The sequence below is a fragment of the Coffea arabica genome, chromosome 1c (genome assembly GCF_036785885.1).
Source record: "Coffea arabica cultivar ET-39 chromosome 1c, Coffea Arabica ET-39 HiFi, whole genome shotgun sequence".
NCBI classification, from domain to species: domain Eukaryota; kingdom Viridiplantae; phylum Streptophyta; class Magnoliopsida; order Gentianales; family Rubiaceae; genus Coffea; species Coffea arabica.
This window is the reverse complement of record NC_092310.1, coordinates 14,078,341-14,150,429: the sequence shown is the minus strand read 5'-3', so window position 1 is coordinate 14,150,429 and position 72,089 is coordinate 14,078,341. Positions and strand designations below refer to the sequence as shown.

General features: G+C 35.3%; 1 protein-coding gene and 1 long non-coding RNA gene across 4 annotated transcripts; both read right to left on the bottom strand.

Moving 5' to 3' along the window:
• Nucleotides 1-36,691: 36,691 nt before the first annotated feature.
• On the bottom strand, nucleotides 36,692-47,129 carry LOC113717268 (uncharacterized). Of its 3 annotated transcripts, none has more exons than XR_011818551.1 (4): nucleotides 46,894-47,129; nucleotides 40,078-42,324; nucleotides 39,880-39,979; nucleotides 36,692-37,422 (listed from the first exon to the last, which is right to left on the bottom strand). It is a non-coding gene; the product is annotated as an uncharacterized lncRNA (long non-coding RNA). The 3 variants fall into 3 exon arrangements; XR_011818550.1 differs by having other exon boundaries at nucleotides 40,078-42,232; XR_011818552.1 differs by having other exon boundaries at nucleotides 39,880-39,948; nucleotides 40,078-42,232.
• Nucleotides 47,130-53,031: 5,902 nt separating this feature from the next.
• LOC113717197 (uncharacterized) lies at nucleotides 53,032-57,064 on the bottom strand. Its single transcript, XM_027241939.2, has 3 exons — nucleotides 53,802-57,064; nucleotides 53,387-53,704; nucleotides 53,032-53,263 (listed from the first exon to the last, which is right to left on the bottom strand). The coding sequence occupies exons 1-3, from the start codon at nucleotides 56,605-56,607 to the stop codon at nucleotides 53,169-53,171; spliced, it is 3,219 nt and encodes a 1,072-aa protein (XP_027097740.2). The 5' UTR covers nucleotides 56,608-57,064; the 3' UTR covers nucleotides 53,032-53,168.
• Between the last annotated feature and the right edge of the window lie 15,025 nt (nucleotides 57,065-72,089).

The window sequence follows — 72,089 nt, the reverse complement described above, 5'->3', positions numbered from 1 at the left end:
GCTCCGCCGGGTAATACCTTTTGGACGATGAACGGCCCTTGCCAATTTGGAGCAAATTTGCCTTTAACTTCATCTTGCATTGGCAAAATCCGTTTTAGTACTTTATCACCTTCTTCGAATGTACGCCGATGGACTTTTTTGTTGTAAGCCTGGGCCACACGTTTCTGATAACACTGACCATGACAAATAGCATTGAGCCGCTTTTCATCGATCAAAGTCAATTGCTCATGGTGCTACTTCATCCAATCAGCCTCCTCCAACTTTGCTTCCATGAGGATTCGTAGCGAAGGAATTTCAACTTCAGCTGGTAATACAGCTTCCATTCCATACATGAGTGAATATGGCGTTGCCCCAGTCGATGTCCGGATAGAAGTCCGGTATGCCATTAATGCATAAGGTAACTTTTCATGCCAATCGCGATGCCTTTCAGTCATTTTGCGGATAATCTTCTTCAAATTCTTATTTGCGGCTTCTATAACTCCATTCATCTGAGGCCTATAAATGGCAGAGTTGCGGTGTTTGATCTTGAACTGCTCGCATAGTCCATCTACCATGTCATTGTTCAGATTCTTGGCATTGTCTGTAATAAGCGTTTCGGGTACTCCAAAGCGACAGATGATGTGATCTCTCAAGAAATTGGCAACTACCTTCTTCGTTACATGTTTGAATGACTCCGCTTCAACCCATTTAGTAAAGTACTCAATTGCCACCAATATAAATCGATGTCCATTTGAAGCGGGAGGATCAATTGTACCAATCACGTCCATACCCCACATTGAACAAGGCCATGAGGCGATCATACTATGCAATTCAGTGGGTGGAGCGCGTATAACATCACCGTGCATTTGACATTTTATACATCTCTGGACAAAATCTATGCAATCACGCTCCATAGTAAGCCAAAAGTATCCGGTTCTCATGATTTTCTTTGCTAGCAAATGGCCATTCATGTGAGGTCCACAAATGCCACTATGCACTTCTTTCATCATATACTGAGCTTCATCTTCATCGACGCACCTTAAAAGGTTCAAATCTGAGGTTCTTTTGTACAAAACTTCTCCATTCAAGAAAAATTTAGAAGCCATTCTACGCAGAAAACTCTTGTCCTTTGTACTAGCATGCAGAGGGTAAGACCCAGTTTTGAGAAACTCCTTAATATCATTATACCAAGGAATATTGTCAGAGGACTTGTCTACAACCCAACAATGTGCAGGCTTGTCTTGGAGTTGAATCTGGATTGGTTCGATACTCAATTCATCTGGATACTGGATCATAGAAGCTAAGGTGGCCAAAGCATCAGCAAATGCGTTTCGGGCTCGCGGGAGATGTCTGAACTCCAAATTTCAAAATTGCTTGGCCAGATTGAGCAGATTACAATGGTAGGGCAAAATTTTTGAATCCTTGGTTATCCACTGCTTCAAGGTTTGGTGCACGAGCAAATCTGAATCACTGAAAGCTATCAACTCTTTGATTTCCATTTCTAAAGCCATTTTGAGACCAAAAATGCAAGCTTCATATTCAGCCATGTTGTTTGTGCAAGCAAATTGCAATTTGGCAGCGGCAGGGTAGTGCTTTCTTTCGGGTGAAACCAAAACAGCTCCAATTCCAGCTCCGAGAGAATTCGAAGCTCCATCGAAGAAAAGCCTCCATTCAGGGTTTTGCTCACTTATATCGTCTGTGGCGCCTACAAAAAAGACTCTCTCATCAGGGAAATAAGTATGAAGTGGTTGATAATCATCATCCTTTGGGTTCTCTGCCAAATGATCAGCTATAGCTTGCCCCTTAACAGCCTTTTGTGAAGTGAAAACAATATCGAACTCTGAGAGAATTATCTGCCATTTAGCCAGACGTCCAGTTAGCATCGACTTCTCCAAAAGATACTTCAAAAGATCAGATCGGGAAATAAGATAAGTGGTATGGCTCAACAGGTAGTGTCTCAACTTTTGAGCCGCCCAGGCCAATGCACAACAGCTTTTCTCAATGAATGAATAATTAGCTTCATACTGCGTGAACTTTTTGCTTAGATAGTAGATGGCTTGCTCCTTCCTTCCAGAGTCATCGTGCTGCCCGAGGACACAACCAACTGCTCCTTCAAGCACAGATAAGTACATGATTAATGGTCGACCCGGCTTTGGTGGCACTAAGACTGGTGGATGCAACAAATAATCTTTAATCTTGTCGAAAGCCTGTTGGCACTCTTCATTCCAATATAACGGCACATTCTTTTTTAATAATTTGAACAACGGCTCGCATGTGGCAGTTAGCTGGGCAATGAACCTCCCAATAAAATTGATCTTCCCTAAGAAACTTTTCACGTCCTTCTGAGTTTTCGGCACTGGCATATCTCGAATTGCTTTGATTTTTGCTGGATCTATCTCTATGCCCTTCTTGCTGACAATGAATCCCAACAGCTTACCCGCGGGTGCTCCAAAGGCGCATTTCGCAGGATTTAGCTTCAAATTGTACTTCCGCAACCTTTCAAACAACTTCTTCAAATCAACCAAATGGTCCTCTGCCCTCTTAGACTTGATTATGATGTCATCCACATAGACCTCCATCTCCCGGTGGATCATATCATGAAACAGGGTGGTCATGGTCCTCTGATAGGTAGCCCCGGCATTCTTTAAACCAAAAGGCATCACTCGGTAGCAAAAAGTGCCCTAAGGAGTGATAAAAGCAGTCTTCTCCCTATCTTCTTCTACCATCAAAATCTGGTGGTATCCAGCAAAGCAATCACAAAAAGATTCAATCTCATACCCGACGGTATTGTCCAGGAGAATGTGAATATTTGGCAGAGGGAAATCATCTTTAGGACTGGCCTTATTGAGGTCTCTATAATCAACGCAAAATCGCACCTCTCCATTCTTTTTTGGAACAGGGACTGGATTCGAAAGCCAAATTGGGTAATGGGAAACAATGATAATGTTGGTTTTGAGTTGTTTTTCAATTTGCTCTTTTATTTTAAGGCTCGTAACTGGTTTGAATTTTCGGAGTTTTTGCTTTACGGGGGGAAAAGAAGGGTCTGTGGGCAATTTGTGCACTACCACATCAGTTAAAATACCAGTCATATCATCATAGGACCATGCAAATACATCTTGGAACATAGTCAAGAATTCAAGCATCTCCTTTTTCTGCCTCTCATTCAAATGAATACTAATTTGCACCTCCTTAACTTCATTCTTAGTGTCAATATTAACCTTTTCTGTTTCTTCCAGGTTCGGTTTTGGTTTCTCCTCATATTGTTCAAGGTCCTTTGCAAAAGAATCGAATACCTCATCATTATCACTCTCGCTTTGGAGCTCAGATTCACAGACCTCCAAGTCGTGAGTGATATAGAGATTGCCATTATCAAATTCTAGAACAGTGATATCCAAAGGGTCAAACAATTTTATTTTTGGCCATCTGAAAGAATTAACGAATGTGGGATAATAAGCAAACAAACATACAACAAACAAATGAATAAGCAATATGACAAACGAATAAACAAAACATCATGACAAGAACCACTTGTGCATTTTCATAAAACTTTTGATTGAAAGCGAAAACAAAAGGAAAGCAAGCGGAAATAATATTTACATGTGCAAATTTTAGTCAAAGATAAAGATGCTTTCATTAGCTATTTACAGATTCAGAAGTATTTTCATGAATTCGCATGAATGACAAACCCCTCTAGTTTTACCGAAACTCCTTCTGAATGGGCAAAAACTCGACTGTCCAATTGGAAATTGATCCTTCAGGGATGTCGGGAAACTCGGCCTCATCTGAGGAACTGTCTTCAAATGTTGCCCCAACGAACAATTGGGCCAAACTAGTTTCGATTTCGTCGACCGGGTTAAGCTCTGACATGATTACCTCGGTTGGTCGTGGAAAAGTATAATGCAGGGGTGGAATGTCAAGGGTCCTTTGCCTTCCTTCTTTCTCCGCTCTCTTTCGTTCCTTCATTTCTCTAATGTCTTTAGCAGTCGGTTGGAAACCCAAACCAAATGAATCTCTTTTCTCCACAATCTCCACTGGTTTCAGAATTCCTTGCAGGTCTCGTCCCAGCCCTTTGTCAAATTCATATCCTCCACGGATCATTTCTTTGGCCATCATGACACTAGCCTTTGACAGAGCTTGCTCCTCTTTTGTTATCCAACTTACGGAGACAATATCAGCCGTGCTATGAGGGGTCACGGTGGCATTTCGGCTACCCTCTTCTTTGGACTCAGAATTGGTGATTACAAGGCAATCTTCCTCGGCAAAGATAGTTATCAACTTGTCATTTACTATGAATTTCAGTAACTGATACAATGAAGACGGCACAGCCCCGGACTTATGAATCCACGGCCTTCCAAGCAAAATGTTGTAAACACTAGGAAAGTGCATGACTTGGCAGGTTATTTGAAACTGTGCGGGTCCCATCTCGACTACTAAGTCCACTTCTCCTATTGGCTCTCTTTATGCTCCATCAAAACCTCGAACTATGGTCCCTGACGGCCTCAGCTTGATATCTTGCAACCCTAACTTTTCCAAGATACTCCAAGGACAGATATTAAGCGCAGATCCATTGTCAATTAACACCTTCGACAGCATTTTTTCATTGCACCTCACAACTATGTACAGAGCCTTGTTATGACCAATGCCTTCCGCCGGCAATTCATCGTCAGAGAAAGTAATTTGTTTGGTAAATAGCACACTCCCAACCACGTGCGAGAAATTATCAACCGAAATGTCTCTAGGAATTTGAGTTTTAGTCAATACTTCGATCAACGCATCCCTATGCATATCTGAAGAAAAAAGTAGATCCAACATGGATATCTGGGCAGGCGACTTGCTTAGTTTCTCGACCACATTGTATTCACTTCTCTGGAGCCTTTTAAGAAAATCCAAGGCTTCTTTCTCGGTGGCAGGCGGCTCGGAGTTATTTGCTTGAATCGGAATGGTAGTTTCAAACGGACTTGCAATCTTCCCCGATCTGGTGACCACTGACACTTCTTTCTTCGCAATTGACTTTTCCCCAATCTGTATGACAGGTTCATCGTAGTTCCATGGCACTTGTTGCAGACTTAAAACAGGCTCTTGCTTCGGGAATTCGATGACTACTGGCTCCAAAGCCTCACTCTCAGCTGGCATGAGATCCAAAATAAAAGGCCTTTCATCCTCTTCAAATGGCAACTCTATGACAAATGGCTGGTCTATGATCCCAAACACCTCAGCTTCCCTAGCCATCTCTTTGACTTGTTCCACGTACTCCGTGTCATCTAGAATGACCCCAATGGTATTAACGTGTTCCGGCAAGGGGTTCCTATTTACATTCGGCCCTTGTGCCTCCCTCTTTCTGATTACAATTTCTCCAGATTCAATCATATCTTAAATTTTATGCTTAAGCGTCCAGCAATTGGCCGTCGGATGTCCAGGTGCCCCTGAATGATAAGTACAGACGGCTTGTGGGTTATACCCAGCAGGCATGCCATAAGGGTAGGTCGGAGAGAGAATCGTACCAATTTTTCCGACAGCCTTCAACTGGTCATACAATTGGTCTAGAGGCCTGCCTAGGTTGGTAAATGTACGGCTACGGGCTTGGTTGTAAGGTTCAGGAGGTTGAGAATGGTTATAAACAGGTCTATTTGGAGGAGGAAATCTTGGGTTATATGGAGGGCGAGGTCGATTTTGGGGTGGATTTGGTTGAGAAATTTGAAAAGGAGCTACAGGTGGGTTAGGATAGCTTGGGCGAGGTCGAGGGTGGTGGATATTGGTAGTATATACATGGTGCGGGTCTGAGTAGTAAGGGTAATGTGGTTGGTAGGTTGGATTGTATTGGTATCGGGGTCGGGGTGAAGGGTTTTGGTTCCAAATAAATGTTGCATCCCCCTCTTTCTTTTTGAACAGCGGCTTCTTTCCACTACTACCTTGCCCTTGCAAAGCTTCCACTTGCGATTTCAGGGCAGAGACGTTGACAATTTTCCCGGCTCTCATGAAGTCATCAAACTCTTCCAGTTTATTCACGATTGCAGCAAATGAACAACCAGTCATACGGAAAATCTCTTCGAAGTATGGAGGATCATGCGCCTTTATGAATGTGCGAATAATTTCATCCTCAATCATCGGTGGCTCCACTTTCGCAGCTATCTTTCTCCATCTTTTGGCATATGTCTTATGATCTTCAAATGGTCGCCTCTTCGTTCCTTCCAAAGTAGTCCGGGTTGGTGCTAGCTCGCAATTATACTCGTATTGTCTAATGAAAGCGTTGGATAGATCGAGCCAAGTTTTCACCTCTTCTGGTTTTAGGTTTGAGTACCAATCGAGAGCATCCCCTTCTAGACTCTCTGGAAATAACCTCAATGGCAAGTTCTCATCATCCACCGGTTTGCCCAACTTGTTGGCAAACAAACGCAAATGTGTCTTAGGGTTGCCTGTTCCATCATATTTGTTGAACTTAGGGGTCTTGAACCCTACCGGCAGTTGTACGTTTGGAAACAGGCACAGATCATCGTAATCTAACACCCCTTGTTTGCTCAAACCTTGGCTTTTCCGGATGAATTCATCGAAACGATCCAAGCGCTTAAGTAACTTCATATCAACTGGGGCAGAGGACTCTCCCATTTCTGGCTTGTTTTGAAAAGTGTGCTCCGGTACCACAGGCTCTGCGGTAGTCTGATAAAAAGCTGGTGGATTTAGATGCATGTTTGGATCGCCTTGAGGCTGAAATCCTTGCCCATAAGGGGGATAGAACGGAGGATTTTGAGTATAAGCATATTGCGGGTTGACAATTCCCTCAAATGTGGTTTGAATTGGAGGAATAACAAATGGTAACGTGGTTTGAATTGGCGGAATAACAAATGGTTCGGATTGTGGTTGTGTGGCGGGCACAGTCTCAGGTTGCACTCCGCTACTAATGAGCTCGTCGATCAACTTCTTTTGAGCGGCCATTTCAGATGCTATTTCCCCAAATTTGGTGAGCAATTCAGTCAACTGAACCCCAGGACTTGCGACTTCTGGCTGGGTAGTGGCAACAGCCTTATCGGACGATTCTGGTTGAGTACTCATGTCTACACGATTCCTTTGGGCTTTACTTCGGGATCGCGTAATAATGGGGCTTTTCCGAAAAGCTATTTTGAAAATTTTTTACCTGAGAATGTAAAAAACTTCTTTAGATAAACCAACCCTTACTAGATTTCTGTAATTTATTCAAAAGAGAAAAAGAAAAAGACATGAGTTAGTAATTATTCGAACAATTCGAATGCATGTCCTATGGGGGGACCCTTTTTGTGCCAAGGGTAGGTCTAGCATGATGCAAACCTTCGGGGTAAAATCCCATTTCCAAACCTGTAAGTGAATTTAGAACTTTGAAATGGAAAGTTTCTCATAAATGTGGAAAAGTTCAATCTTTCTTTACAACCTCGTCAATGGTCTTAGTAACCATTTTTACAAAATCCTTATGTCTCAAGAGACTTGTACTTTGTGACTCTCTAGAGCTCCCTAAACTGAGCTTACGAGCTCTTTCCCTAATTCTATCAAGGGCGTCTACGGTTTCCTCTAGTTTCTCATTCTTCTTCTTCTGCCTCTTTAGCTGTACTTGGGCATCTTCTAAAACTTTGTTGGTCATTATAAGCTGGGCTTGAGATTCCTCTAATTCTTTCCTTAGCTTTTCCATTTGTTCTTCGGGACTGGCTGATGATGATTGTCGTCTTGCCCTATCATGCTCCGCCCTTTGTTTGATCCATTCATTGTACCCAGGCATAACTGCAGGTGCCATCTTATTTACCAATTCCAACTGCAAAATTTCAAGACCTTGCAAATTTCTCCAAGCCTCTAATACCATGCTTCGACTCTCGGTCACCGTACCCAATCTGAGATCTTCAATCCCTTGTACCATAGGAATGCTTTGCGGGTATCCAAACTGTCTCATAACCCTTTGCGGAATATAGGCGACTAGACCATTAATTCCAGCTAGAGGGATGAAGTCATGTTGAGTGGTCCTAAAAGCTGGGTCCCTAACCTTGGTCTAATCTAGAACCCACTGCACTTTTTTTGGTGTCAAATTGTTGAACTCTTCGATAAACTGGCTTGACGACATCACGCGGTAGCAACGGCTGACTCTCTCTCGATGTGAATCAATCCAATTCTCAACTGAAAGGCAAGAACCCAAAGGGTTCAGTGACCTCTTCGCCAAATGTTCCATGATCCACATTTGAAGTAGCAAATTTGAAGCGTAGAAGAAACCCCCTTTCCTTTGGCAATTGGTAAGGGCTGAGAAGATGTCCGCTATGACAACGGGTATCAAAGTTGGTGTTGTTCCACGAATTCCTAGAAAAAGACCTTGAATCATGTTGATTGTTGCAAATGTCACTTTTCCATGCCTTTGAGGGAATAGCAATAAGTTGATCAAAATCAAACCAAAAGCTTGCACACGCTTCTCCTCCCATTGCCCCCTTGTTATAAAGAAATCGATCTGATGGCGCTCAAAGGACTCCTTTTCCCCAAACCGGTCATATAAAAACTTCAGTGGACAAGATCCAGCGTCGGGGTGTTGGTCTAAGCTATTGTTCCGCAATCCCAGAAATCTGCAAAACTGCTCTTTCGTTCCTCTGCTCGGGTATATCATAGGAGTGCCTTTTCCCGGTACTTGCAACAATCCCTCTAACTCTTCTAGTGTCGGAGTGAGTTCGCACATTCCAAATCGAAAAACTGAGGCGTTCGGATTCCAATAATTGATCAATGCTTGGATAGCAGACACGTTGGGTATTTTGTCGACAAGGCTGGGTAAATGCCCCACATATTGGAACAGCCCTCCAATCTCGTAAGACAGGTTATTCTTCCACTGATTCAGCTCTCGGGGGACTTGGTTGAGCATTCGACACTGCGTCATCTGGATGGGGAATTCACTTAAATACCGTTACCTTGGGATTTTACCCCTTAGGTTAATTTGCAAAAAGTAAACGTGCAGATCCCAAAAATAGGGTTAAGTACCCATGGGATTAGGGTTGGCTTCCCTAACATGGAAATTGCCTAATTGACGTTCCTTCTAAGGTTTAATGCATGATGCCATTTATTAAAGCGATATAAATACATGACAAATATGGCCTAAAGGACATAAATAATGCACCGGGGGAAAAAGGTCTAAAATGGAATGTATTTATTGAAAATTAAGTATAATGATTGAAATTTAAACATGTGAGTTATCTAGTGGGTAAGTCGCTAAAAGAGTGCCAAAGAGGCCTCTTATTGCTAAGGCACATGAATGCAAGCCAAGAAAACAAAAAAATGGTTAGTGCAATTGATAGTACACATAACATATTGGGAGCAATTAAGAAAAGAAATACAATAAAAGCAAATAAAAGGGGTGGAACCTCTTCCCTCGTGCCTAATGTGCCTAAAAAAGGGTGAGACTGACTCTAACCTAGAAAAATTCTAACATGGATGCATGAGACTGGGGTTTACTAATGCAACTAGACTCGATAAGGTTTAAAAGGTCCCCAAACCTTCAGACCTTAGGGAATGGGTCATCAATCCCAAGACCCTCAGTCGGTGGCTCGAGCGGTTCCCTAGGTATTGCTATGGGCGCAGTGCACACCATCCACATACCTAGAGAAACCCTTCCTAGTCATACAAGGCGGTGTGGGAAAGAGCCCACGAAAATAAAATAAAATGGGATAACAGTAAATAAACGTGCACGTATGAAGTGTTCCCTATTTTGAGGGAAATGGTTGAGACCCAACGCGAGGCTCTAAAGGTGACACACACCCCCCCAAATGCAATGCAAAGCGCGAGATAAAACAAGTAAAACATACATCCAAGCAATCAATCATACATACGTGAGTGAGGGAGTAGTTTGATTACGCGCGCGAGGCAAAAGGTCCTAAAATGTAAAATGCAACCCTAATATCCAAATGCTACGCATAACAAGGGTAGAAAACGGAAAAGAATGGCTAAATCAAATGCTTGGACCCACTTAGGAAGGTCCCCAGTGGAGTCGCCAATCTGTCGCGCCCCACTTTTTGATGTTGTGTGAATGTAGAAGTAGTGTGTGAAATATGTATGTGAACGTGTGCGAAAGTGAAAATAAAGGCCGTGGGATTGTGAAATGCGACGGTTTGGCCAAATAAAGTTCAAAAAGGGTTTTTGGATAAAAAATGGAGTCGCCAGTTGGTACGGAGTTAGGGTGTACCAAGTCACCCAAAAAATAATTTTTATTTTTGTTTTTTGAAAGAAAAAGTAAGCAAACCCTTTTTAAGAACTTTTAGATCTACGCAACCAAAGAGAGGGATCGGGGGTCACATTTGATAAGGGAGAAGGCAAAGGCAAAGTCTAAGGCACTCCCTTATCCTAGCCAAAGCTAGTTGCGCGATTTAGCCCCACGTTTCCTAATTCTTCTACCCAAAATATGCGTTGCATGTTGGATATGACTAATGGATATGAAAAAGAAATGCAATTCTAAATCTAAAATGTCTCTTACGAGGCTTTTTGGTCCCAACCACATGAGTTGTAGTGGCCAATAAGGAAAGTTCTCATAGAGGTCGCGAATGATGCAAATGAAAACTCAAATATGAGTGCAAGTGTGAAAATGTAAGAAAACGTGCATGTGTGCGAATGTAAGACAAGTGCATGTGTGCAAATTGGGAAAATAAAGGTGCTTGTGTGCAAATGGATGAAAATATGATAGTAGATACATATAAGTGCAATTGGGTGCAATTTGTGAGGTAGAAAAACAAGTGATAAGAAGAAAAATATGTGAACATGGCATGTGGATTGAGAAAAATATAAGTAGTGAAAGAATGTGGATAAAGAAAGTGATAAAAGTGATATGATAAAAATGAGAACGTATGAACCTAGAGGAATGCATCAAGTCGAGTACGGGAATGACTCCTAATTTCATGACTTTGATTTTTCCTTTGATTAGAAGGGAGAACTAGCGTGCTAAGGCTATTTTGTTGCCACACTCGCTCGTTTCCCTTATCGAAAGGGGACTCTCAAGCAAATGTACCCTATAACTAGCATGAGGATGCGAAACCTAAAATGAAGGGGAAAGGGTTGGAGGAGCATGCCAAATGCTAGAAAACTAAGGAAAATGCATGGAATGTAGTGAGACACACAAAAAATGCACTAGCGAGAGGGACGGGCCTAATGGGTCTAGCATTGGACTAGCCCTTTCTATGAATTCCTACTAGCGTTGGACTAGTGAAAAACAGGATAATGAGCCACAACTAGTGTTGGACTAGTGTGGTGACGTACATTCATCTATCACATTCATTCATGACTATAAAAAGCGAGTAGACATGTCAATCACCTATAAACACATAGCACATAACACTTAGCATGCTCGACTAGATGCAAGAACCTAATAAAGCAAATTAACACATAGCAACAAAAGCGAATAACCAAGCTAATGAACCTATTACATTTGCTAACTAAAACAAAAGGGGAAAGGGAAAAATGGACAAGAATGCTCGCCAAGCCCTATCTATTACAAGCCAAGAGGTGTACACATACCCCATAAAAGAATAACTTAACAAAAAGTAAGAGTAAATGAAATAAGCGAAGGGAATCAAAGAAAGACAAGGAAAGCAACGTAGACATGCAATTCACTTAGCACGTTGGATCACATAGGAGAGACAAAAAAAGGATAAAAGAAATTATACCTCCCCCTTTTTGTGGTGCTAATAAAGTGGACAAGACTTAAATTGGGCTAAAGTCACCAAAGAACGGGATAACTTGGGCTAAAACCATCCAAAGCAAAGGATTAATGCACCAATTTAATAATAAAATGTAAATAAGACAATCGGAATCCATCAAACATCGAATTCTTCCTCACTTTACAACTTAGAAATGATCAAATAATGCATGAATTCTAAGCAAAAGTGAGTCATTGATCAAATTTCTAAAATAGCAAAACTGACTAAGGATCCCATAGCAACCCTTAATCAATCAATCAAGTCCAATTGAAACATTTTAGGAATTTTGAAAATCCAAGAGCAAGAAAAGGTCAATTAATGGCTCAAATTGCAATTATTCTAAGACCTATTTGCAAGAAAATAGAATCTAATTGGGTCTTTGTAGCATTGCTGCAAAATGACAGGGACCAAATTGATTAGTTTTCCCAATTTTCTGGGTCATAGTGGCATAAGGGGAAACTTGAGGGGGTTAAAGTGCAATGTTCTTGGACACATTTTTCTTTTCATGCAAAGCATGCAACTTACGAAGGAAATTTGTTTCTGCAACTAACTAGCTGCAATTTTTCTCATAACTTGCAACTCTAACAAACAAAGCCATCCAAATCCTCTAACATGATTTGCCAAAACGTCAACCAAATATCATTGTTTACCCCAAGAATCAAACAGGGGTTGGGTATGAAATCAGCAAAAGAAAATGAACTTGGAGCTTTGAACATAGCTGCAACAAAACTGCAGCAGTAGATTCGAACAAGCCAAAAGTTTCGAACATAGCTGCAACAAGCCAAAGGTTTCGAACTTGTTGCAGCAGATTCTCATGCACAAACATCAACTAAAACCATCTGAACACAGGCGACACAATCTTCTCACTTTGCATCATGAAACTTGTAAATTTAACACCAAAAAAAAACATCAGGTAAAGGCATGCGAATCAGAACACCTTCTGCAACTTTTCTTTTATCTCGCTAACTATGCGAAGCAACAGGAAGCTGGAAGGATCATGCAGTTCATACACGGCAAACTTAATACCAAATCCAAACCAGAAACAAACCCAAGTTCTTATTAAGCCCATCCCCTTCAACACAAATCTTTAGGAGTACATTCAAAATAACACAAAACATGCAAAGATAGAAGATTTCTGCCATCTTTATCCGACACATAAACATCACATACATTCTCAAACAAGCAACCCATGTAAACGTCAATCTCTGTTTTCATGACAAACGCCTACCTACCAAATCGCATCCTAAGAACAACACCAAATAGATTTCAAACCCTACCATGCCCAACGTGCAAAAAAGCATCAAAAGACAACAGCTGTAACCTACAAAACATAAGCCAACGATATTCTTCCCATTGCCTTCTGCCAAATCAAAAGTTTCAAACACAAACATGGCAAGGCTACAACGTTAACATTAAACAGATTTTAAGAGAGGAAGTAAACATCCATATACCTGAACAGCAAAAAGGAGGCCGCTTGGAAAGATCTTCAGCGGACAGCTTTGCCTTTCAACGATGATGGAAACCGACTATGGAGGCGCTAGATTTCTCCTTCACGCACTACTTTCCTTTTCTTTTGCTTAGAATCTCTCAACCTTACTCTCAGCTCTCTCCGTTTTCTATGCTGTTTTCTTTTTGCTAAACCTAGCCGCCGACCCCCTCTATGTTACTCTCCTCCTGGTTTTCTTTTTGCCGTCCCAGAACCTCTCTCTCTTTCAGTCTTTCTTTCACCCTTTCTCAACCTCTCCCCAGACCTCAGAATTTTTCTCCGTTCCGCCGCCCCCTTTCTCTGGTCTTTCTTTCTTTTTTTTCAGATTTGCAGCCGTCACTCTCTAACTTCTTGCTCTCGGTTCTCTCCATCATTTTTTGGTTCCTTTCTATCCCTCTAGCCGTCTCTCCCCTCTGCCGCTGTTTTCTTTTTTCTTTTATATATGGAACCCAAGGCTCCTAAAACCCTATTCCCGATGGTTAGGATGATGCCAAATGGTTTTGTCCTTCCCCCCCATCGAACGGAGCCAAATCCCAGGCCAGTATCTGAGAGAAATGCCCCTGCAAAAACTCTTGCTGCAGCCGAAACCAAAAAAAATGCGATTTTTCCTTCTTTTTTTTTTCATTTCCAAACGAACCAGACAATTAATAAACAAAACAAAAACAAAATAAGTAAAATTGACTAAAATAAAAAACAAAACAAAAATTCTAATCTTAGTAATAATAATTTTTCCTTTTTCTTCTCCTTTTTTCTTAATAACAAAAGGAAACAAAAACATATTTTTAAAGAACAATTTCCTCTTTTTGACAAATTTTATGCTAAAAGCAATCTTACAATTAAATAAAGATAAATGGCTAAGAGGGCACCAACCAATACGAAATAAAAACTAAAAATAAAATAATAGATAATAACAATTTAAAATGCTATAAAATGCTAAAAGTGCCTCAAAAACAAAACATAAAAATAAAATAAAATGAAATAAATAATTTGAAAAATTTTGGTGTCTACATGTGGGATACTCAAACACAAAGAAAGGATACAAGTGCTATCATCCACCTTCAAAAAAAAAAATTTACCTCCATGGCTGTAACATTTGTTGAAAATGAACCTTACTCTCAAAGTAACAATTCTCATTTCCAGAGAGAGAGTTCTTGGGAAGATAAGAAATTTCTCCTTGATTTTCAAAGTCTTACACTAAACTTGAAGTCTTTCAAACCTGACCATACACCAGATTCCAAAGAAGAACATGCCAGTAAAGAAATTGAACCTGATCTTGGAGCTGACAGAAAAACTAGTTTAAATCCAGCCACACCACTCAAGGCCTACTCAAGGAAGAAAGTTCATATTTTTGAACCTGAGCAAATCCAAGAATCTGAACCACAATCAGGTACTGAAAATTCTGTTCCTTTGTGTGTTCAATCTGACTCTGCTCCTTATGAATTTAATGATTTAGACCTGCCTATTGCTGTTCGAAAAGGAACACGAGAATGCACTAAGCATCCAATCCCAAATTTTGTGTCTTTTCATGGACTCTCTCCACAACATAAAACTTTTCTTACCACCATCAACTCCATTTCAATCCCATAAACACTACAAGAGGCACTTAGAAATAAGAACTGGTTACAAGCTATGAAAGAGGAGATGAATGCCCTAGAGAGAAATAAGACTTGGGAAATTGTAAACCTGCCTAAAGGAAAAAAAAACAGTGGGATGTAAATGGGTGTTTACTTTGAAATATAGAGCTAATGGTTCATTAGAAAGGCATAAAGCTCGGTTGGTCGCAAAAGGAGTATATACAGACATATGAGATAGATTACCAAGAGACCTTTGCACCCATTGCAAAAATGAATACTGTGTGTGTTCTTTTGTCTTTAGCCGCTAACTTGGTTGGTGTTTACAGCAATTTGATATTAAGAATGCGTTCTTACATGGGGATTTAGAAGAAGAGGTGTACATGAAACCTCCACCGGGTTTCAATGAAATGTTTTTTGAAAAGAAAGTGTGCAGGTTAAAGAAAGCTTTATATGGATTAAAACAATCACCAAGAGCTTGGTTCGGAAGATTTACTAAAGTGATACAAGCAATGCAATATAAACAAAGTCAAGGAGATCATACCTTGTTCATAAAACATTCAAAAGGAGGTGTTACAGCTCTACTTGTATATGTAGATGACATCATCATCACCAGGAATGATCCAATTGAAAGAGAAACACTCAAAAAGTGTTTAGCAAAGGAGTTTGAAATTAAAGAACTAGGGAGGCTAAAGTATTTTTTAGGCATTGAGGTGGCATACTCAAGTAAAGGCATCTTTGTTTCCCAACAAAAGTATGACTTAGACTTGCTTAAAGAAATAAGCAATCTTGGATGCAAGGCAGCAAGCGTGCCCATTAAGCCTAACTTGAGATTGAATGAAGAGAAGGATGATAGCATAGTAGATAAGGGAAGATATCAGCGGTTGGTTGGGAAACTGATATACTTGTCACATACAAGGCCGGACATAGCATTTGCCGTAAGTGTAGTAGGCCAATTTATGCATGATCCAAGAGAGAAACACTTGCAGGCTGTCAACAGAATTCTATCCTATCTCAAAGGGATACCGGGTAGAGGAATTTTGTTCAAGAAAAATGAAGGATTACTCATAGAGGCATATACAGATGCTGATTATGCAAGTCCTACTGTAGATCATAGATCAACTTCAGGATATTGTACATTTCTTGGTGGGAACCTAGTGACATGGAGGAGTAAGAAGCAATGGGTTGTTGCAAGATCGAGTGCTTGAACAGAGTTTAAAACTATGGCTCATGGAGTTTGTGAATTGCTATGGCTCAAAATAATACTTAATGATCTAAAAATCAAATGGGAAGGACCAATGAAACTCTATTGCGACAACAAGTCTGCTATCAACATTTCACACAATCTAGTGCAACATGATCGCACAAAACACATCGAAATAGATAGACATTATATTAAAGAAAAAGGTAGGCAGCGGCATGATTTGTGTGAAACCCAAAAAAAAATATTTTATTTTTAGGCATTATTTTATTCCTGTGCACACGTTTTATATTTTCTTTCTTATATTAGCTTTATAGATATTTTGTGACGCCCTCCACTTATCCCTAAGGCGAACCAAAGGGTATCCGCGGAACGTCTGCCCAACTCTCGCCAGGACTCAAGCAATTTCTGTTCAACCTTATAGCGGTGCTAGATGTCAACAACTAGATAATATAAATACAATTAGTGCGAAAGCGTTCAAGTTTAATGACATATAACAATCACCCAACCCTCACATCGGGTTTCCATAATACAGCCCAAAATATGCAATAGCCAAAAGTTTAGACAAAAGAGTTGGAACCCTATTACAAGAGTACTCAAAAGAGAATTTCCTCCGAATCTCAATCCAAGCTCAAATCCTGTTAAGGAAAACAAATCTACAGGGTGAGCAAAACGCTCGTGAGGCCAAGAACATACATGCAAGCATGTTGTTCAAGTAACAATCCCAATTTAACAAGTAGAGCAATAATACTGCATTAAATAACAATTCGAGCGGGAAAAATAAACAGAAACAATTCAAGGATATCGGAGCTCTCAAGAACTAATTTCCACTTGCTTTGCCAATGTCATTCATATACCTTCCCGTGATGACACTCTGTCAACCGGATCGGTATTTTCATTCCGTAGATCACCACTTGCTTCCCTCCGTCCACCGTGCACCTCCCGAGCCCGCAAAACATTTATAAGACGATACTTCTCGAGTATGCCAAGCAAGACCTCTCATTAGGTTGAACTTAATTATCTCATGACTCGCCAAGGTTCCCGACCAAACCCATGCCGACTCGAGTCCAAGGTCGGCCTATGAGTTTGGGCGTCCCCAATGTACATTTGAGAGTCGAGGAGATTCACTCCAACGACGTATGTAGCCATAGCATTCCATTTCATTTCATTCAAACATTCAATCATCTCATTTCATTCAATTAAGTCATTCATAATTCATTCGTTTCATTTTAATCATGAGTCATTCATTTCAAATAAGAACGAGTGCGGTAAAGTACACACTCGCCTCCAATTTCAAAATCTCCAAGCAATTATAACAATTAAGCATGTATCAAGTATTCATACACTTGACACTCACTAATATAAGTAATGAGGAAGAAATGTCACTCGGAAATTTAGGCATTCACTGGGGGATTCTCTTGAAGGTCCTCTTATGTGCCTGACCAATTAATAATGGGCTATTACTGATAATTTCAAATAATAAGGGAGGCCGTACACTAGTATGATATTAGAATGTATCTCGAAAATCGAGCCTAGGTTTCTCTTTTGAAAAATCGAGACTCAATAGAGTTACAAAACTCGAGTAAGAGCGGATCATTATCCTAAACATCATTAGATGGAAACGAGTACATGTAAATAGATTTCAAAACGAATGACCGAAGTCGGAACAGGATGGCCACGTCACAATCCGGCCGGGTTCTGGTGAACAATTTCCTGCGCGGATTCCTTTCAAATGGTCACAATTTTTTGATTTTTGGTTAAATTTTTGAAAAATCATAACTCACTCCCTGGTTGTCCAAAATTGGAAAATTTGGTACCGTTGGAAACATCGTTCAAAGTACTAAAAGTTTCCAAAAGACACCTTTCCATGAATCCAAGTGAAAGGTATTCAAATTTTGGCTTGAAGTTGATAACTAGAGTTATCAAGACAGATTTAAGTTGGTTTTTGGCCAACTTTGAAAATTCGGAAAAATTCACTCAATTTGAACTAACCTTTGAAATTTGATACTCTACTAGAGTTACAATCCAAGTTTAAAACAATATAAGCAAAATGAGAATTGAAGTTTCGAGCACCAAGATATGGTAGCTCAAAGTTACCCAAATTTCCTTGTTAAACAAGGGTTTTCTAAAATCAAGTCATGAACTTTGGAAGTTTAGTTGAGCAATAAAACGGCCTCGGAATAGCACCAAAATTAGCAGTATAATACTACCATATAAGGACTATTTCTCTACCAAATTTCAAGAATAAATAAGCACGGAAAGTTGGTTAACTAAATCACCCAAGTTCCAAAAATTCCAAGGCAAATTTGCCTTGTGAGTCTCGTTTTCCGTTTACAAAACGTATGGCTTACAAAGTACCTCAAACATGGTCCATTTGTACAGAAAATGTCTAAGAGGCATACAAGACAAAATTTGTGGGTGATTAATGCCAAGAATTTCAAGTACAAGTCCCAAACCAAGATTAGTTAAGGATTTAGCCCAAGATGAGGAATTCCCTCATTGAGTCAGTTTCAAACTTTGGTCACAACTCGCTCAATTCAACTTGGAATTGAACGTGGTTGGTGGCATTGGAAAATAAATTCATAAGGATACATTTTTTCAGAAGAAACTATTTTCAAAATCCACCCACAACTAGCTCACATTTGAGCATCAAGTTGTAGTTCATGTTCTGCCCTGCAGTGAACCAACGAAACAGGACAGCAATTTTTAAACGAATGGTTTGGCTTACACAAGTGGAACCAGAATAAGTATTTCATACCAATGGAAAGATGGAAATGTCTAGTTTCTAGTGCCATAAATGACACTCGATTTCGACATCGAAGTAAAAAGTTATGGCCGCAACAAGATGACTGCCTGGGCAGTTACGGGAACCATTTTCCAGTTTTCTAAGCTTTCGAAATCGACACATTTGGGTGACCAAATCTTGTTATTTTTCAATAAAACTTTTCACACACTCAATATAACATGTATACATCATAAACAAGCCATTAGAACCTCAAAAGCTTGCATCAAAGTGCATGAACATAGCAAGGGTAAAACGGTCACTTTTTCCCATTGCACCTCATTTGAGTTTCTACTCATAGTTTCACCCATTTCTAGTATAATAGGCACTAAACCAACATTATTAATATCAATAACCATGAAATCAGTCCTCAAGTCAATGTGGGAGTTCATAGAGCCCACACATCAAAATCCATCATAAACAAAACTACCCACATGCATGCATGAGCTTATATGTACACTACTACTTCTATAAATCAAGGTTTGAGTGGTGGATCATCACTTACTTCCTTAGATGAACCAAACAGAAATTTTTGGTCCTCCTTAGCCCAAGAAAAATGGTGAAATCGGCCCTCTTTCTTAGCTTGATGTAGTCTCCAAGTGATTAGCTAAGTGTGGTTGAAATTTGAGGTGAAATGGTGAAGATTTGGAGCAAGTTTAGGTGAAGAAAATTGAAGAACTTGAGTTGTTCTTCTTTGGGATTGTGGCCGGCTGTCTTGGAGAGGAGAGAGAGAGTGTTTGGATCCAAATGAGGCTTCCAAGAGAAGCTTTAATGTGTGGCCCATGTGTTTGTCCAAAAGTCAACTCTCCCTTGCCCGCGCACGCGCGCGTTTTGTGCTCGATTTTTCTTGAGTTTATTTCACTAGTGCACTAAACCTCTAATGCACTTATATTCATATAAATATTATTCACTCTTAATTGTCCCAAAATAAGGGTCTAAAGTCACTCAATTAAATCACGCGTGTGAGAACGCGTACTTCCAATTTAAGCGCGATAAGGTGAAATTTCCAAGAAATTCTTATAACGATGGTACTAATAACTGTCACTTGAATATTTAAGCACAAAAATACCTATTTCAAGACCATTGTGCAAGCCTCTAATTTTCCAAGCCTATTGCATCCTCGAATCGATTATTAACTCCAATCGCGTATTCACTATTTCCACTTAACGAACCTTCAAAAAATTAAATTTTGAAACAAGTCACTTTAAAATTTTAATTAAGCTATAAATCCATATAATTAGGTCTAAAAAGGTTAGAAAATAATACTCAGGGCAATTGGCCAAATAAATATTTAAATGAGCTCGTAATAGGAGTTTTAAAATAAGAAAATTTACAGGTTCTCACCTGAGTCCAGTATTAATTCCTCAAATCTCCAATTAATTCCTATCAGCGCGTCTTTCGGAAAATTATCGATGCGCAAGCGGTATACACTTACTTAAAACTCATTCACCTTTAATTCCTCAATTAATATTTCTTAATCTACTATTGATCATTCTTAATTTCCCAAGATAAATGCACTCTCGAGTAGAATATCACCTTGAAACACATGTAGTCGTTATTCCTCACTTAAACGAACCTCTAAAATTTAAATTTGCTAACAGGACGTTTTAAAAATATAAGGAAGACATTGTTCCATATGAATGGACTTAGAATGGTTGAAATAAATTATTTGGAGAAAATAGGTGAATAAATATTTAAATAAACCAATAATATTCGATAAAAATAAGAAATTTTTTCGGGTCCTCACATCCTCCCCTCCTTAAAAAGAATTTCGCCCTCGAAATTCACTTACAAATCAATCCCTTCATGGTTAAGCCTATCAGGCCAATCACTAACTTACGTTTTCCAACTTATACTTCATTTTCTATTCATTCAACTAGTAATCAAAACTTAATTAAAATTTTTTTTTCAATAGGCATTTTAACTTCCGAGTCATAGGGCAACTTAATCGGCCTCATGTCAACCTCACATAGGTAATGTCCTCACTTCTTTAATGCCATTATTGCAGCCACTAACTCCAAATCATGAGTTGGTTACTTTCTTTCGTGATATCTTAACTTTCCAGAGGCATACACAATCACCTCATAATGTATCAGTAGTATACATTCTAAACCATCATTTGAAACATCTATATAAATCACAAAACTGCCTTGGTGCATCGATTAAACATTTTTCACTTTCAAAATCTTCCTCACATCTAGAATCCCAAATAACTTGTCAAGTCTTGCACTCTTATAAAATTCTTGATAAACCAAAGGTAGTATTCGGCTAATTCTAAGAATTTCAAATTTTGGTAGGATTCTTTGGTCGTTTCCTCTTAAACAACTTCCACTTTAACTGAGTCAATAACAATTCCTTCCTTAGATGTTATGTACCTAGAAAGGTTATTTCTTCCAATCGAACTCACATCTATTGAACTTAACGAAAGTTGATGCTCTCTAGAGGTTTGTAAACTATTATCAGGTATCTTTCGTGATCTTCTCAAACCTTAGAGTATACCGATATATCATCAACAAATGCCACCACTGATTCATCCAAATACGATTTAACTCCGATGCATTAGGCCCATAAATGCTACTAGTGCTTCAGTCAACTCGAAGGGTGTACCGAAAATTCAAAGTGTCCATGTCTTAAATTGAAAGCGGTGTTAACTACATCAGTTTCTAGGATCCTCAACTGGTAATAGCTCTACTTTAAATTCCTTATTCACAGCTCCTGGCCATTGATCAAAATTTCCGTTTATGTAAAGTTACGGAGTATTTGTGCTTAGTAGTCACATCGTTCAAGTCTCGATAATCTATATATATAGCCTCCAGCTTCCATTCCAAATATGATATCCGGTCCTTATTCGTTACTCATTAAACCTATCAAATATTTTCCTTCACCAACTCAAATCTCCCGATTTTAATATCTCAAATTGGTGCTCAAACATTGGATCCCCTTCAAAATTAAGTTCTCAATTCGGTCTCGATCCCTAGTTATCTCCAAGACCTGAAGTTTGCCTGCGCTCTCAAGTACAATCTCGATCACGTCTATTATCGTTCATGTCTTATTATCAATCTAGAGGTGTAGGACAAAGTGCATCCATACATATAAGCCATGAAATCATTTAAAACAAGGTAAATTTCATATTTCATAAAAAATATCATAATGGGTACATCAAGTTGGAATAGATTTATCAAATCATTTCAAAAGGAAAAAGGAAAACAACAAGATCATAACAAAACGTACCAAATTGCCATGATACAAAACAACAAAAGACTTTTCCCCTTTTCACAAGATTAAATTTTCAAAAATGCTAGTCTGGTTTAGGGTAAACTACAACCCCTATCCCTCGAGTGTAGTCAAAACATCTTCACTCGTAAAACTTCCACTACTAGAACCCCCTTCATAACCATTAGTACTAATTACTTCCATCTGGTACTTGATTGCTTTGTAGCGGACCTAGCTGGCTGCTGAGTATTTTCTCTTTTTGTTAGGGTTACCAGGGCAATTCGAAAACTTATGCTCGGCACTACCGCACTTAAAACATTTTTCTTGCTTTCTCCAGCACCCGGTTTCAGTGTAGTTAATCTTGCCACGGTATCCACAAGTTACAAGAGAAGTGACGGCCTGACTAGCTTGAGAATTTCCTTTGTGTTTCTTCTCCAGTTCTACGTTCTGGCGTAACAACTCAGTTTTCTCTGCATATTCTTGTTTTCACCGTCCTTCCCAGTACTCAGTTAATTTTCTTTGAAATTCTACCTCATTTCGAAGAATATCCATTTCCTTGCGCATTTCTTCCAAGGTTGTCATCTTACCAGTTGGTTTAAGTCAAATGCTAGCCTGCCAGGTAGATCAAAGGATCAAAATAAGTAACTATTCATAATGAAAGCTCGAGTCATAATACTCTTTCATTCTTTTGCTTCTAGGTTATCCCGGAATACAAATCTTAACTATTCTCTGCTTAATACGGGCGAGTTCTTAAGTCTCCATGAGATTACTATCATTACTTACAAACACAACCAGATGCAAGGACCCTATTCCTTAATATAAAATTTTCATGTTTTAGTTCACTCTCCAATACTCACTTATAAAGTTACTCGAGAAGAAACTTTAATATCTTGCTTTCACTAGTGCCTTATTTGATTCCCTTAAATCGGTCCCACTATTTCGAGATTAGATTCTCCGTGAAACTTAGATGGAGCAAACTTCAAGAATCATTCCATTTTCACACCTCTCTTGATTCTTAGGTTGACTTATTGATCTAGAGCTTGGGTGCTCAACCAACCATGCTAGGACATCGATCGTATGGTCAATAGCAGTAATTACATGATTATTTTCCTTCATTTCTAGGGTTTCGGTTCAGTCCAACAGTCGTTCCCTAATTATCCCCTTGAGTTTGGGGTTGGTTAATCCCTCGCCCCCAATCCCTTTTCACTTTTTTGGCCTCTCATAAATTCAACATTCACAAAGGCATGACATAAAATGAGTGTGCAGAAACGAAACTTGAAAAGCGACACTTTGATCATGCAAAAATGAAAATAAAAGGCAAGATACTGGAATAGTCGCAGATGTGTACAACCCAATCATAGATTTGAAGTCATAAAGCAATAAAGTCAAGCATCTCATGAGTAATTTTTAATTGCTTCAAAAGGTAGGAAATATAGTGAAACAAAATACAAAATGCAATGGCCTTTAACTGAGCACCACCCCATCTATTTTTGGCAAAACTATTAAAGTAGTCTAAATCACTAGTTTAGTGATTGGCGGAGCCAAAAATCTCTACTACCTCCATAGGATCATTTTCATTTCCAGTACTAGAAGTTTTAATCCCATGTCCCATATCGAATATCTTGTCATTCTCTACTTGTTCAACCAAGGTAACACACCCAACCATCGACTTATCCGTCCAGTCTCTAATTTCATGTACTACCCTTGCAAGTCGGTTCTCAGCTTTTTGAAACTGCTCACTAGGAGCCTTTGTCTCTTCCTGCTCCTTAAGTATCTCAATTTTCATTTCAAGAATTCTAGTAGTTTAGGCATCCGCAACTGCCCTCAGTTCTCGATTACCTCCTCGAATCACCCTAGTTTCCTCGGATAGCCACTTTTAATGATCAACCACTATTAACACCCCATTATTTGGGTGCGAGTAAATCCTTTGAAAATCACATGAAGTTCTAGTTCTGCAAATTAGATTATCTCTCCAATACTCCCTTAGGTCTTTCTCGATAATGGACCACCGTAATGCGTCTCCGAGACAATTCAATATCACCCTTACCTCCCATAGCTTACCCTTAAAAGTAAAAGCTCATGTAGGTCCAGATATATTCAATAAACTAGATCTGATCATTTCATACTATCCCACATGTATCACACAAGATCAAGACTCGTCATCTACTAATTCAAACGTAGGTTCTAATTTTCATTCCCACAAGTAGTCGTTTAACTATTCACCCAGTTCCACAGTCCGGCATCCTAAACTTCAAGCCTAGGATACACTACAGATATCTGAAACCTAGGCTCTGATACCAACTACGACGCCCCCACTTCTCCCTAAGGCGAACCAAAGGGTATCCGCGGAACTTTTGCCCAACTCTCGCCAGGATTCAAGCAATTTCTGTTCAAGTTTATAGCGGTGCTAGATGTCAACAACCAAATAATATAAATACAATTAGTGCGAAAGCTTTCAAATTTAACGATATATAACAATCACTCAATCCTTACATCGGATTTCCATAATACAACCCAAAATATACAATAGCCAAAAGTCTAGACAAAAGAGTTGGAACCCTATTACAAGAGTACTCAAAAGAGAATTTCCTCCGAATCTCAATCCAAGCTTAAATCCTGTTAAGGAAAACAAATCTACAGGGTGAGCAAAACGCTCGTGAGGCCAAAAACACACATGCAAGCACGTTGTTCAAGTAACAACGCCAATTTAACAAGTAGAGCAATAATATTGCATTAAATAACAATTCGAGCGGGAAAAGTAAACAGAAACAATTCAAAGATATCGGAGCTCTTAGGAGTTAATTTCCACTTGCTTTACCAATGCCATTCGTATACGTTCCCACGATGACACTCCATCAACCGGGTTGGTATTTCCATTCCGTAGATCACCACTTACTTCCCTCCGTCCACCGTGCACCTCTCGGGCCCGCAAGACATTTATAAGGCGATACTCCTTGAGTATGCCAAGCAAGACCTCTCATTAGGTTGAGCTTAATTATCTCATGACTCGCCAAGGTTCCCGACCAAATCCATGCTGGCTCGAGTCCAAGGTCGGCCTATGAGTTTGGGCGTCCCCAATTTACATTGAGAGTCGAGGAGATTCACTCCAATGACGTATGCGGCCATAGCATACCATTTCATTTCATTCAAACATCCAATCATCTTATTTCATTCAATTAAGTCATGCATAATTCATTCGTTTCATTTTAACCATGACTCATTCATTTCAAATAAGAACGAGTGCAGTAAAGTACACACTCACCTCCATTTTCAAAATTTCCAAGCAATTATAACAATTAAACATGTATCAAGTATTCATACACTTGACACTCATCAATATAAATATTGAGGAAGAAATGTCACCCGGAACTTTAGGCATTCACTGGGGGATTCTCCTGAAAGTCCTCTTGTGTGCCTAAGCAATTAATAATGGGCTATTATTGATAATTTCAAATAATAAGGGAGGTCGTACACTAGTACGATATTAGAATGTATCTCAAAAATCGAGCCTAGGTTTCTCTTTTGAAAAATCGAGACTCAATAGAGTTACAAAACTTGAGTAAGAGCGGATCATTATCCTAAAAATCATTAGATGGAAACAAGTACATGCAAATAGATTTCAAAACAAACGACCGAAGTCAGAACAGGATGGCAACATCACAATCCGGCCGGGTTCTGGTGAACAATTTCCCGCGCGGATTGCTTTCAAATGGTCACAATTTTTCGATTTTTGGTGAAATATTTGAAAAATCATAACTCACTCTCTGATTGTCCAAAATTGAAATATTTAGTACCATTGGAAACATCGTTCAAAGTACTAAAAGTTTCTAAAGATACCTTTCCATGAATCCAAGTGGAAGGCATTCAAATTTTGGCTTGAAGTTGATAACTAGAGTTATAAAGACAGATTTAAGTTGGTTTTTGGCCAACTTTGAAATTCGGAAAAATTCACTCAATTTGAACTAGCCTTTGAAATTTGATACTCTACTAGAGTTACAATCCAAGTTTAAAACAAAATAAGCGGAACGAGAATTGAAGTTTCGAACACCAAGATATGGTAGTTCAAAGTTACCCAAATTTCCTTGTTAAACAAGGGTTTTCCAAAATCAAGTCATGAATTTTGGAAGTTTAGTTGAGCACTGAAACGGCCTCGGAATAGCACCAAAATTAGCAGTATAATACTACCATATAAGGACTATTTCTCTACAAAATTTCAAGGATAAATAAGCACGGAAAGTTAGTTAACTAAATCACCCAAGTTCCAAAAATTCCAAGGCAAATTTGCCTTGTGAGTCTCGTTTTCCATTTACAAAACGTTTGGCTTACAAAGTACCTCAAACATGGTCCATTTGTATAGAAACTGTCTAAGAGGCATCCAAGAGAAAATTTGTGGGTGATTAACGCCAAGAATTTCAAGTACAAGTCCCAAACCAAGATTAGTTAAGGATTTAGCCCAAGATGAGGAATTCCCTCATTGAGTCAGTTTCAAACTTTGGTCACAACTCACACAATGCAACTTGGAATTGAACGTGGTTAGTGGCGTTGGAAAATAAATTCATAAGGCTACATTTTTTCAGAAGAAACCATTTTCAAAATCCATCCACAACTAGCTCACATGTGAGCATCAAGTTGTAGTTCGTGTTCTGCCCTGGAGTGAACCAACGAAACAGGACAGCAATTTTTAAACGAATGGTTTGGCTTACACAAGTGGAACCAGAATGTATATTTTATACCAATAGAAATATGGGAATGTCTAGTTTCCAGTGCCACAAATGGCACTCGATTTTGACATTGGAGTAAAAAGTCATGGCCGCAACAAGATAACTGCCTGGGCAGTTATGGGAACCATTTTCCAGTTTTCTAAGCTTTCGAAATTGACACATTTGGGTGACCAAATCTTGTTATTTTTCAATGAAACTTTTCACACACTCAATATAACATGTATACATCACAAACAAGCCATTAGAACCTCAAAATTTTGCATCAAAGTGCATGAACATAGCAGGGGTAAAACGGTCACTTTTTCCCATTGCACCTCATTTGAGTTTCTACTCATAGTTTCACCCATTTCTAGTATAATAGGCACTAAACCAACATTATTAATATCAATAACCATGAAATCAGTCCTCAAGTCAATGTGGGAGTTCATAGAGCCCACACATCAAAATCCATCATAAACAAAACTACCCACATGCATGCATGAGCTTATATGTACACTACTACTTCTATAAATCAAGGTTTGAGTGGTGGATCATCACTTACTTCCTTAGATGAACCAAGCAGAAATTTTTGGTCCTCCTTAGCCCAAGAAAAACGGTGAAATCGGCCCTCTTTCTTAGCTTGATGTAGTCTCCAAGTGATTAGCTAAGTGTGGTTGAAATTTGAGGTGAAATGGTGAAGATTTGGAGCAAGTTTAGGTGAAGAAAATTGAAGAACTTGAGTTGTTCTTCTTTGGGATGGTGGCCGGCTGTCTTGGAGAGGAGAGAGAGAGTGTTTGGGTCCAAATGTGGATTCGAAGAGAAGCTTTATTGTGTGGCCCATGTGTTTGTCTAAAAGTCAACTCTCCCCTGCGCGCGCACACGCTCATTTTGTGCTCGATTTCTCTCGAGTTTATTTCACTAGTGCACTAAACCTCTAATTTACTTATATTCATATAAATATTATTCACTCTTAATTGTTCCAAAATAAGGGTCTAAAGTCGCTCAATTAAATCACGCGTGTGAGAACGCGTACTTCCAATTTAAGCGCGATAAGGTGAAATCTCCAAGAAATTCTTATAACGATGGTACTAATAACTGTCACTTGAATATTTAAGCACAAAAATACCTATTTCAAGACCATTGTGCAAGCCTCTAATTTTCCAAGCCTATTGCATCCTCGAATTGATTATTAATTCCAATCACGTATTCACTATTTCCACTTTATGAGCCTTCAAGAAATTAAATTTTGAAACAAGTCACTTTAAAAATAGGGTTAAATACCAAAAACCCCCCTGTGGTTTGCCTAATGTTCACTTTACCTCCCTATGGTTTGGAAACCTACAATTTGACTCCCTGTCGTTTCAACTAAAGTAAAAGTCTAACGGAAAACATCTAAACTAACGTCTGAAAGGAAAATGTCAAAATTGCCCCTCTATAAGGGTTTTGCGTTAAGTACCAAAAACCCCCCCTGTGGTTTGTCAAATGTACACTTTACCTCCCTATGGTTTGAAAATATACAATTTAACTCCCTGTCGTTTCACCTAAAGTGAAAATCTAACAGAAATTCCGTTAAATACACTTTAGTTGAAACGACAGGGAGTCAAATTGTAGGTTTCCAAACCATAGGGAAGTAAAGTGAACATTAGGCAAACCACAGGGGGGTTTTTGGTATTTAACCCATAAAAATATAACTAAGCTATAAATCCATATAATTATGTCTAAAAAGGTTAGAAAATAATATTCGGGGCAATTGGCCAAATAAATATTTAAATGAGCTCGTAATAGGAGTTTTAAAATAAGAAAATTTACAGGTTCTCACCTGAGTCCAGTATTAATTCCTTAAATCTCCAATTAATTCCTATCAGTGCGTCTTTTGGAAAATTATCGACGCGCAAGCAGTATACACTTACTTAAAACTCATTCACCTTTAATTCCTCAATTAACTTTTCTTCATCTACTATTGAGCATTCTTAATTTCTCAAGATAAATGCACTCTCGAATAGAATATCACCTTGAAACACATGTACTCATTATTCCTCACTTAAACGAACCTCCAAAATTTAAATTTGCTAATGGGACGTTTTAAAAATATAAGGAAGACATTGTTCCATATGAATGGACTTAGAATGGTTGAAATAAATTAATTGGAGAAAACAGGTGAATAAATATTTAAATAAACCAATAATATTCGATAAAAATAAGAAATTTTTTCGGGTCCTCACATATTTTTATCAGCAAATATAGTTTTAAAATCATTTTTCTAGTATAAGTTAGTTCTTAAGAAATTTGGAGTGTATATTGGACGTGAGGCCCGCTAGTGCGTTAAGTGAGAGAAATTTGGCCAATTAGATTAAATTTTGCACAAAGGGATTTAATTACTAGGTGTTAGGAAGTAATTAGAGGTTACCTAGATGGATTAACCATGGGGAAACAAGAAGATAATCTTAAGCAAAAACAAAGTGACAAGTGTCACTTTCTTATTCGAGTTGACTTGCCTAACTTTTTTTTTACCTTTACTAAAAGCTCAATTTTGACTCAAATCATCTTCATTTTCTTACCATCTTGGCCGAACCTCTCTTGAGAGAAAAGAAAAGAAAGCTTCAACCTTTTATCTTCCATTCTTGCTTAAATCTTGAAATCCAACCAATTAACTCTTGAATTAGTCCACAAAATTAACTTGCTAAGGGAGTTTGAAGGTCTTGGTGGAGTTGTTTTGAAGGAGAAACCCCTAAGCTACTACCTTTCTTGAGGAGTTAAGGTATTTTGCTTGGAAACTCAATCTTTGGTCCTAATCATGGTAAATTGGTGACTTATGGTAGCTAACTAGGTTATTTTATGGAAGATTTCATGGATTAAAGTGGAGATTGCTAAATTTCTGATTATTTTTGGGGATTTTCTGTTTTCATATGATGGTTGCGGTTGGCCTTGGATTGATAGCTCTAAATTGTGTAAAATGGAGCTTTTGTGCATTAATTGCGGTTATTTGAGGAAAATTTCCGCTTGTGCGGAAAATTTCAGATTTAGGGCTACTAATTTGGGCTTTTTTATGGTTGGTTGTTGAGCTTCTAATTGGCTATGATTGAGGGGTATTGTGACCCTAATGAAGTGTGTTGAATGGCTTATGAATTGTTTGTGTGCTTATGGTTGCTTTGGATGAATTTCAAGGGTTGTTTGTAGGATGGAAAATCTGAAATTTTAGGGGAAATGCTGTCCAAATGTTTAGGATATTGGATTCTTGTGAGTTTGAGTTGAGGTTGGATAGAAATGAAAGATTTTGGGGTTTGTTTCTATTTTTAGCCCTAAATGTTATGTATTTTTCATTTCCAAACTATATTTGGTTTTTGCCTTAATAGTTCATTTAAGAGGTATTCGACTCGTGACCGAGTCTCAATTGTACTTTCTTGATTGTTATAGAGCGTGCCGGTGATCCGAGGCTCACGTCGGGCGAAAACTTGTGAAATTGCTTTGTTTGACTTGGTGAGTGTACTACTCACATGTTTGTTATTCCGTGGTTTTGTTGTACTTGGAATCTGTGATTGGACTATTTGTGATTATTGTTTATGCTAGATGAGACGAGGGTGTACTTTACCACTCTCGTACTCTATGGCTTACTTGACCGTTTACTGTATCACTTGAAATTCTCTTGATTGTACTTGATTTGGTGTCATTTAGACGTGTATCCAACGACCTTTACTGTTAACTCTGAGCTCAACCTCACTGGTAGTCAATTGACTCGAGCCAACAAGGGCTTGGTCGAGGGAAATTGACAAGCCATGAGGATTATTTTGGGATCTTTGGGTATGAGACTCTTGGTTCCGGTATACTCGAGTATTACCAATTCTATATGCTTGGTGTTCGGGCCCAGTAAGGGGAATGTGTGGTGGACGGAAAACGGGAGTAAAGAGGAGCCTATGGTTATGATTACCCTGTATACATTGACGGAGAGTCAATGAGATGAGATCAAGTATGGCAAAAGAGGAAAAGGGCTCTTGAGAGCCGTCCGTATCCTTTTATTCTCTATAGTTGTGTGGTGTTGATTTTGCTCACTTGATGAACGTATTTGAATTGAATATTCTTGTGTTTATGTGGTCCTGGCATATTTACGTGATGGTACCTCATTGGGCAAAAACTCACTCCGTTAATTTTGTTTTCCTTACAGGGAACCATCTTTTGGACTTATGATTTGAAAGAATGAGTTGAGCTAGTCTAGAGATTTTGTATAGCTCCTCAGTGGTTGGAAACCCTAAATGTATCTTGAACCAAATATTTTCCTTTTGATTTGTAAATATGCGAATGTGGTTTATAAAAGTATGTACTCATGTTCATGTGTTATATTTGGTTTGTATATGTCCATTTCAAGGATTATATGAAGTTACTTGTATTCAATTGGGTCCCGGTCGGATTGTGACGTGGCAGTTACTATTCACTTGCCGTTTCGACTTTCGTTTCCGTTTCATGATTGTTGGTTCGGTTAAGCGCGCTAATATTTTCCGGTACGATTTGAGTTTGTGTATTACCATCTTAGTAGTCTTGGCGAGAGTTGGGCAGGCAGTTCGCTAACCCCTTTGGTACGCCTCAGGGGAAGGTGGGGCTGTCACAATTTGCACTCCATATGTAGCATTAAATAATCAATTGGCAGATGTCTTAACTAAGGGTATGCCAACTTCCAACTTTGAAGACATTACATGCAAGATAGGAATAGAAAATATTTATTCACCATCTTGAGGGGGAGTGTTGAAAATTTAGAATATATTTTCTGTACAGCTATAAATTCTATGTATATCCCATGATTTCTGCTCTATTTTAGGATAGAATAATTTACTTCTAATATATTTTAGGATAGAATAAATTAGCTCCTAATTTTTAGGAGTTTACAGATTTCATGGAATTGCCAAAAGTCAAATTTCATTTGTATATATGTTGTACAGAGCCTAGAACAAAATTAATAACAGAACAATTCAGTTTTCTTTTTGTTCAAGATTCACCACTCCGATAGTAGGAGTTGATATCCGGATGGCCACTAGTGGGAAATTAAACCTAAAAGGTCGACTATGTTAGGTTAATTGAAAATTATTTTCAAGTTAACCTAATCTGGGGTTAATTCTAGAAGTTAGTAAATTTAATTAGTCATTAGGGAATTGGCACTCATTCCCTGTTCCCTGACTAATTGGATATCGGTGATGAAAGGATAATAATTACATGGTAACTCCTCATGAAAGATTAGATCAAAATTCTCTTGACTAATTCCGAGTACTTGGGTGGCCGTGTTACTAGGCACCGCTCATGATTTATAATTATGAATTAATTAATTACTGTAATTAATGATAAAATAAAGTTGTTTATTTTATCTAATTCTTTTTGGGAATTATAAATCATAATTATTGCCAATGTATTTGGAACCTATTGGATCACACGTATTAGAGTTTTGATTCTGGATTAAAACTATATGTCCGAGTGAAGACTTAGAAACAAAGTATAAGATACTTTCGGGATTTAATTATAAAGAAAATAAATTCTAGACCTATTTGAGCAGATAGGAGAAAATAATTATCTCCTATGTATCAAATAGATGAAAGATAGAGTTTGTTATTGGATAAATTTTCGTTTGATTTTGAATCAAATGATAAGAACATATCTCTTCTTTTTCTTTCTCTCAATCCTATCTCCATTAGTACGACGAAAACCTTTGACTTTTCAAAGGGAAGAAGATTTCATTACAAACATAGAGAGTGTAGAATGAAAAATATGTGAGACATACATAGAGAGAAAAAATGAACAAGTAAAGGTGAAAAGAAAGGCTAGCAACTTTGATCACTTTCACACATAAATAGTAGAGATGACCCAGATATCACTCTTGCATGGATTTTGGTAGAGGCAGGACATCTGGACTGCTCAAAGGGTTGTTCATCTTCTCCAATACCTCAGAGGAACTTCACATAGATTAAGGTAATTTGTTTTTCCCTTTCTTCTTGAACCATATGCAGAACCTAGAGTGATCTTAAGTGATTTTTGGGAAAAATTTTTGAATTTTCTGCTACCTTGTATCCCAAAAAAGCAATAGTTGCCTATTTTAATACATTACAACAATGTAGCCACACTTGCTAAGGCATATAGTTAAGTGTATAATGGCAAATCAAGGCCTATTGGTTTGAGACATAGTTATATGAAGGATTTGATAACAAATGGAGTCATATCAATTGACTTTGTGAGGTCTAGTGAAAACTTGAGTGATCCTTTAATGAAAGGATTATCAAGAGACTTTGTGTTAAAGATATCAAGAGGGATGAGTTTAAAATCCAAACTTAATGACTATTAACGGTGGAACCTCAATTCAACGTTAGATACAATGTCTAGTCTTGAATTCAATGAGCAAAAGTACATCATTCAAATGGTTGGTACACTATATTGTTTTTCATCCCAAGGTAAAATGGTGCGTTTTATTCTCGCCTAATTACATTTATGTTGAATTATTGACTCTTAACGAATCTTGAAAGTGCAATTAATGGCGGGGGCACTAAGATGTCACCTATATGAATGTAAGTTTAGCAAACTACAAAGGTAAGGATTTTGCTTTAAAACATTCATGATATGATAGTAATACAAGGCCGTAAAATGTATCATCAAAGAACATATGGTTGTGTATTGATCTATGTGTGATGTGTTTATGAGACCAATCTAATGTACAAGTGGTTCAAAATTGGCCTTCCATTTTGTATTAATTAGTTTTAAAGAACATTCACTAAAAGAGTGATTTAATCGAAAGATACCATTATTTATGCATATAATTGTCAGATTATTCTGTGACCTTCAGAAGTCTATTTTCTAAATTTTGAAAATTGCTGGGGATTGTTGAATATTTTCAATATTTGATCAATTGCAAGATAGGGATTCATCTTAGGACCCAACATAAGACCTATCACTGTCTAGTTCTTGCAATGCTCAGAAGTTGTTCAAATCTACATGGCACCTTTTCATGTTTTTGAAAATTAATTATCATCTAAATAGTGTTTAAATATCCAAAAAAAACTGTCTGAACACTTGCATTGATGTTAAAGAACTTTCTAACCAACACAAATACACAGATATGTGTGAAAAGTTGCAACTCTTGATCATTTTCAATCTACTCTATAAAGGTCTAGTAGGGATGGTTTGTTGCAGAAGATCATTATCCTACTACTAGAATTATCTGCAAAAACACACCATAGTTCAAGTAGGTTTGTCTAACTTTGTGCAAGAGTTAAGTCAAACACCCTTCAAATTATCCTAAAGAATATTTGTCCAAAGTCATTGCACACAAAATTTTGGACAAATAAAATCTAAAAAAAAAGTGATCTTGAGTCACGATTTGAAGTTTTTTTTTTTGGTATCATTTGCTTTGCAACTTTTAGCCATTTTTATCTTGTATTATCCCCAACATATCACACCTTTTATTTTTTTAATATTAGAACTCTTTGTCTCTTGTTATCTGCCATAGCAAATTTTTTTTGCTATCGAGAACTCTAATGGTGCATTAACAAATGAATGCACAACATTTAAGCTTGCAAATGGGAAATTAAATAAGCTCATAGGCTGAGGAATAACAGCCTAAATAGAGTTCAAAGTCTGCAAGGATTAGCATTTTCAACTTCTATGTGCTAACCTTCATGTAGACAATTAATCTGGGATTTTGGCTTTCTAATCTAACAATGCGCTCAATCTCACAAGCTATCAAATTGGAAGGCTCAATTCCAATGCATGCAAATGATGCATCCATTGATGTCCACATATCATTGGAATTCATAGGCAGCGTCGAAGGAAGATTGTGAGGTCTAAGTATAGAAGGCTGATGTGTTGTCAAAGGCATGGGTCGAAGCAGTTCGCTTCTCTGAGATTTTTCATCTCTATATCTCATAACTCTATGTCCCCTATTATTGCTTATGCTAGAAATTTTATATTCTAGAAATGGGAGCGAAACTCTCATAGATAGTTAACTATTATTCGTGTTCACGGGCATAAAATGAGGTAAATTGATCACATTTGAAGTTCCTGCAACATGAAAATGCAGTATGCTATCTAATCGTTTTTGTTTCCATTTTTGATAGCTTGCTTTCTATAACTACCTTTGTCCATGTATTGAATAGCACTATCGTGCTTCTCATTCATGAGAAATTAATAAGAAAAGGAATATACTAATCTATTAAGTTAAAGATGACAAAATTGCTAAGTCAACAACATGTAGCTGTCTTAGATTTGATGATTCTTATATATCTCATCCAAACCGCAAAAGATAAACGATAAGGATGGAACAACTATAAAACAAAGCAAAACTGAACTTATGCATGGCTAACTAAACCTTCAAGCACCAAATGAGCATGGATAATACAAAACGTAAAAGCCTTCAAGTAAGCACACGTTATCGCTAACTAAATAGTTCAAAAATGTAGAATTCAAAACCTGCTACATGTGACATTAAGATCAAACTATTTTTAACTTTTAAAAAATGCACTAAGGATAGATTGAACCAGAAAACATACTTGGCAATAGTAGGAGCAAGTTGGAGAGAGCAAGACTGTGAGCCCTTGTGCTTAGGATAAAGTAGATATTATCCAAGCAGCAAAAGATAGAAGGAAAAGAAACATTAGTAGAAAGATAAAACAGAAAGGAAAGCAAAAGGGAAAGAAATATCAACTGCAAGTTAGGTGGAAATTCAGGAAATCCTAATTTAAAATTAATAAAATTTAAGATTAAGAAAATTGCTTCACAGAACAAAATTCTTTGCTCCACCACTACATCAAGCCAAATACATATTTAGAAAAATAATCAGCTATTTAGGAGCTCAAAGACGTGGACACTACTCAAGAACAGCCATTAGTTGTACCACGCTTTTGTGACCATCAATCCTTTTTGTTTAGCCAAAACAAGGGGAAAAAATGCTGTAGCATATATAAATTGTATAATTAATGGAATAATATTGCTTAGTTAATTCGAGAAAAGCAAGGGATAACCTTGATCATGGAAGAAATTTTGAGCTTCATTTTTGAAGTAAGATATAAACTTGAATAACCACGTCAAGGTTTTGAATTGTAGGTAAATATTAATTCCAAAATCATGATTATCACCTAAAAATCCCAAAATCACATATACTGCAAAATTTATCTTTTTCGATTCTTTTCTTCTTTTTCCATAATTATGTGACAAACGTTATTGATCAACTTCTTGAGCTTATTAAACGAGTTTCAAGATGTACACTAGGATGCTGGCAATGCCATTATTTGTCAATCTTCTTATACCTTTTTAGCTAATATTGTTGTTGAAACTGAGGTCAGCAAGTAAGAGGCTGAGGGTCCATTTCGTTGGACTGAAAATATTTTCCCTAGTGTTTTCCGTTAAAGTCATTATCCTGAAAAATCACTTCCTTCTCCATAATTTTCTAGTGTTTAGTTGTTTAGTGAAAATATTTTTCAAATTCCTTTTTTCATAATTTTCCGCTATTTGGTTTGTGAGTGAAAATATTTTCTAACTTTCTTTTCTAGTGTTTGTTGATATGTTGTAAATGTTTTTCTGTTCTCAAAACATTCATCTCATTACAAGTTATTTTTATTTTCTATCCATTATAATCATATTATCAATTTTATAAGATATTTATTCAAATTACACCATAAATCCTTAAATGAAATTATTAATGACACTAATGAATCGGCTTTTGACCTTCATTTTTAACAATTATTCTTTTAAGTTAAGAACCTCAATGCTAATGAACCCCTGCAACTACCAGAAACTTAAAATTTCAATGAATAAAGATATTTCAACCAAATGTTTTAGCCAAATGGAAACCGCCGGTCATATTATCCAAAACAAACATATATCAGATGATTAAAGAAAAATGACATAAACCTCCAACAGATCAGGGCACAGGCTAATATCAACGAAAAAACACACTCTACAGCACTGCAAAGAAATTTTGCAATCATCATCTCTAAACTTGCTGGCTGATGACCATCGCACCACTTCAAGAGCAATGGAATTTTGCCAGAACAGCTGTAAAGCAGTTTAACAATCTTAAAAATGGCTACTAGGCTGTTAATCTCACTACTTCATAACAAAAACGGGTGCAAAGGAATTGGTATATTACTTTAAGCAGAGAATTCTGGAATTCTAGTACTTCCAAAACAAGGCAAGTGGTTTTCCTATAAATACAAAAGAAAATGACAATCAAAAACACTATGCAGTTGAAGAGACTTTCCAAGAATATGATGCTTGATTATAATACAGTTTCTGTTACTTTCTTGCTGCCATCACATAATAAGTACTTCATTCACCCCAATATTTCTTGAACCTCTCGAGAGAAATCAAACGAAGTCTTTGACTCTTCGCCATAAATGCTTTTCCCAGCTTCTCATTTTGCACCAAATGATCGAATACCAAGTACAGAAATTCTCCGCTATAACCTTCTATCTTCATAATCTCATCATGTAATTGGCTGATATCAAGCTTGTTTGCACTAATTTTGTTCAAAGCAGCTGCCACTTCTCCAAGTTGTTGAGACATCTTTTCAATATCTTCATTGCTGCAATTTCTTTTACGATGTTGTTTTGTTCCCGACGATATTGCTCTCACTTCTGAGGATCTTGCACTAGTCACATCCTTTTGCACACTTGTCTCTACACTCGTCTCTTCACTTGTCTCTACACTTGTCTTAGGAACAAATGGAGTTTCCAAATTCACATTGACAAATGATTTTGCAAAAGACCTGGTGGCCAGATCTTTTCCAACCACAACAGCCATTTCATCATACAATTCGATTTTATTGTGAACATACTTGTCATGCCCTGGATTTTGCTGCATAATCATAAACCAGAAATTTCAATCAACAATATAACAAAAAGATCGTGAGAAAACTACTTATACACTTGAAAGCATATCCAAAATTCAGGTTGCATTTGTCTGCAGATGCAAAAGATCAAAAAGAGGAAGGCAGGTAATACTTCCAGTTTTCTCCAAGAATGTTTCCAAGAAAATGTGGAAAAGAAAATACTACTTTACATATATTGACAATGCATTTCAGCCTTCCACTCATTGCTTAAACAATGGACGCATTTACAATGGAAGCATTTACATATAACAAGTTTTGTTATTCAGTGGCTAGTTAACAATGGAAGAATGTAATAGTTAATACCCAAGACAACATGCAATGTTCATAAACACAAGAGGGGGAGGGGGAGGGGGAAGGGGAGGGAGAGGGAGGGGGGAGGAGAACAATGTTAGTACTGTTAATTCCCCTCTTGTGTATGTACCAAGCATGCAATGTTTATGTACCAAACTACTAATGTTGTTATTCAAAGTATCCCGAAACTAGTTAGTACCAAACAACTACTGTTGTTGCTCAAACAACTTAATGTATGCCGGTATAGGAAGTTTTCATATGGAAATTCTGCAGTGGAAAAGGCTAATGGTAACATTGAGGAGGAGAGCTTTAGTCAGGGCTGTGAGACCAACTAATGTTGACGAAGTAGGAGGGGTTTCTCAATTTTCATCACTATCCCAGCATGCACCTTGAACATCATACACATGATAATATACTCTGAAACTAATACTAGATAATAAGTTAGCACAAATTAATATGTACTTTGTACGTGTATAGTTTGTGAGACATCATACACATTATCAATATGTGTGGTAAAATAGTAATATGTACAGTTCTGAACTATTACAGGTGCATCTTGCTGAGTTTAGCCACACATATTGAGTTCCCTCTGTCATCAAAATTACATCTGACTAGGATTGATGTCTAAATCCATAACATCATCTGCACAAGTGTGTGAATTAAGAGATATGAAAAGTACTTTGGAATTCTCTAGCAAGATTCTTACTTTGAACAAATTTATGCTACCCAAATGTCCTAATCTATAGTCAAACCGAGACAAAATTTCACCAGTGGCTGACTTTTCCATTGTCATAGAGAAAGGAAATCATTAGGAGTAATCTGTGCATGTGTGCATGTGAACCTGGGTGTAAGTTACACCAGGCAACAATTCTTGATTTTTCCACTTGCTTTTATTTATTTGATCAGAAACAGTACTGCTACACATATTGAGTTCCCTCTCTCATCAAAAGAAAACAAAACTAGTGCATTTTTTGATACTTTTCTTGATGAATTCCTATTCTTGATCATGAACAAGGAAAAAAATGGGTAAAAAAAAAGATAGCTAGCTAATCATAGGGTTCTATTAAAGTTAAATCCAATGGAGCGGTTGAAGCATTATATAAAATGATGAATGCAGTTGGGATGTTAATGGACAATATTACCATACCCGTGAGAAAGAAAGAGACATCATATGTAAAAGAAAAGATGGTTGCATGGCCATCTCCATCATTTTAATTACTGCTAACACAAGTACAGCCCCACCCCCATCTGTCTTATCTTTACCATAGACAAATTATCTTTCTGTGTTCAACAAACAAGGGGAGGCAATGCTTCAATCATTAAATATGACAGCTCATATGTACACTGATCACATCTACAGGTATCAGAAAAAAGTGAAATGAACAAAGTAATTGAACAGAAACAAGACCATAATCTACTAGCAAAGTTGTTGATCAGAAAAGGCCAAGTACAAGTTATTTGTGAACGTTGATCAGAAACAAGCCAAGTTTGTCGTCTAAGAGTATGCGAAGAAGGCGAAGAGCAAGAAAGAAGCTGAGAGATTGGAAAGAGTCAGTTCCGGTTGACAGATTTGCTGCTTGCCGTGAAAAGTATTTCACTAAAGCATAGCACCGACATTTTTCTGATTTACACCCACAAACATGCAACGAAAATGTTTACGAAGGCTTCTAAAATTATCCCTTAAGGTTTTTCTAAATGTCTTTGTGCTAATTGTGGCCAGCAAATGCATGTACGTGTGATAAAATAATCACCACTCTGTGTTGACAGCTTGACCAAACGTCTTTTTAATCAGTGGCCTCAAACTTCAAATATTCATAGTCAACACTTAATCCTTCTAAAATTGCTAAATCAACCTTTAAAATTAAGACTTATGCTGAAGGGGCATTTTCCAACCACCACCAGCATTTGGCAAGATTGTGAAATAGGAATTCATCACTTTCTCTGTAACAAAAAAACTTGGCAGCTTATACAAAATTTCGTATGATTTAAAGTGGTACAAGAATTTTTATCAAACTAAAACAAAAGCAACCCACAAAAATTCATCCAATCCAACTTCAAGAATCTACACCAGTAATTGTGGACAATTTTTCAAAAGAAAAGGGAGGAAAAAAACTAATAAGAGACGATCGTACCTCTGGAAATGCTTAAGGAGTCTTCGCCCTTGTTGGAGGTGCTGTTGGAGGAATGGGGATGAGATGTCGCTGCCACAGGGGGATAAGCCGTTAATATTGGCTGCTTTTAAAAGAAAAAAAAATGAGAGAGAGAGAGAGAGAGATGATAATTAAGCTGATTTTTAAAAAGATAATGATCTAATTAAAAGAGTAGCCTACCTCTGGATGCCGCCGGAGCAGGAGCTGGAGATGGAGATGCCGTGAAAGAGTAGATGATAATATAGCAGCTGATTTTTAAAAAGATAATGATCTAATTAAAAGAGTAGCCTACGTTTGGATGCCGCGGGAGCTGGAGATGGAGACAGAAATTTTTAAAAAGAAGTCGGTCTTCGCCGGAGCTGGAAATGCCGCCGGCCAAGAAGGTGGTTTGCCGATGGTCTTCAATGGGCGGTGAAAAGAAGAGGCCGTGATTAAGAGAGGAAAATAACTTCAGAATAGTAGGTAAGGAAGAAATTTTCCTTCTCAAAGTTATTTTTCATTAGAAATCATTTTCCCAAATTAGATTGCGTCCAAAGTCCAAACAGTGGAAAATTAGGAAAACATTTTCGAGGTCCAACCAAACAAACGCTGAATGATTATCAGTTTAAAGCTAAAAATTCATACTCCCTCCGTCCCACTTTGATAGTCCTGTTTCTTTTTTCACACAGTTTAAGAAAAAGTAGTTAAATTTGTTGGAAAAGTAAATTTAGATTGCTATTTTTCTAAAATACTCTCACATTAAATATGGTACAACTTTATGGGAGTTTGAATTAATGGTAAAAAAAGAATCAACTCTCATTAAATGAGATAAGTTTATAGTAACAACTACTTACATTGAATAAGGGTATTTTAGACAAATTAAAATACAACTACATTTTTCAATTGGAAAGTGGACTACAATTTGGGACAAATGAAAAAGAAATACAGGACTATCAAAGTGGGACGGAGGGAGTAATTTGCAAATGATATTGGTGACAACTGAAAGCAGTTTATACTTTGTGTTCCTTCTGAAACCAATATGAACTGATCTAGTTAATTAATTTATTTGCCAAACAAAGGAATATAGGAAAAATACTAGGAGTGAAGAAGTGCCTCACAATAGAGAGAATTACTGTCATTAGCATTTACATTCTTTTGTATCAAGAAAAATCCCCAAGCAGATTAGAAAACCAAACCACTGTATGCTTATACATAAACTCCAAATTGTTTGATTTATAACAAATTAATAGGAGGAAAACCTAAAGCGCTAATATTCAGGTATAAAAATGCAAGAAATTATTTTAAAAAAGAGAAAAGGAATCATTTCAGATAGGGGTGGGCGCGGGTCGGGTACCCGCCTCATTCAATAATTGGCTGATCCGACCCGCACCTTGCGGGTCAGTCATTTTTTAACCCTTACCCGCCCTACATATCAGCGGGTACCAGCTGAGATAGGGTCGGGTCAACGGATACCCGTCCTGCCCCATTTATCATTTAATTAAAAAAATAATTTATACCAATTTAATTTTATATTTTACACATTCATCTAAGATTTAAGAAATATTTTTTTCTAAAAAAAGATTTCCCACCAAGAAACAAGTATGTGAAGAAAATATAAGATAAAGGAAAAAAAATTAAAAGAATTCGAAATGAATAAAAGTTTGAAATAAGTAGCACAATTTTTAATATATATATTCCACATTAATTAAACTTTTTTCTATAAAATATAAGATCATGGCCTCTACAAATGAATCTTGTAAATAAACTATAGTCTCTCATATTTGTATTGCAATTTGTTCAATAAAATTACTTATTTAGTTCTTATTATTTTATAGTGTGTGTATAAAAATAAAAATAAAATAAAAAAAATATATATATGCGGGGCGGATCGGGTACCCACGGATTTTTAATTATGTGACCCTAACCCGCCCCGCATCTTAGCGGGTACCCGACCCTCTTTTGACCCGATCAAATAATAAAAATCGGATATCCTAATTTTCGGATCGGATATGACGGGTTTTCGAGTTAGCGGATAATTTTGTCCACCCCTAATTCCAGATGAATGAACGCGCATAACAAGCAGAGAGCAATGGGCCCATATTTTCTTTCTTTGAGCAAAAAAAGGAGCGATGGTAATTGGAAATCTCTAACTACATAAAGCGCCAAAGGGCTTGCTACAGTGATTTTCGCCGGTTATTTTGTAATTTCGGTGTTGATTTTGTCTCTTTTGTCCGCTGGTGCAATTCTCCTTCCACGTCCTCTTTTGTCCGCTGCTTCAATTATCCTTGGATGCCGATTATTTTGTAATGTCGGTGTTGATTTTGTCCTCTTTTGTGCTAGTCTCTTCGTAATTTCCCTATCAATTTTGTACCTTGTGGTCTTTAGATGTCATCTCACTTAATTATTGTTTCTTTGGTTTTGTTTGTTCCAGTTGGTACCTTCCATTCCCTAATGCAGCACGAATTTTTAGGGCTATACAAATCTATATATATTATTGCATCCTATTTGTGTGCCTTTATCTATATATATATATATATATATATTCATTTTCTCCAAAATATATATATCAACAAAAATAATGATTTTCTGAAAAATATATATATTGACAAAAATTTTGTGCATATCTAATAAATATAAATCAATTGTGTCACTTTGTATTAGCTTCCACTAATAAGACCAATTGTTTTTAAAAATATAGGATAATTTTCTTCTATTTCAAAAATGTTACTTCGATAATATTTGTTAACTACTAAATTATTAATTTAAAGCTTTTGCATTTTAAGATTGAGTAACATAACATAAATGTGGTCAATACAAAGTGATGATTAATTGTGTGCCTTTTTATATATATTTATTTTCAGCAAAATATATATATCGACAAAAATATTGATTTTCTGAAAATTATATATATATCGACAAAAAATTTTGTGTGTATCTAATAAATATAAATCAATTGTGCCACTTTGTATTAGCTTGCATTATACAACTAATTGTTTTTAAAAATACAAGATAATTTCCCTCTATTTCAAAAATGTTACTTTGATAATATTTCAAAATTTAAAAATATAGCACTGAAAACCAAAATAAAAAAGACAAACTTTTCTCTAAAACTATAAAAAATATAACCAAACAACTAGAAATTTACATACAAATACTTAAAACCGAACTCCTATATATATAGCAAAAATATACATGATACAACTCAAAAAAAAAATATCGCACTGACACATGAATCACAAGACAAATAGTAACACCACAAATATAACAAACAAACAAAACTAGAAAAGATAGACACGATAAAACAATATTAAACAATCTTACAAGCTCAAATAAAATATTAAATATACATATATATATACATGTGTATAAATAAATAAATAATAAAAATATAACAAACAAACAAACAAAACCCCAAAAAATATAAACAATAAAAAATTAAACCATTATATCTCCTAAAATAAAATACTAAACACACACGCATATATATACATATATATCCACACATATTACAAAATATATCGTATACCTATATATATATATATATATATATTAATACAAAATTCACTACAACTTTGAGTACCATAAAATAAGTCGCATAAACATCAAACAGTAAATATTTAAAAATTCTACTGTAAATTACAGTTATTAAACTCTATAATTTTCATGTGCAATCATTTCCATTTCTTATAAAAAAAATTTATATGCATCACCTTACTTTCAATAATATCCATTTAGTACTAACCTATTAATATAAAATCTATTAGCTCTCAAAATTAATATTATCCTTTACTTATTCAGATTCTATTAATTAAAAAAATACAGCTCTCATCTATTTCAATCACATTTATTCATAATTAAATCAATATCATCTTTACTTATAGAAAAAAAACCTACTTAATGAATAAACACATATTTTACCAAGCTATAGTATCAAATTATTCCAAATTATTAATTTATCTCATCACACAACACCCAAACTATATCAAAATTGGCCAAAAAATATCTATTATCCATTTATTTTTCAACAAACTTCCCATTCTTTTATATCCTTTCCATAGACTTTTCTGCTGCAACAATGCACACTTACTCATCCTAGCTATCCAAATTATGAAAATATCATCATCCTAGAATACATAAACTACCAACACCCAAAGTACAATAAATTATAACACTCTCAATGCAATTCTCCACCTAATTTTCCATCCTATCAACTTTAAAAAATTAATATATATTCCATTAATTTAAATAATATTTACTTATCACTAAATTAAAATAAAAAAACAAAATTTTTTGAAACCAATATTATCCATCAAATCTGTAGATCGTATTAATTTTAAAAAACACAATACAAATCACACCAATTTTACTATATCTATTTATAAATCAATCAATCCAATCTATCACTTCTCTATCCACTATTCCAACTCTATTATGATACAAAATACTCTAAATCTATGTTATTAAATAAATCTTACATTAACCTAAGTACACTCTCAAATTAGGATGTATATATAAAAAAAAACACATGCTTTTTGCTTTCCTATTCATAATCTATTTCTTGCAAACACATCTTCTTCATAAATAAACCATCAGTTAGCACTCTTACACTAGATACAATAAATACCAATTTTACATCGCTCTACATTTACATATACTATCTCATATTTGCTTAATCTACAATCACTACTCTAATATTCAACAAAATAATAACCCTCTATTTATGATTCTTTCTACTTTATTTTATATTTCTCATCACTCAACAACCCTATAATATGGGCACCCCGCGATAGCCGCGGGATCCAATGCCTAGTATCCAACAAACAGCACATGAAATCCATCTTCTGTGCCTAGGTAACCTATGGTCGAAACTTCAGTAGGTACAATTGAAAGGAAAGAAAGCCTGCTTCAACCAAGGAAATTGGAGGAGGATGGCTCAAGGAGCCAATAAAGTAGCAAAATTAGGCAGCAGTGCTGAGTTCATAGCGATCAGCTGCTATTTCTAAGCTAAATCACAATTAGGGCATAATGAAGTGCATCCAATGGCTGTAAATGTAATACAAATCGAGTAAGACTAATCTAAGGATGATGGGTTAGACAGCACACCAACTTAATCTGATTAGTGAGCTTAATGAAATCGGTTAAGCCTAGAAAAGAAGACAAAGCTCAGCTTTTTTAAAGGATAGAAATTAGTCTATTTGGTCTTGGTTTGGTCTGAAGAGAGTGGATGGAGCAACAAGAGTAATTTTTAAGGAAAATATATTGAAGTCATGCCACTTGTCAAATAACCAAAAAGCCACATGACAAGACGGGAAACAAAACACTAAATCTCCCATTCTTCTTATATGCAAAGTGGTTTTTTTTAGGCATTTCATTTTCTTTCATTCTGTATTGCAAAATTGTTCCCCCAATAAAAGAAGGCAAGAGTAAAATGAAACAACAAAAGTTTGGAGCGGAGATTAGTTGTCCAAGATGGTGCTGATGGTACGAGAGAGGAGAAGAAAAAGAGACCAAATTGCGGACCATGTTGAGACTTTTTTCTTTCCTTGCACATATTATCAAACAAACCTCCCATCTAATATATTCTAGTGTCGGATTCTATCCATAAATCCTAATTTGTGTAAGGAATTATAAAGACATGCACAGTGAAAATTTTTAAATTTTTTATTTCCTTAATAGATCAACTTTTGATTAAATTCATGAGACATAAAGGTAGTTTAAAAAATTACCTCAACCCATGAAAATCTTCTTAAATTGGTGGAAATTTGACAGAGTGAGGCAAAGTGATCTATGTAACCATACAGATGTCTAGCCTCTAACAATAATTCACATGAACCTCAACTAGAACCTCCTTGATCGAACATAAAAATATACTAAATTTACATTATCATGCCAAAGGTCCAAATAAACTTAAAATGCCCAAAATTGCAAGTTAAATGCATTTAAGAAAAACATAATTAAGTTAAAGAAAGGAAACAATTATAATTAAGAAATCAAAAGCTACTAGGGACTAAATTATAAAAATTAGAAAGTTTTTAAGGTCCAAATATAATTTTATTAAATGATTAGGGCCAAAAGTATATAAAGAAAAAGTTTAGGAGTTAAATGCAATTAAAATAAGGACCTAAATTTAGAAAATCTAAAATTTTTGGGCCATAATAGATTACTCAAACGTTTAGGGGTCAACTTATAAAATCAGATATCTGATTTAAGGAAAAGTATGAAGAAAAAAGTTTTGGTCATTTAGTGCTCGGACTACACTAATCTAGCCCAAAAAAGACAAATCATCTCATGTAAAATATACAGGCTTAAAGTAGCAAACATCCCTAATGTTTACCATCCAAAGCCCAACAAAAGATAAAATTCCAGCCCATTCCTTTTATTTTCTTTTCCTCTTTTTTGCTTTCTTTTCCTTTCCTTTTTCTTTTTCATTTTTCTTTTCCTTCTTCCTCTCTTCTTCCGGTCAGACCTCCAATTCCTCGCTAGCAACCATGGCAGCTCCAACGGCTACGTCACTGCTAGTCATCGGAATTCACCAAAATAACACCCCAGAATCTATTTTTTGGGTAGAATCCGTTTCCGGATTAGTTTATTTTTAAAAAAATGCATAGAATGTAGCCAAAAATCAAATTTACAACCGGCTATCCCATTGTCAAAAGTCATTCAGAGCATCACCAAAATTCATCAAAAATGCAACAAAACAACGTTCCTTAATCTACAACGCAACCACAGTTCTGATTTATCAAACCAAAGCAAAAAATTTCATATTTAAGCAAAAATTTCGATCTTCTTAAGAAATAAATTTCTTTTGCTTATATACATAAAGCCTACAAAATCTTACTCTAAACATGATCATGAAGCTAAGATGCATTAAACTGAAAAAGAAAAAAAAAACAGTTGATTATGCCCTCAAAACAGAAACATAAATTGCAATCCCAACCATTACATTCTCTCAACAAAACGAAAAGGAAATTGAACAATAAGACATGACTTAATATAAATGAGAACATAAGAAAGGACCTTAATGAAACAGTGGGGGCCTTCCAATTGGATGAACAAATTTTGATGGAAAAACTCCTAGAGTGAAGCTCCACTCCTCTGCCTTCTTCTACTTTTTCTTACTTTTCCTTACTATTATTTTCTTATGCGCTAATTGAGAGAGTGTAGAGAGAAAGAGAGTCGAAAGAGAGCCAGAGGAATGGAGTTCATTTTTCCTTTTTTTTTTTTTTTTTTTTTTTGTTCTCCGCGTTGTTGGGATTATAACACAAAAGGCACTGATTCCATCTACAGAAAAGAGAAGAAATATATCCGGTATTAGCGGCATGAATAAGTGAAATAAAAAATAAGAATAAGAAGTTTAATTAACTTTTAACTTTTTGTTTATCAAATTCCCAGTGCACATCCAACGTAATTTCTATGTAATTTGCATGTTGTTTTATATGAAAGCCCTTGCCTTCACTATTTGAAAGTTAAGACATTATAATAATTTAACTCTAAACATTGAGGACAAAAAATGTAAAGCCAAGATTATCATATAATTTGACTGTTAGACACTGTTGAATTTTCATCAACTGTCCTAAATTTGTTTAAAATTATAAATTTTAGAGGCTGCATTTGTTTTAGTCAAAATATTAGAGATCAATTTGACACAAAGACAAAACATTGGGATCAAACCTATATTTCTATCTAAATCCATTCTCAACCATATCGGTATTGAACTTGTCAATTTCTACAGAAAACCTAGGCTGTTCGTACCTCACAGAATAAATGAGTTCAAAAGCATCAAATTGATGATTCATGAATGACGTTTTCTAAGTCAAAGGCCAAATAAAAAAACTCGCATATTGACAGTTGGGTTGCTAAATCATTATACTTTTCCATGTATATATATATATATATATATATATATATATATATATATATTTATAGGGATGTCTCTCTCTGGGTACAATTGATAGACTATGAGAATGGGGGTTTGATAATTCGTTTGGATGCAAGTCATTTCAAGATTTTTTTTATTGCGTCATAAACGCTTTATTTAATTAGTTTTTCTTAATTTTTTCAATCACTTTTTATATCATATACATCAAATCATAAAGTACTATATTATTATCCTAGAAAATTTTCATTTTCAAGCAAAATAAAGGAAAAATATTTTTTTTTAAGTAATCATGTATCTAATTGGAAGATCAACAATCAAACAACCTCCAATCATCCTGAACAATCCATGGTATGTATTTGACAAGAAATGAAGCAAGTTGAAATAGTGAGAAATTTTGTTGCTTCACGGTGAGATATATCAAAACTTCTTAATATCTTCATTAATTTGAATAATCCGAATTGAGGAAAAATAATATTTCACCACAGAAGGAACGGAAATTCTAGCATTGGATCCTGATTTCGTGAATGGACGTTACGATAATGAGGTCCCACAATTACCAAATGCCACGTCTAGACCTTGATTTCTTTCCACTATGTGATGTGATGGTCTTTTCCCTACACCTTTCGTCATAATTTTTGTGGTTTCTTTATGTTGTAATGGCCCACTTGAGGGCCTCAATTGAGTTAGGATTGAATCATTCCGCAAATTATCGCGTAGGCTTTGATAAGATTCAGACCACATTACTATTATTAGGTTATTGACCTATTCGTCCTCTTTTTTATCTCTTGTTTGTTTGATCTTGGTTTGACCCCAGAAAATTTGAATGCAAATTTAGAGAAAGAAAATAAGCAGGTGGAACCGTAATGAAATTAGTTGGTGAATGAAAAGAAAAATAATAGAAATTGACATAATAGTTTCCAAGTAAGACGTGTGCTCATTTTTCATAACGGTTAAAGATGGAAAATAAAAATGGGTGATTGAAGTTCTACCAATTTTATTTTTTGGGACAAAAGCAATTTTAATTCACAATATTTAGCCTATGTGTCAAATTATTCCCTAATATTTCAATTAACATAATGCAGTCACCAAAGTTTCTAATTCAGCGAGATTGAGGATATCTAAAGAAAATTACAAAAATCTGGCTATCAAAATCAAATTAGAGTTCGTCAAAGGTATTGACTTTATATTTTTGGTCCTTATTGTTTAAACTTTGGATCAATTTGGCAACTTATATTTTAATAGTTTTATTTTAGATTTTTAAATGAAATAAAATGTGAATAAAATTAAAAATATGGCAACTGTGTTCTCAAATCCCTATAAAAATCCCAAAAACACTTAAAATTTGAACAACACTAAATTTAGCCTAAAAACCATCTCTTTGTTAAATTAATTATAATCAATTAATGATGTCAGGAATATATATATATATATATATATATAAAGAAGAATTAGTGGGAAAAGAAGAATCCTAATTTTGGTATATAACTTTATTCTAAATACCATTACTCAAATTGTTGCATGACGTGTGCATGTAGGCTTCAATTGGTTGTGTTTAGAAATCGTGATTACATTAACCAATAAAGATGAGTACCAATATAAAGTGATCATATAGATTTCTGAAAGACTTACTATTGTTTTTTATTGTCTTTCATTGGTTTTAAAATCAAATGATGACGTTTTAATGCATTTATAGTTATTTTCGCTTACATAGATAATTTGTATTGGATAATTTAAACAATTATATAAAATACCTATTTCATTTGAAACTTAACTGATAACCAATTGAAATGACAAAAAGTAAAAGAGAAAATCAAATTTCAAGAGTGCATACTTTTTACATTTTAAAGGGAAATTTAGTTGAATGTTTAATTATCAGCATAAGTGAAAAAATTCTAAAACTCATTATCATTTAGTTATTCATACAATTAGAAGCATTGTGCCAAATTGGAGACCGACTATGCAAAAGAGAAGAAACATAGTAGAAATTACTAGTATGAATAAAGAGATTAAAAAAAAAGAAGGAAAAGAAGAAGGCTTATTAGCTTTTCCATTTTTTTAGTATTTAAATTTCTAGTATACATCGAGTCCAATTTCAACCCAATTCTCATCTAATTTCGTTCTATAATCCTCAATATGATTATTTGAAATTTAATGGACTATAATGATTCAAACACCAAACATTGGAAACTAAAAGTGCAAAGTCAAAATTGTTGACAAAGGGCAATATGATTTTGACAATTAGGTATTTTTGAATTTCCATCAATTGTCCTATTGAATCTGCCTAAATTTAGAAACTTGGAGACCACATTTGATTTGGTTGCAAATAAGGAACCAAATCGGCTCGCAAGCCAAACACTGGGGACGAATATTGCATTTCTCTCTTTTTTCGATCAATTTCTAAACATGTTAATTAGTATTTTGAGAAGTCAAGAAGAGATCCTGGAATAATTTTTTGAGATTATTCTAATTTTAGCAATTTAACATATGCTTTTTTATGTACAAGATTGAGATTTGTTTTCCTTTTCTGGAAGGGGAAAAGAGAGTGCTTCAGATTCAAATAAGGTACCTCACCTCGCTAATGTCCCATACCAAGTCTCTGCAAAAGATTGAGAAAAATTTTCTTCACCTATTCTATAATTTTGTAATTCAGAAACAATTTCCTTACCCAATTTTTTCGTTGCCCCCCCCCCCCCCCCCCAAAAAAACAAAAACCACCCCAATTTTGCATGTTCTAATTTGGAGAAAGATTTTAGTAGAAGCTTCCCCAAGAATTTATGTGACATCTAATTTACCCAAAAAAAAGAACAAAAACAAAAAGTTATTACCTTATCAGTGCCAGTATCATAGGCAAAGTAATTCTTTTTAAAACTCAGCGTGGGGGCTGCAATAAAATTTTTGATCACCATAACTCATCCATACAAGTAAAACATCCTAAATTTGTAATTGTCAATTATTTTAGGATAACGTTTTTGTACACTTTTAATGCATAATTTTTTTTACATTAGCAGTTTTAGATCATGTCACATAATATAAATTCAAATTTAAACTTCAAACCATGCACATTAACATACATCAAAAACTGTTAGTGTAAAAAAATCAGGGAAAATGGTTTGAAACATTCATTATATTTTGCAAAATGACTTTTTCCGTCTCTCACTTTTAAAAGTATAAATTTATGTTCCTTACAAATTCACATTGGTCAGATTTAGTCCCTACCTAGGTTTTCGACTAGTTTTTTGTCAGAATTTACCATGTGCCTTGCACATGATCATTTTTTAAGGACAAAATTGTCAAATCAAATTTTACATAATCCGATCCATAGTCTCTCATATTTCACAAAATGAATTTTTTCGTCCCTCACATTTCACAAATTGAATTTTTTTCGTCCTTCACATTTTACAAAATAATTTTTTTCATGCATAATTGATCATGCGTATGAATAGTTTTTTTTAAATCCATATATATATATATATATATCTCTTTAATTTCATCTTAACAGTACAAATAAGATATAATATATCTCTATTTGATTTTGCCTAATATTTATATGGAATTAAATTTGGACAGAAAAAATTAAACAAAGTAAAAGTATGACAAAAAGAAATAAGTGATTGGCACTTTCAAATTTTAAAACAATCACAAGGTAAGTAATTCAACTGTTGGTCTTAAAGGTGGTGAGTAGAAACTTCAGATTTAAACTGCAATTTGTTGGTATAACTATAGAATTCAAGTTATGACCCATTAATTAGATGGTCTTATTATACAACTCAATACATGAATTATTATCAAAAGAAAAAAGGCTACAAATTTCGAATAGGTTCACATGGTGAAATCAAATAGATATATACATGGATTCAAACAAAATTATTAGTTTTAAACCTCTGTATATATCTATTAAATAGCATGTGTATAACAATAATTAGTCTATTTAAACGAAATCAAATAGAAATATTTTACATGCTATTCATACCATTCAAGTGAAATCAAACATATATATATATATATATATATGGGTTTAAAAAAAACTATCCGTACACATTGTCAATGAGTGATGAAAAAATTTATTTTGTGAATTGTGAGAGATAAAAATTTTTAATTTGTGAAGTATGAGAGACGAAACAATTCATCTTGTGAAATGTGAGAGACTATGAATCGGATTATGTAAAATTTGATTTGACAATTTTACCTCTTAAAAATGATCACATACTAGGCACGTAGTGAATCCTGACAAAAAAAAACAAGTCAGAAACCTAGGTAGGAACTAAATTTGATTAATGTCAATTTGTAAAGAACGTAAAATTACATTTTTAAAAGTAAGGGACGAAAAAAGTCATTTGGGATAATTTCAGAAACCTCCCATGAGTTTTCTGACAATTTCACTGAACTCTCTTGAGATTTGAAAAATTACACATACCCTCCTTATCATTTAAAATGACAATACTACCCTTAAATATTTTAATGAAATTTCCTTGTTTGGTATGCTTATATTCAGAATGACTTTTATAATTATTTTTTCATTCTTTTTCCTTCTCATTCCTTTTTATTTTAATTTTTTGCCAATTAAATTATAGAATTACCACTATTATCTCTAGTTTCTGTTGTAACCAAACGTCGAATTAGTGATTTTTTTGATGAGTTAACTTTATACGTAATCCAATGTTTTTTGCTAATCTTTGTTTTCTATTTTTTGATATTAAAATTAGCAATAAATAAAAAAGAAATTGCTCAAAATCACTACTAAATTATGATAATCCCACTACTCAAAAAATTCATAAACTCTGAATCAATTATTTCAACGTTTTATTTTCTATTTTATAAATCTAAATCCATAATAAAATACTATCAAAAGTATCATATCATAGTGATAAAATTATTATAGTTGTGTATCAAATAGTAGGCATGAACGTGAAAAATTTGGCACCTTTTTTTATAATTACATTAGATAATCTTATACTTCTATAGGAAAGTAAATTAAAACTCATTACACAAGGGCATTTTTGGGTATTCATTTAAAAATTTGACCAAGTCAATAGTATTTTAAGGTTTTGTTACTAAAACTATCAAATCAAGGGAGGTATGTGTAATTTTTCAAACCTCAGAGGAGCTCAGTGAACTTGTTAGAAACCTCAAGGGAGGTTTCTCAGATTATCCCAAGTCATTTTACAAAATATGAGGCATTTTGAACGATTTTTCCAAAACATCGCTACACTGTTAGTGTATAAAAAGTTAATACATTATTTAAGCCGTTGGCTAGTTAAATTTATAACACCACAATATGTTAGGCTAACAAATAAGGTTCAATTGTGTTGAAGTTAATAAATTTGTCACGTTGATAATTTGCCCTGGTGGAAAACTAATCTTTTTGCTTCCAATTACAGAATACATATTACGATTTACGATCTCTACAAAAGTACTAACTAGAACCTGAAAGTATATATTGCTCTTGTCCCTCTAAATCCTCATCAACAATCTTTATCATGTCTTCTGTCCGAGTTGCACTGTTTTCCACTGCAGAAAGAGAGTGGAAGATAGTTAGTTGATGAGGAGCAAAATGAGTCCATGACATCAAATAAAATGCTTCGGAATTCAGAGAAGAGAATCTGAAAATTTTCCATGCCAATTTTTGCTCACCTAGATGTTGCGGAGATGGTGCACCCACTGCTAACAACTCAGAAACAATGTACATTGTTGGCCTAGAATTTGGATTAGCAGCCACGCATCCCCTGGCAATCTTGATGATGGATATCAAAGCCTCTTCAACTTCTTTAGTTGGATGTGAAAGCCGTTGGTCCAACATGTCTTCCAGTTGTAAGTTTCCAGTCCCAGGTGTAGGACACAAAAGTTGAGATATATAATCACCAGGATACTTTCCTTTGATTATTTCTAGGGCCAGTATCCCAAAGCTGTACACGTCACATTTTTCAGTCACTTGCATTGTGTAGGCAAACTCTGCAAGGAAAGAATCATGTAAATTATGATCGGTAAGAACTTGTGATCGTGCTCTGAGTGATCAGTTACTTGGTTAACAGAAAACATGGTCAGTTACCTGGTGGAATGTATCCGTATGTGCCTGCTAGTGCACTCCAATTGGATGAATCTTTCTTGAGAAGCTTAGCAGTGCCGAAATCAGAAACATGAGCCTCGTATTCTGAATCAAGCAGAATATTGTTGCTCGATATGTCTCGATGAACAATTGGTGGTGAACAATCATGATGCATGTAAGACAAAGCATAGGCTACACCCTTAATGATGTTCACCCTTTTCTGCCAATCCAATTTCTTAGCTGCTGCTTCTTTGCTCAAAATGTTTGCCAAGCTACCTCTTTCAAGGTATTCATAAACCAGTATTGAGTGCTTACAATTCGAGCAGAAACCATAAAGCTTGACAATGTTTCGATGTCTGATATTTGTCAAGGCCTTTATCTCATTCAAGAAACCATTGCGGTCCGTCATCTCAGATGAATGATGAAGTCTCTTCACAGCTACTACATCAGCTGATGGAAGCTTTACCTTGTAAACACTCCCATAACCTCCCTCCCCAATGCAAAATGTTGCATTAAAGTCCTCCGTGGCTTTCAAAATCTGCTTATACATTTCTCTGCCATCAAATATTGATATAGAGTAAAAATCGTCTCCATTTACATCCATACCTTCAGCTTTTTCTGCTCTCTTTCTTCGCTCGTACAGAAGGAAGGCTCCAACAAAGGCACAAAGAAGTAACAGTGACCCTAAAAGAGGGAGTAAAATTATGAGAACAAGTCTCCGGCCTTTGTGTCTCTTATGGCTTCCTTCGACAGGAGGACTTTCACAAGGTTCTAACCCTGTAATATTTCCACACAAACCTTTATTTCCCTTTACTTGTTCTATAGTGACATTCACGAATGCTTTGCCAAGGGGAATAGGACCCTCCAAATTATTGAAAGATATGTTAATGTGAGTGGAACCAGGCAGTTCATCCAAATCCTGTGGAATTAAACCAGAGAGATTATTATAGGAGAGATCTAGTATTTCTACACTCTGCAAATTTCTAAACGCGGATGGCATCTCTCCATCAAGAAAATTGTGACTGAGATTCAGGATACAGAGTTGAATTAATTGGCCAAACTGAATAGGTATAGTTTGGCTCAAAAAATTGCTGCTCAAGTCCAATTGGAACAATTTCTGGCAGTTTCCTAAAGTTCCTGGTATTGCGCCATTCAATGAATTTGCAGACAGGTCTAGAATGAGTAGTTGAGTTAATGATCCCAGTTCTTGAGGTATATCACCTGACAGTTGGTTATGTTGCAAAAACAGATTTAGCATAGAAGTCATTTTCCCAAATTCCTTTGGAATCTCCCCAATTAAGCGGTTTGAGGAAAGATTAAGTACTCCTAGTTGAGTTAAATTTCCTAATTCGGGAGGTATATGACCCAAGATGTTGTTTTCTGCAATCTTCAAAGTAGATAAGCTTCGACATCTACCCCAGTTACCTGAGAGTTCTCCGTAGAAATTGTTGTTGCTAAGATCCATGAAGTCCAAGTGTGGATAGACCCCAAACATCTCTGAGAGGTTTCCAGTGAGCTGGTTCCCACTGAAGATAGCTCTAAGTAAACTTGTGCAGTTCTTCAAGCCTCTAGGAATTGGACCTGTAAGCATGTTGTCATTTACAGTGAAGTTTTGAAGGATTCCACCTTGGCAAAGCTTATCAGGCAAATGACCAGAGAACTGATTTTCAGCCATGATCATAGCAACCAACTTCGTCAAATTTCCAAGCTCTTGGGGAATAGGACCAGAAAGTTGGTTTTTGAGAACATAAAAATATTGCAAGTTACTCAAATTGCCTAATGTAGCAGGAATGGAACCAGTTAGCATATTGTCACTTAATTCCAAATCCTCGAGAAACTTCAGATTTCCCAATTCCTTGGGAATTGAACCAGAAAGTTGATTGCCATAGAGGTGCAGAATAGTCAAGTTGGTTAGATTACCTAGTGATGGGGGGATTGAGCCATTCAATTTATTGTTGAATAGGCTAAGACTATCCAGTGATGTTAGATTGCCCAACTCAGGAGGAATGAGACCGGAGAGGTTATTGCTGTAAAGATGCAAGGCCTCTAGCATATTCAGGTTACCAAAAGAGTGGGGAATAGGACCTGATAAGTGGTTTCTGTACATGTAGATTGAAACAAGATTGTCAAGATATCCTATTTCAGGAGGAATAGCCCCAGAAAGCAAATTGTTATAGAAATACAGGTCAGTCAAGTTTTTCAGATTGCCCAAGGAAGCAGGAATGGATCCCTCAAGGTAGTTGTCAGCCAAAGCAAGATCACTTAGAGACCTTAATTCCCCCATCTCCTCAGGAATTGAGCCGTTTAACCCATTTCCATTTAAATGAAGGGTTTGAAGATTTCTCAACTGTCCAATTTCACGAGGGATAGTATTTGAAAATAGATTGCGCTGCAAATCAAGATATGTGAGCTTGGAGAGGTTACCTATCTGAGGTGGTATGCTGCCCGAAATATAATTCAGTGTTAGATCAACATATTCAAGATTTGGGAGGGATGAAAAGGGAAACCTGTAGAGTGTACCATTAATACTTGTATTAGTAAGGTTCAACCTGTTGACACTTCCACCAATGCAAAAAACACCATACCAAGTGCAGGGGCTGGCAATTTCTTTTCCAATATGAGAAGAATTTGAAGCATTTGGCTGGAGAATCCATGAACTTAGCAGAGGATTATTCGGGTTTTGGAAGCTGGCTTTCCATTTGAAAAGTGCATCAGCTTCTTCAACAGAAGCTGAAGCACTTCCGAGGAAGCAAAGGAATAAGCTGACAATTATGAAGAACCAAGCCTTTCCAATAGGAACAGAAACCATGATTACTTTGCAGTGTTTGAATTGCAGATGGTCCAAACTTCAGAGTGGATATTTAAGATAGAGAAGTAAGGGTAGAATTCTCAACTTCAGAGTGGATATTTATGATGAACCAAGCCTTTCCAATAGGAACAGAAACCATAATAACTTTGCAGTGTTTGAATTGCAGATGGTCCAAACTTCAGAGCGGATATTTAAGATAAGAAATAAGGGTAGAATTCTCAACATATTCTCATTATTCGTGCTTACTTTCGTGGATTGGTAGCAAAATGTTGACATCCAATTGGTGGCCTCAATTTTGCTGATAAATAAAGGGAAGACTTAACTGAACATTGCCTATCATTCCTTCAGAAAAACATAAAAATAATTGCCTCTCATGTCAACTGGCAAGATTAGTTCTATACGAAAAAGATGGAATTTTCACACTGAAGAAAGTCGCGTCCAACTCGAAGACGCTCATTATCCCACTGATGAAAACCCATCAAAGGGCATGGAACGTTCTAGGAAACCTTTATGGTGGGAACCTGCCTATGGTAGGAAGGCTGGCAGAGAGCAACACATATTGACGTTAGATACAGTTCAAACAGAAACGTTAAATTGTTGCACAGCACGTGAAGAGGAAATATACGAGAATTGCTTGCGGATGCAATTAGAAAGCACACTGACTTCCGTACGAGTTGGGCCAGAAAGTGTTATTGCATGTTAAAATTAGAGGCATTTATGTATTTGCAAATATACCCATTACTAATGGAAAAATGTTATAAATGCCTTGGACAAAAAATGTGCGTAAAGAAGGTACCGAAATTTTAAGAAATAATAAATGATTATCGCATACGCGTGGGGGATAATAATTTGGAAGAATGAAAAGTGGAGGTAAACGAAAGGATTCAAACCTTCATTATATTTATATACATATATAAATTTAGTACCCAAGTGTTCAGCTTAAGCATCCAGGAAAATGGTCCCATAACTATCGATACGGTAAATAACACAGTTTTAGATATGATATAATAGGTTCTAAAAATTTTAGCTACCATTTGATTACCCGTTAGACCTATCCACTTGAATAGGATTATGGGTAAAAATAAGGGAATAAATTTGTCATTCAAAATAGTAAGTTAGCGTAATAAATTAGTAACTTTTGCAGTCGAAAAGGTAAATTGTAAGTAATATGAAACATACTTTTTAAAGAGATAAATTACAATAGTATATCCCAAATATACTTTTGACGGAGTAAGTTTATTTGAAGTAAAAATATGTTTTTATACAAAAATAATGAGTTTTAGTTATAACATAGTAAATTTGATTAATGACAAAAACATGCTAATTTATGGCCATAATATTGTATTATGCTTAAAAAACTTATACGAATCCCATATTTTAGAGTTATTTGAAATAACACAAAAATGTATTATTACTGATTAAAACTGAGTACGTTACTTAGTTAGTATAGTTATTATACTTGTATACATGCTTGATGGTATGTGTATAAATAAGCATTTTTGAGATTTATGGGGAAATTGAATTTTTCTTTTGCAGTTTTAAAAAAAAGGTAAGTAAAAATCTTTTTTCTCAGAGCACAAAAATTCACAAGTCAAAGTTCTTGGTCTAAAGGGGAAAGAAACATTCTGAATATCATTGTTTACAGTACTAAATAAATTAGATGTAAAATACTCGTTAAAAGCAAGTGCGCTGACATATAATAAGGGAAAGACATAAAAAGCAGACCATTTACGAGAAAAGTTGTCATTTATAAAAATAGCAACGCTTTACGATTTTCTTATCAGTCTTGCAACGTATGAGCAAAATGGCAATAATTAAAATAGTATTTTATTCGAATTATACATATTTCATTATTTTTTCCATTTAAAAAAATGAATGAGAATCTTTTATGAGAAAGCACATAAGTTAAAGGAATGGTGTAAAAGGGAAAAGAATAGCATATACGTACAGTACCTATAGTTTATGTTCGAAGGACTATAGTGCTATTTTTGAAAAATATCCCGAAAAATATGTAATTGAAACAGAACCGATTCTTCACTATTTAAAATGTCAAATATGTGATTGTGTTGTAACTGTTATCCATTAGTATCGTCAAGTATCATTTTTGCATAAAATTTCACCTCTTTAACACCAATTTTCCCATAAACCAATTTATTTATCGGATAAAATACATGAAAATTCGGTTTTGAATAAACAGTAGCTGTTTATGGCTTTCCTCTATTATAAGAACAAAGTACCCATTTTTGCATAAACAAATTTATTTATCGGATGAAATAAAAATAAATCCATTGTTCAATAAAACACTAACTCTTTATGACTTTCCTCCATTATAAAAACAGAGTACCCATTTCAGCCCCTCTAGAAAAATTCCACCTCTTTAACACCAATTTTCCCATAAACCAATTTATTTGTCGGATAAAATACATGAAAATTCGATTTTTCAATAAAACACTAGCTCTTTATGGTTTTCTGCCATTATAAGAACAGAGTACCCATTTTTGCATAAACAAATCTATTTATCGGATGAAATAAAAATAAATCCATTGTTCAATAAAACACTAACTCTTTATGACTTTTTTCCATTATAAAAATTGAGTACCCATTTTTGCCTCTCTAGAAAAAAAATATTGGCTTTGTCACTGACTGAAATATTTGTAACTGAGATTTATCTTTAGTGAAAAAATGTATGATACGTAATTTTTTCACTGTATTGAATTTATATGATGGCAAATTAAATGGGTCAATTGGATTAGTGTGCAGCAGTTTTGTGAATGATTCTGAAAGTAAACTATATTGTGGCAGTAAAATACATTGAATTGTGAAAATTATAATTTCAACATGCTCCTAAATTTTGGATATGTGACTTTCGCTGTTCCGAATATCTTAAATTAACAGTTAGTTATTACTATGAGTAATGTGGTAAGTATGAGATGTGAATGTTTGTAATAACTGTTAGTTAATAGTATCAGTAAAGTCAGCAGTAAATGTGAGATGTTAATTGGAATTTACAGATATTAATTTGACATGGTTGGTTATTATCTGTTAGTTAAAAGTCGGGAGTTTTAATTTTATTGGTTAGTAGGGAAAATGTGAGGGAAATGTGGGAAAAACATGAACACGATTATAGGATTTGTACGAGCAGTTAAAGGATTAGTTGTGAGATAAACATTTCTTAATTTTAGAAATGTAAAATTGTAATAAAATAATATTTGAACTTTTGACAATTTGAAAAGCTCCTTATCTAAAATTCTCTCTGCAATACATATAGACAAATATAAATGTCTTTTTTTTAGTGGTTGAATGTCATATTCGCGAACTATCTGCAGAAAAAAATAAATTTGTAGACTAAACTAATTTTGTTATACCAATTATGTTATTCTTATTATTGTATTAATTGTTATGCTATTTTTCTCATTTTGTTAGGTTTACATTAATGCAAGTTTAATTCCTATTATGTCTTGTGTCCCGGCTCAGAAAATACATATTATCCTATTCAAGTGGATACGTCCAACTGATAATCAAATTGATGCTAAAAATTTAGAATGAATAAGTTACTTTTGCATAATGGTTGGAAAGGTTTCTTGAGACTTTATGAATGAGGTGTCTTGCGTTTGCCAAAAGAATTTGTAGCATATTTTTGTATTGGAAATGGAGTTAAAACTTGCTATGGGTTACTTTTCTGTATTTCAATTTCATCGTAAAGGGTAATTTGTTGTTCAACCTAATTTCATTCTGATTTTATCTAACTAATAAATTAACATATTAAAATAGATAATTTATGGAGGAAAGCCATAAGTAGTTGGTGCTTTATTGAAAAATGGATTTATTTTTATTTTATCCAATAAATTCTTTTATGCGAAAATGGGTTATTTGTTCTTATAATGGAGAAAAGTCGTAAAGAACTAGTGTTTTATTAGAAAACAGGTTTATTTTTATTTTATTCGATAAATACACTTTTCAATGGAAAGGTAGGTACTGTATTCTTATTATGGAGAAAAGTCACAAAGACCTAATGTTTTATTGAAAAATAGATTTATTTTAATTTTAATTTATCCACAAATTTTGTTATGGTACTTTGTTCTTATATTGGAGAAAAGTCATAAAGAACTCGTATTTTATTGAAAAATGGATTTAATTTTAGTTTAGCCGATAAATAAATTTTGTTTATGCAAAAATGGGTACTCTGTTCTTATAATGGAGGAAAGTCATAAAGAGTTAGTGTTTTATTGGAAAATGGGTTTATTTTTATTTTATTTGATAAATAATTTTTTTTGTTTATAAATGGGTACTCTGTTCTTATAATGGACGAAAACCATAAATAACTACTGTTTTATTGAAAAATGGGTTAATTTTTATCTTATCTAATAAATAAATTTTTTTATGAAAAAATGGGTACTCTGTTCTTTTAATGGAGGAAAACTACAAAGAGTTGGTGTTTTATTGCATAAAAGGTTTATTTTTTCATCCAGTAAATAAAATTTTTAAGGAAAAATGGGTGTTAAAGAGGTGGTATTGGATGAAAAAATAATACTTTAGAATACAAATGGATAACAGTTAAAACATAATCACAGATTTGGTATTTTAAATAATGAAGAATCGGTTTCGTTTGCATTACATATTTTTCGGGTTATTGTCAAAAACAGCACTGTAGTCCTTCGAACGTGAAATATAAGTACTGTACATATCTGCTATTCCTTTCCCTTTTAGATCAATCCTTTTGACTTATGTGCTTCTTGATAAAAAAATTTCAATTTTTTTTTAAATTTGCAAAAAATAAATTAATTCTGTATAAATCGAAAAAATTACTATTTCAATTATTGGCACTTTGCTCATGCTTTGGAGGACTGGTAAGAAAGCCGTGAAGAGTTGGAATTTTTATTAATGAAAACTTTTTCCATAAATGGCCTAATTTTTATGATTTTCCTTTATTATATGTCAAAGTATCAGTTTTTAACCAGCATTTTACATCTATTTATTTGGTGCTTTAAACAATGCTATTCAGCTGTATCTTTCCCTTTCAAACCAACTATTTTGACTTGTGGATTTTGGTGCTCTGCGCAAAAAAAATTTCGCTTACTTTTTTTAAAAACTGCAACAGAAAAAATTTTAATTATGTATAAATTTCAAAAATACTAATTTTTTCACATATGATCAAGTATTTATACAAGTATATTAACATTACTTACTAAGTAAGGTACTCAATTTTAATCATTAATAAAACATTTTAGTGTTATTTTAAATAGCAATAAAATATGGGCTTGGCATAAGTTTTTTAAGCATAATAGAGAATTTTTGCCATAAATAAGCATGTTTTGTCATTAATGAAATTTACTATGTTATACGTAAAAATGATTATTTATGTATAAAAACATACTATTACTTCTAATAAACTTACTCCCTCAAAAGTATATTGAGGATAAAAATTGTAATTTATCTCTTTAAAAAGTATGTTTCGTAATACTTTCAATTCACATTTTGCGCTGCAAAAATTACTAGTTTATTACGTTAACTTACTATTTTAGATGACAAACTTACTTCTTTATTTTTACACATAATCCTATTCAAGTGGATAAATTCAACAGGTAATCAAATGGTTGCTAAATTTATTATAACCTATTATAATAAGTTTTTTTACCATAACGATAGTCATGGAACCATTTTCCCGGATGCTTAAGCTGAACACTTGGTCACTAAATTTATATATGTATATAAATATAATGAAGGCTTGACTCCTTTCGTTTACCTCCACTCTTCCTTCTTCCAAATTATTATCCCCCATGCATGTGCGATAATCATTTATTATTTCTTAAAATTTTGGTACCTTCTTTATGCACATTTTTTGTCCAAGGCATTTGCAACATTTTTCCGATCGTAATGGGTACATTTACAAATACATAAATGCCTCTGATTTTAACATGCAAAAAAACTTCCTGCCCCAATTCGTACGGAAGTCAGTGTACTTTTTGGTTGCATCCGCAGACGATTCTCATTTATTTTTTCTCCACGCGCTGTGCAGTAATTTAACGTCTCCGTCTTCCTACCATAGGCAGGTTCCCACCATAAAGGTATCCGAACGTTCTATGGTAGGCACGCTTTGACCGTGCCTACTGTAGGAACGTGCTCAGAGATCGACACGTGTAGTGATCATGAATGCGGTGGATCTGGGAAGGAAAATTGAAAATTGTCATTAGAAGTCACGCACGTGAATTGAGTGCAGGAACCAATGGATTTTGAGGACAGTTAATCGCAATAAAACCTGTCTGGGGAAAGGAAGGATCTACAGCTTTAAGTACAATGAAATACAACAAAATACTACAATGAAATATTGGGGGCACATAACCATCAGTCTTAGGCTGATGGCCACCACCAAGCCATTAAGGCTTTGGTGGGGGTGGGAGACAATGTTTGAATTTATCATAATTGTGGTTCTTCAAAGAAAAAAAAAACCTAGACGGGTGCGTGGTGTATCTGTCTGATCCGATGGTGATTTTGTCTCCATCGACCCCTCATAGGCTCAGTTGGGTCTTCCCTGTAGATAGAATAGGAGTAGAAGTAGGGTTGACGATTGACAAAAAAAAAAAATATGGGGGGGCACATCATAATCTTAAAAACCAATCTATTTTCAGTGCATTTGCACAGGTACTTTTTTATATTCTATAATTTTTACTTTTTTTGAATAAAAATTATTATGTAAGAACTTAAAATGCTATTTTATAAAATTTAATATAATAATTGTAAGACAAACATTAAAATTGGTTAATTTATAACAACCTAATAATTAGTTCCAATTAAATCTTATACCATAATTAAATTATGTTTAACCTAATTAATGGTGGCAAGTCAACATATGATTAAAGAATATATACATGCAATTAAATATTTGATTCTTTCACAATTAAAAAAAATTTGAAGCAAACTAATAGATGATGAACCTATTATTTGTTCAAATTATTTAAAACTCAAAAAAAGCAATTTGGGAGAACTTTTACAACCCAGTGTTTATATGAATATACTACTTTTGCCTAAGTGGAATTTGAATAGAGAGAGTATAAAAATTAATAGAATATTTTAGGAAAGAATAACTATTTATGCAATTTAAATGGGCTTGTATGAGTTATGCTAAAATTGTGTACTATGGATTCACTAAAAAATGAAAGTTGTCAAATCTTTAGGATTACAAATAATAATCAAGCATAATAATAGAGTGAATGTAATTATAGAAAATTAAGAAAAGAAAAATTATATGTTGATTTATAAAAAAAAAATCGAGAAAGATATAGTCAATGTAAACGTATATAAAGTAGGGAATTAATAAATTGAGATTTACAACAAATAAAAAGTATTTATAATAAAAAATAATAGGAAAAAAGAAATTTTTTTCAAATTTTAGTAATGATAAAAAAATATAGGTAATTCAACAACTTACCAGAACGGAAAGTGAACAGTGAAGTCATATATCGATACATACATACATATATATATAAATATATATATATATATATATAAACACATACATATATATAGGAAAAATCATTCAAAATGTCTCTCGCATTTTGCAAAATGACTTTCTTCATCCCTCACTTTTAAAAGTATAATTTTATGTACCTTACAAATTCATATCGGAAAATAGATGACTTTCTTCAACCCTCACTTTTATGTACATTGAAATTTATACATATATATGACTTCACTGTTCACTTTCCGTTCTGCTGTGTTGTTGAATGACTTATATTTTTTTATCAGTACTAAAATTTGGAAAAATTTTTCAATTTTCCTATTATCTATATTATAAAATACGTCTTTGTTTGTCATAAATCTCAATTTATTAATTCCCTACTTTATATACGTTTACATCGACTATATCTTTCTTGATTTTTTTTATCGATCAATATATGATTTTTCTTTTCTTAATTTTCTATAATTACATTCACTCTATTGTTATACTTGATTATTTATTTGTAATCCTAAATATTTGACAACTTTCATTTTGTAGTGAATCCATAGTACACAATTTTGGCATAACTCATACAAGTCCATTTAAATTGCAAACAAGTCCATTTAAATTGTATAAATAGTCATTCTTTCCTAAAATATTCTATTAATTTTATACTCTCTCTATTTAAATTCGATTTAGGCAAAAAAAGTATTCATATAAACACTGGGTTGTAAAAGTTCTCCCAAATTACTTTTTTTTGGGTTCTAAATAATTTGAACAAATAATAGGTTCATCATCTATTAGTTTGCTTCTAATTTTTTTTTAGTTGTGAAAGAATCAAATATTTAATTGCATTTATTTCCTAATATATCTTCTTTACTCATATGTTGATTTGCCACCATTCATTAGAGTAAACATAATTTAATTATGGGATAAGATTTAATTGGAACTAATTACTAGGTTGTTATAAATTAACCAATTTAAATATATTTAATTTTAATGTTTGACTTACAATTATTATATTAAATTTTATAAAATAGCATCTTAAGTTCTTTTATAATAATTTTTATTCAAAAAAATAAAAATTATAGAATATAAAAAAGTGCAAATGCACAGGAAATAAATTGGTTTTTTAAGATTATGTGCCCTCCATATTTCGTTGTATTTCATTGTACTTTTAAAGCGATACATCCTCCCTACCATCGGATGAGTTTTATTGCAGCTAAGTGTCCTTGGAATCCATTGGTTCCTGCACTCAATTCATGGGCGAATGACTTCTAATGACAATTTTCCTTCCAAGACCCATTGCATTCACAATCACTACACGTGTCGATCTCTGAGCACGTTCCTACGGTAGGTAGGCATGGTCAAAGCGTGCCTACCAGAGAACAATTCCATCTTTTCACACGTTAATTAAATCATTTCATACTCGAACGTCTGTCGTTTTTCAGAATATTGTAATAAACCATGCTTTTCATGTATGGACGGAGGAAGTTTTATTTGTAGAGTGGGCCGTGATAGGTTACATTGGATATTCTACAGATAGTGATGTTCAGGGTTTGCACATAATAATGTAACCTTTCCTCCTTAATGAAGGTTAGGCACTAAGAATCAAAACTTAAAACGAATGCCACATAAATCATATATTATGATGGGCGGCTAGTAAAGCTTCGGAAATAAAAATTCACTAAAATCAACAGCTCAAGGATTAGAAGCAACATGTCTAATTAACAATACAACAAGATAATGCAAATCAATAACAAAAAAGAATGGGAATTTTATTTTAATTGGAAAAAACCAACTGCATCACAATGTCCAAATATTATTGTTACACTTACCATTCAGACGGTCAAGCCAAATATCTATATTAAAACACCTCAAGAATTGGCTTTATTGTATCAAATAAATGCGAGATTATCTTACAAGTTTCAAGAACAAGTATCAGTCAAGTATGATTACACAAGTCTACAAAGAGAGGAAACTTTTCTTAGTGCTAAGATTTCAATCCAAATGCGAGATTGACATCACCATCGACAATGTCCCATCTTGTTAAGTTCAACCATAGACCTTTTCTCCCTCCGTCTGGTTAGCTTCTTCTCAGCTGTTACTTCCTGCTGATGTTTGCATTCTTTGACTTTGAGAACAACAATACCAATAGTTGAAGTCTGAAAAAGAAAAGGAACTAAATTACCCCTTAAACCTTTTCTACTCGTGTATTTTCCAAATTGCAAAAAGAATTGGCTCAATGTACAAAATGTTTTTCGTGAAATGTAAAGCAGTAAATGAAACTTCTCTACATTTTCATAACTTTTTGAAATTACAAATTTCGCTGTAAAAGGCTAACGGCCTATTTGGATTGGTATTTTTAAAGCTCTTGTAGAAAAATATACTATAGCGATTTAATGTATATGAGGTAAAAAAATAATTGAGAAATATGTTCATGAAAATGTAGAAAGTGTTTTGAAGGAAAATAGAAATCCGAATAGGGTTTCTTTTCACATGTACCAATAATTTTGGTAGTTTTATGCATTCTTGTCATTAATCCGTGGTGCTTTAATTTGATTGGTTCAAATTTGACACGTTATCATCAATATTTTTTGAGGATTTATATGTATTACCGCCAAAACTGCATCAAACACGACACTTCCTACATGAAGCGCATACACGGAATGTCATCCCAAAATGGGTTTGAAGAAATCAAACATTTTAATTTTCATTTCTTTTTTTTATATAATTTTTACTAACTCTTTTCTAATCTAGTTTTAACTTTCATTCCTTGGATTGTGCTACAAAAGTCCCTCCTCCATGGATCAGGGCGACCCCACAACACAATCCATTACCCTTACCAGGTTGAGTTGAGTAGGCCAAGATCTGGGCCATCCATTTTATAAACAGGAAAATTCTTCTGAAATTTCTATTGGACAGCGCATTGCAGTTTGAGCTAGCTAGCCCACATCTGGGCCATAGCAGGTTGAGCTGATTAGGCCAAGATCTGGGCCATCCATTTTATAAACAGAAAAAATTCTTCTGAAAATTTCAATTGGACAGCGCATTGCAGGTTGAGCTAGCTAGCCCACATCTGGGCCATGAAATGAATTTGCAGTAGTAAACATTTCTTCTTTGGAAGCATGTACCGGCACAGATTTACACTCTCAATCTACACAAGGCACAGGAATCCATTCGTTACCTTGTTAGCTTCCTAACAGGTCATTGGTTGAACACAGAAGTCATATAGATGAGTTCAATCGGCCATCAAGGTTACAAAGATTTCAATTAGAACACCCTTAAAGACTAATTTGCATGCTTTACGTATGTTTGATATATGTACAGAATTGTTATGCACTAAATTTTGCTTCTATTACTAAATTAAACTTGAAAAAAGGGTTAAAGAAATAGGGGCAAAAAATCGATGAAATAGAATGAAGGAGGTCAGGCTACAAAAGAAAAAGAAATTACATTGATTAATCAACAGTAGGGGAAAATTATCACATAAATATACTTTGAAATAAAACCAAAATAGAAATTTCATTCACTGAGCTGAGGGTTTTGACCAGCGGAGGGAATAAGGGGTTAGTGGGTTGAGGGACGCCTAGACAGGTAGTTGGAGGAGGTCGCCTAACAGCATTGAGACAACAGCGATTCTCTGAAGAGGACCATACCATGCTGCGATGGTCAAAAGCGTACTGGAAAAGGTGGTAGTGGGGTGGTTAATCGACGATTATTGGATAAGGGTTTATGGGTTAGGGAATCTAGAGAGAGGGAATTTGTTCATTTGGCAGAAAAAGTGGCAAAATTGCTAACCAATCCTACATACGTCTGGAAGAGGTAGGATCAGGGAGTATGGGAAATTGAAGACATGGTGTAAAGGTGGTGACCGGTGGTGGGATGGAATGGAGGAGAATGTTGCGAAAGGCAGTAGAGATCGTTGCAAGAACCGACTCAATCAGGAGTTGCAAAAATTGAGAAGGCAACTCGAGAGAGAGAGAGAGAGAGAGACAGAGACAATATTATTAATGAATGAATGAAGAAGATGAATTGGGAGTAGTACAAATTTTCAGAATGATCTTCTTCCCCATTCCCCCTTAGCCCTTTATAGAAAAATTGTTAACCGCCTTTCTGGCACTGTAACTAACTTATCTTTGCTAACTAACTTGACTGATGTGGCATCTTGGAAACTAACTGTGAGAACCCGTATTTTTCCCTTAATGTTTTCCTAGGGTTTTTCCCCTTAATTGCATGTTTTCTGCATTTTCTGGCCTAGGAATATTTTTTTGGTGGATTTTATGAGTAATTATAGTTTTTAGATTATTTTTCTAATATTGGAGAGTTTTTAGAAAATTAAGAATATATATTGGACGTGGGACCCACTAGTGCGAAAAGTTCGGAAAAATTCGGTCAATTAGGTTAAATTTCGGATACTGTGTAAAATTTATCGGGTGTTAAGAGATAAGTAGAGTGTGTGAATTGATTGATGTGAGAGGAAAAGAAAAGATAAGATTGCATTTATGAGAGTGACAAGTGTCACTATATCATTGGATTTGACTTATGGAGCACTATTCACCTTTTTGACTTTTGACCCATTTGATTAAATATCTTTAAAATTCACAAAAAAATTACCATTTCTTACCTCTTGTTGGCCGGCCACCTTGAGCTCAAGAAGGGAGAAAACCTCTTCAAGTTTTGGATTTCATCTTGCTCCAATTCAACAACTCAACCAACTAAACTTGATTTCACTCCATAAAATCCCTTTAGTTAGTGCTAGTGAGTGATTTGGTGAAACTTTCTTGGAGAGCTAAGGTGTCCTACAACTTCCCCTCTCTTGTTTACTAGGTAAGTGATGCTTAAATTTCCTCCTATACCTAATGATGTTTAAATTGTGCCTAATGGGAGCCAAAGTGTTGGATTATGTGATTTATTTCTTGGTTTGAGTTGATTTGGTGAAATTTTTATATTTTTGAGGAATTTTCTGGTTTAATATGAATGTGATGTGGTGGCTATCTTTGATGATTGGCAATAGTCTATAAAGACTCTAGTAGGTGTGAATTAGTGATAAATGCAACCAATTTTGGGTTTGGAGTGAAATGAGAAAAGTTAGGGTTTTTCAACCCCCTTTTCTGTCCGGTTTTGGATCATAGGGTTAGAGGCCGAATTGGTCTTTCCTCAAAACATAAAAGTTGTAGGTATTGATGTGTATGAGGTGCCTGTAAAATTTCAGGTCATTTGGAGTAGTGTAGAGTGAGATATGTCGATTTTACTGTTGCTGTTCTGGGTTGATCAGAATGTGAAAACTGCACTTGTAATTGACTGTTTTGGCTGGGATTGGTTTGGATTTTGTTGTTGGTGTCTTCTGATAAAATGTAGCTTGATGTCTTAGCTAGCATATGCCTTTGGAATTTCGGCATTTGGACCTGTATAGACTGAGTTAGACCAATTACAGCATTGTGTGATTTGTGAACCTGCAATTACGGTTCTGGTTTGGTATTCTGCATTTTTGACCTAGTTGTGCTAAGATTTGGATTGAGTGGCCTTCTACATTGTTGTAACCCTGGTTCTTAGCTTCGAAACGATGGGTCTTACACCCTAATCCGATAAGCATAGTGCCTTTTGTGTCATTACCGCATTAGGAGGTCAAAACTGTTTTTGTTGTTGGAACAAATAAGTTACGTTTCCTGATTTTCTGGTTTGCTTTTATGCTTAAAATGCATATGAAACCCTATTGGGGTTGTGATTGGTATGGCTTTATGACTCGTTATCGAGTCTCATGGTCTTTGTTTACGTGTTCTAGGACGTGACGAGGGTTCACGGCGACCTTTTTAACGTTGGTGCATGAAATATCACCTCCGTGATTGGTGAGTATACTACTCACTTAATTGTTACAATGTGGCTTTGTATATGTGAATTTGATGCCTTGAAGGCTTACTTGGCTATTGGAATTGATACAGGTGAGGGTGTACTTAACCGCCCTCACCCCTTGTGATCTCATTCATGACTGTTTACCGTTTACTGAAATTACTGCAATTGATATATGAGACATTGAATTCCTTCCATGAAAAACTGATTTGGTGTCGTTTGGACGAATATCCAACGGCCTTACTGTATTACTGAGCTCAACCTCGTTGGTGGTCAATTGAATCGAGCCGGCGAGGGTTTGGTCGTGAAAATTGACTTGCCACGGGGACTGTACTGGGGAACCTTGTAGTAATGAGACTCTTGGTTCCGGTATACTCGAGTATTACCAAAAGCTACTGAATTGGAGTGCGGGCCCGGTTGGGGTATGTTGGGTGGAAGGAATGGAAGTGAAGTGAGGTCTACGGTCGTGTATTCTTAAACATTGACGGAGGGTCAATGAGGTTGGATCAAGATTGCAAGCGTGGAAAGGGGCTCTTGAGAGCCGTCCGTATCCTTTCACTGATTTGATTTACTTCTTATTTGCATACTTGAACTGAACGGTTACACTTATGTGATTTTAGATGCTTATGTGGTAGTAACTCACTGAGCGTTAGCTCACTCCGTTCCATTTGTTTTCCTTACAGGAAAATGACTATTTTGGAAAAGGTTGTGCTAGTTGGTTGCCAAGTTGAGCATGTAAATGTATTTTTGAATAGCTCCTTGAGAGTGAAAACCCTAAGTGTTTTGTTTCCTACCAATGGTTGGTTTGTAATTGGCTATTTGCACATGTATGGACTAGTTGGGTATTTTGGTATGCCTTTTGACTTGTAAACGTTGTAGTTCAATGTACATATGTTTGGATGATGTTTGGTTGAATTTCGGATCAACTCGTATTTCAAACGGCAAAAGAAAATTTTGGCTACTCTCGGCCTAGTGTCTGGATTCTTACGTGTCCAGCACTGTTCATCTTCGGCTTCGAATTTCGTTTTTGTTTTTTTTTTTATTTTGTGATTTTGACTTGTTTGGGCGCAATGGTATGTTCCGGGACGTATGAGATCGACATAAACTGATTCGTTAGTCCTGGCGAGAGCTGGGCAGGCAGTCCGCTAACCCCTTTGGTTCGCCTTAGGGGAAGGTGGGGCTGTTACAAGTGGTATCAGAGCCACTTCGCGTGGTCTCTGCGCGGAGTGAGACTGGGCCAAGTGGTGTTGTGGTCCTAATTTCATGAATATGTCTAAGTGCTCGTTTGAGCGTAAGTTATGAACCGGGCATGTGATAAGTGTACGAATCATTATCATGGGACTCGAGGAAGCTAGGTATGTATGTCGGGTAGGAATCTTTAATAAGGATGGTTTACTCTTGGGACCGGCCGGCTCGAGATGTGAATTATCTTAGACGAGATTCTTGCGCCCGGATACGAAAGATATGAGGGCCTAGGTTAGAAAGGATTTGGTGAACTAGAAAGGCGATTCTATGGAACTTCGTGTGGTTTGTTCGGGTGTGGTTAAGCGTGATCGACCTTGATTAAGATATAAATATTTGGACGAAACCCTAGAAGGGGAAAAGCTTTTCGTGAGTTCTTTTGCACTTGTGACCTAGGTGTCTATAGTACTTTTGGAGGACCCTTTTGTTTCATGGAATGACTTCGTATGTACTTGACTGACTGTTCCGTATAATTGTTTAACCTGGTTATGTGATCCATGTATACGTGTTATGTGTTTAAATGCTCTTCGCGGTAATTGTTTGAGTTATTTATTCTTGTATCATTGTTCCTGTCTGGTGCTACGGAAAGGAGGGTTAGGTGCCCTTTAACAGTATATTTATTTGGTGACCTAGATTGACTTAGATTGATGGAAGGCACTCGGAGTGGTCGAGGCCGTGGACGCAGAACTAGACAACCCACACCGGTTAGGGGTACGGGGGAAACCTCGACTGGACCCGATCTGGAACCGCAAGTAAACCCTAATGTGCAAATAGCTGCTGCTATGCAGCAAATGACAGACTTGCTAGCACAAGTGGTGCAGCAACAGGGCCAAAACCCAAACCCTAACCCTGGAAACCCTGGTAACCATATCGAGAGCGAAGACAGAGCTCTCGAACGATTCCAAAAGTTCGCTCCGCCAAAGTTTGTTGGGGAACCCGACCCAGACGTTGCCGA

Coding starts and splice junctions, on each gene's coding strand:
- LOC113717197 (XM_027241939.2), bottom strand. CDS start 56,607: ATGGTTTCTGTTCCTATTGGAAAGGCTTGGTTCTTCATAATTGTCAGC. Junction 53,705..53,801: donor ATACGGATACATTCCACCAG/GTAACTGACCAT, acceptor CTTTCCTTGCAG/AGTTTGCCTACACAATGCAA. Junction 53,264..53,386: donor ACCATCTCCGCAACATCTAG/GTGAGCAAAAAT, acceptor CTCTTTCTGCAG/TGGAAAACAGTGCAACTCGG.